Genomic DNA, 69,929 nt, shown 5'->3' on the forward strand with positions numbered 1-69,929 from the left:
AACAGAATTGATGGCGGGACAAAATTGAGACGATTTTGAAACGTTAGGGACTTAAATAGGATGAAAACGTTGGGGACAAAAACGATATATAAAAATAAATTTTAATTTAATTTTATCTTTCAATAATATCAATTTTTTACTGTACATAGTATTCAATTATTTTTTAATTACATCTAAATAAATTACACTTAATCACATTACTTTCATTTTAAATAAATTTATTTTTTTTATAATTTTAATGAATTTTGATACATTAGAGACAAAAGGTATAATTTATATTTTATTGTACATATATATATTTTTTTCTTTTTCGCAAGTTTATATACTAGTCATTCTACAAATATTTCATAATAACTAAAAATCTTTAAGAGTAAAATTATAAAAAAAAATAATTTATTTAGAATGAAAGTAAGATGATTAAGTGTAATTTACTTAGATGTGATTAAAAAATAATTGAATACTATGTATAGTAAAAAATTGATATTATTAAAAGATAAAATTAAAATTTATTTTTATGTATCGTTTTTGTCCCCAACGTTTTCGTTTTATTTAAGTCCCTAAAGTTTCAAAATCGTCTCAATTTTGTTCTGCCGTCAATTATGTTAATAGATCCTTAATGGCAGGACAATTTTGAGTCAATATTAAAATGTTAGGGACAACTTTAGAACTTATCCCAAACGTTAAGAACAAAAAAAAATACTTTACTCATAAAAAGTTTATATGATTTTAAATTAATATTGTTAGAGTCAAAGTATTTTTTTCACAAAAATTGCTGAAAAAAATAGGAAGCAACCGTATTAAGTCTTTCTTCTTATATCTCATACCTTGAATTTTTTTTCATTTTCATCATTTTTTCATGACAGAAAAGTATTTTTTATATCCATTTTTACAAAATAACCCTGTTTAAGAATTTTCATTATCATCCTAGTCTAAGAAAAATATTTAATTGATACAAAAATACAAGTTTAACAAGATGACTAGTTGTTTGATAAAAGAGATAAAGAAAAAACATGATATATAAACACGTTCGCAACTTTATGAATGACATTAGAGATAAGTTTGGTATTACTACTTGAAAAAAATACATTTATTTATAAAAAAAATAAATAGAAGTTGATATTCCATTTTGCTGTTTAGTAAACCAAAACATTTTGAGTGGTTTTTATTTTTTATTTTTTTATCTTTTAGAGATTCTTTAGGGACTTTTTAGAATCCTCTATGAAATAGAACTTTTCTAATATATTATTTTACTAATAAAATATTATCTACACACATAAAGTTACAAAAAATAATATATATATATATATATATATATATATATATATATATATATATTTACAATGTATTAATATTTTTTTCTTGAGAGCAATTTTTACTTTATTTTATTAAACCAAATTATTATAGCTTTTGAAGAGCCGTGTCTATAAAATCGAGAGTTCAATAAATTTTAAAAAATCACAATATCTAATTTATCATTTCCAGTGTTGATTGAGTGTAAATATATTTAAATTAAATAGAAAATTCTAATTATATATATTTATATAAATACATAAACATTGAAAGAGTATAATATTAAAATAATTATATTATAAAAAATATAAACTATCAATTAACCACAATATATGATACATATAATATTTAAAAAAATAAAGTTGTTTAATACAAAATTTAATTAGTAATATGTGTAAATTAATATATTTTATATACAAGATACACTGATTTTATTTTAATAATAAAATCTATTAAAAAAGTTTTTAATATTATAAACTAAAAATTTTAATTAAAAAGAACAGAATATACCTATTTTGATATACCCAAGAATAATATATATATTTTTTATAAATAAAAAAATGAGTACATTAAGTACTAAGTGTTTGTTTGAGCGTAATTAAATTAATAAAAAAATTATTTTGATAAAAAATTTTTTTTATTTTTTTAGTGTGTTTGATAATTTTTAATAATAAATATAAAAGTACTAGAACGATAAAAAATATATTTTTTTTAAAAATTACACTATCTATCTTTTTTTTAAAAATATTTTTAACATAATAAATGAACAAAAAAAATATTTTTATCTTATTTTATTTAAATATAATTAATAAATAAAAATATTTTTTTATATGAGATATCCAAAAATAAAATTATTTTTATTTTTATAAAATATCTTTAAAAAAACCATTTAAATAGCGTTCAAACAACCCCTAAAACAGAGAATAAAATGAAAACAAAAAACGCTATATATACGAGCATTAGATGGGGAAGATTGAGATTCCCACTGTGTCTTGATTATTATTTATATGTGTATCTCTCCGTCTTTACACTAGTGGTTGTTCCTCGCTGGTATCTACATCCTTCCTTTTGGCCTCTTCTCACCTCACTTCCACCCATAGTATTCATCTCGCTCTCTCACTCACTTATACTCTCTTTCTTTCTCTTCACCACTTTCCACCACGCTACACTTTCTAGTGCCTTCTGCTATGGCATCCGTTATCGAATCTGCCTGGCAGGTATTCTCTCTTTATTTCTTTTCATCTTGTTTTATCCCTTTCAGCTTCTATATTCTTTGCATTCCTCCTTCTTCTCCGTTTCTTCCCCCTAGATTAGTACTAGATTTGCTCCTTTTTCTTTACTTTTTTTAAATTTTTTCATTTTTTTATAGGCATTATGATCTTGTCTTTTTACATGCGTTTTCACTCGATTTCAGATACAGTAACTTATCTTTTTTTTTCCCTTTTTATATAAAAAAAGTTATTTATATTTTTCAACGAGTTGATGATGGTGTGTGTGAGTGTGATATAATGCGTTTGTTCAGGACTGCGTTGTCACATAGGGACCATGATGGGTGTTTGATTGCATTCTGATTTTGACGCTTTTGGTACATAATGCTTGCTAGATCATACTCCATGGATATTTCATTTTAATATTTATTATATTATCACCTTAAGTCTTGCTCAGATGATAATAATTACCAAAAAGGACCCAAGAAATTATGACAGCCGAAAGCATTATACAGTTGAAGTGATGCTCAACATAAGATTTGAGCTGATTCTGATTCACTCACCTACAATAAATTTTTTGAATCTCACATTTTTTATAGTGATGGTTGAAGAGGTTGAAGAGTGACGCAATTCCATGCGATACTAATTTAATTAACAATTTGTTGATGAAAATTTCACAACTTTGTCATAATTTTTTGTAGATCACTATTTTACGATGATAGAAGAATTGATGTTTTTACTTCTTTTTAAATATGCAATGGGTACAAGATATGGAATTTATTGGTTTTTCTGTGCTGCAATTTCAGTATTTGATCACACATTTCAGCGACTTTCAGCTGGCATGTTTGGGCAGTTTCTTTCTACACGAAAGTGTTTTCTTCTTATCTGGACTCCCTTTTATATGGCTTGAGAGGGCTGGGTGGCTGACCAAGTATAAAATTCAGGTTTTCTCTTATTCTGCTTTAAAGTGTAGGATTAGTTTAGTGTTTTTTTTCCCTCCAAGCTAGATATTAGGTGCTTTGTGTTTTGTTTTCATGTTTTTCTCCAAAGGACCTTAAGTAATTTGTTTACAGAAGGGAACTGCTACAATGTAGTTGTTTGGTCTTGTTGGACCCAAGCCATAGGATGACTCTTTGTTCTTGATACCAATTATTTGCTTCTTCTCTGTTTTGACATTGTGCCAAAAAAATAATATATTCTGGCTTCATAAAAACTAAAGTAATGTACTCTTTATTTTAGATGGCCTTGAAATGACACTTCCTGTTGATCGTCAAATGTCAACCTTTTGATATATACTTATATCCAATTTGGGAAAGAATTTGAAACTTTTCTATTGTGCTTATATTCATGTTTCCTCCATTGCATATGCTTGATATGCTGCTCACTAGATCTCTATCCCGATCATATTCCTTCATTTGCTGTATAGTCTGATCAACGCAAAGATTTACAATCGTTGCTAATACTTGTTTTCATGCAGGCAAAAATTAATAGCCCTTCCTCTCAGGGAAAATGTATTATTCGCTTGTTGTTGTATCATTTCGGTGTCAACCTACCTGTTATGATTTTTTCATATCCTGTCTTCACATACATGGGCATGCGAAGTAGTCTTCCACTTCCATCCTGGTATTTTCAGGTTCTTTGGAACATTCTGGTTATTTTGGCCTAATGACTTCTAAAATAGGAATTTTATGTGAACATTTAGAATATATCTTTCTTGAAAGCTTACTTAGAAAGATCGAATTTTGGTTTAACAGGAGAGTAGTTCTAGCTCAAATAATCTTTTACTTCATTTTGGAGGATTTTGTATTCTACTGGGGGCATAGGGTATTGCACACAAAATGGTTGTACAAGCATGTACACAGTGTTCATCATGAGTAAGTATTAATATTATGTGTATTTATGAATTATTTTGCCCTATTACTTAAACTATCAAGGTGTTTTATTATGTTGTGAAGATATGCTACACCATTTGGACTTACTTCTGAATATGCTCATCCTGCGGAGATACTTTTCCTTGGATTTGCTACCATTGTTGGTCCTGCTGTCACTGGGCCTCATTTGATAACTCTTTGGCTATGGATGGTTCTTAGAGTCCTTGAGACAGTTGAGGCACATTGTGGTTACCATTTCCCATGGAGTCCTTCAAATTTCTTGCCATTGTACGGGGGGTGAGTGTCATGTTCCTTTTTCACTTGACATCATCATTTTTTTGGTATATTTAGTTACGACGCTCGTTAAAATCTTGCTTCTTCACTTTTAGTGCTGATTTTCATGATTATCATCACCGGTTGTTGTACACCAAATCCGGAAACTATTCATCAACATTCACTTACATGGACCGGTAAGTTTTCAACGTTCTTTAAATGTATTGGTATTGTTGTTTAGAATATAAGATGGTGTGACTATGAATTGTTAATGCCTTGGATATTCCACTTCTTATGGCTGACAATATTAATGTGACATTTTTTCCGTTATAATAGGATATTCGGAACTGATATAGGATACAGAAAGTTGAAAGCATCCAAGAGTGCAGAAATTGAATTCAGCAGCGAACAAAAGAAAAAATGATGGAGCAAGTTCTTAGGAACCCTTGCAAAAATTAGAATTTTGAATTCTCATCCTGAGGGTAAAATTGAAAAATGTCTTGTATTCAATGTGTTTTTTTGTATTCAATGTGTTATTGTGTGTTTTTAGCTGTTTCTTGTCAACAACGTGTTTTCTTTTGGACATTTATGCTTTTGTTATTTAGAAGAATTCGGTGACATTAGTTTTGGTTGGATGGTTTTATCCCCATTGCGCGTCTAATATTCTTGATTCCTATTCCTTGTTGGCGCACATCATTTGTATTGTTTGATTTGAAGTGTGTTTATTTAAGGAAAGTAGTTGTTCCTTCACATGTTAAGCCTATTCAAGCTCGAGTCTAAATTCCATTCTCACTCTTATTTATATGGATTTCTTTGTGTTTGGTTTAGCTTTTGGAGTATTAAATACAAGTTTAGTTTCTTGAAAGCTTCACTTTTTTGTTTGTCTATTTTTTTCTTTTAAACGCAAATGTAATTCTATCCTCCAACCTACGTCTACCTAAAGCTAAAAATTAAGTATTCTATTTTTCAACTCAGCGTTTACCTAAAGTTAAAAATTATTGCGTTCACTTCTTTCGTTAAATTGAAATTTATTTTTTATTTACCGATTTTGTTCTTTATTTATATCATGAATTTTGTTGTTTTTTTATAATGTTTTTTCTCTATTGCTCTTTCATGCATATTATTTTTTATAGAGTTCTTATTATTCTTTCTTCATATGAATTTTTTTACCCTTATTGTTATTTTTTTGTATAGAATTTTGTGTGTGTTTTATATTATGATTCTATTAATTTTATTAGAGTACTAAAGAGTACTGAGAATATTAAAAAAAAGATTATTAAAATTTATTTAAATATTTAAAATAAAATTATAAAATCATATAAAATAATTAGTTAAATTTATTTCTTTTCAGTAATTTTTTTTATCTAAAATTAATTTTAAATAATATAACCCAACTAATATTTAATTTACTATAATTCATTTTGATATAGAAATTATCAAACATGAACTATATTAATACCAACTTGCTTTTGCAAAATTAAATTTTATACAAATTTTCATTTACAAATTTAATCTAAACACATGCTACAATTCTAAACTTGCAAACGTAAAGCAAAATCTAGTTGCAAAAACAGTATATCTCCATGTTCTATGTTATGGTTTGCTCTATAAATAGGTCAATTAGTTAAGAAATCATTTTGAACCCTTCTCTTTTGGCCCAAGTTCACTTTATTTGCTTATTGAAATTCACTCTCAAACTTCTTTCTTGTTCTGTCTTTTTTGAAAGAAAGTTCAATGCAAATGTTCAAACTTTAAACCTATCAAACTTTAAACGTATAATATTTTCTTTTTATTTCCTTTTGAAAGGTTGCGCTCATACTGTTATCAATATTCATTTTGATTAACAACTAGCAACAAACTAAAGAGCGTATTAAAAAATTCGCTAAAAGAATTATATTGCACGTTGTTCTAAGACTACATCACACATATCTCCATTCCTATTTGTTATTAATTATTGTGATTGATTATACTGTTTAAATAAAATTCCGATATAAGAATATATGGAATTAGAAGATATTGTAAAAAGTAAAATAGTTAGTCCATGTTTGGGCGCCATTATTTTGTTAAAAAAAGATCTTTTTTCAATGAAAAAAGATCTTTTTTATTTTTTAACGTGTTTGGCAAATTTCTAGTAGTAAAAGTAAAAGCACTAGTAAAATAAAAAAAAGATCTTTTTTGAGAAGCTGTAATTTACATCTTTTTTTAAAAGATCTTTTTTCCTTAAAAAAAAGATGTTTTTCATGTAATAAATAAACAAAAAAGTACTTTTATATTGTTATACCCAAACATAATTGATAGATAAAAAGACCTTTTTACATGAGATATCCAAACATAAAATTACTTTTACTTTTCTATAAGATCTTTTAAAAAAAGATAACTCGAAAAAAGATCTTTTCTTAGAAGTTCACCCAAACAAGCCCTTAGTCTATTGCAATTTTGTCTTAAATTATGCATTCAACTCTCATCTACAACTGGAATATCTACCATTAATCACTGTGACTAATTCAATTGTACGTACTTTATCGGCGTTTCCCTTTTTTTTTTTAATTGTCATAAGTATACAATGTACCCACAGTTGCACACTTACAGACACTAGATGAGTTCTTGGTTTCCACTTTTGGTACAACGACCCTTTTGTTTAGTCGGGCACGGATTTGGTACACGGGTAGTGTTAGCGCATCCAAACGCCATTTAGGAGTTTGGCGTACCAGTCAGCCAGGGAGGGCAAAAATGAAATACGACGCTTTTTTTGGGGGCTTTCTGCAATTTCATATAAAATAGGAGGGCATTTTTACGATTTTTAAAAAGCATACAATTAAGTTAATTGTTTAAATTAGCTGCACACTCAGTATTTGATTAACAACTATTATTGCCGCTCTCTTCCTCCCCTGCCCTTCCGTTGCAATCGCACTTTCTTTCTCTCGTTTCCCCTCCGTCGCAATTTCACCCTCTTCCTCCCCTTCCCCTCCGTCGCAATCGCATCGTCCCTTCCTATCTCCACCACCGAGAACGACTGAAACCTCCCCAGTCAACTAACTTCTTCTCCCCCCACCAACTCAGTGTTAACGATTCTGTTTAGGCGGATCCAAGCACACAAACAGCCTCACCACCTCTGACGACGACGGTACCTAATCTGCATTGTCAGTTGTCTTCGGCAGTAGATGGCTTCGCCGTCTCCATCAATGGAAAGAAGGTACCCGTTGTATTATCACCCTTCACTTGATTTACAAATACCCCCCTTTTTCTTCGTCATAGGTCTGAAATTGTCTTTGAAGTACATCCCCCAATTTTGTGTGTTTCGCTAAATTACCGCGTTGTTGCTGTTTGGCACAGGATTGCCGGGGATGAAGATACCACTGGGGGCGAAGCAGACCATGGAGTTGGATCGGTTGAGGGCGAAGGCTTTGCAGGGTTGGAGTCGGACGAGTACGATTTACAGGAAGATGAAACAGAAAACGACCATCCGGTTGAGGGCGAACACTCTACAGGGATGGAGTCGGACGAGAACGACTTTCAGGAAGATGATACAGAACACGACCATCATGCAGAGGCCGATGTTAACAATGGGGATGCGGTTGAATTGGAAGACAGTTTGGACGGCGCCGGAGCAATGTCTGAGAATTATGCAGAAGACGAGTTTTACGCCGTTGATTCCGGAGAGTCCATAGGTTGGATTGATTTTTTGAACTTGAGCGCGGAGGATGTTCTCCGGTTTAATTTCGCAGATGTTGACATTGCATTTGAGTTCTACCAGCAATATGCAAAGCACCATGGCTTCGGCGCGAGACGTTCCAAAAGCGAAAAACGCGGCGAAGTAAGGATACGGCAGGAGTTCGTGTGCCACCGACAAGGGTTCCGATCCCCGAAGTTCTACTCGATGCCCCAGCAAAAGAGGCCGAGGGCCGAGACACGGTGTGGATGCCCTGCAAGGATGCTACTCCGCATGGACGATGAATCAGGACGTTGGCACGTTGCGTTCTTTTCAGACGCGCATAACCACCACGTTCTTGAGTTGCGATTTTCTTCCATGCTCCCGGGCCATCGGAGGATGAGCAAAGCGGACATCGAGCAGATGAACGACATGCGCAAAGGGGGCATTGGCGTCTCCCGAATCCACGGTTTTATGGCGAGCCTGGCCGGCGGGTATCATAATGTCCCGTACACAACAAGGGACATGCACAATGTAAATGCGAAGCAACGAAGACAGGGTGGCCTAGATGCGGAATCGTGCCTAAGGTATCTCCGAGAGTGCAAGGCAAATGATCCAGCACTGTACTACAAGGAAGTTGTTGACGGTGAGGGCGTGTTGCAACACTTGTTTTGGTGTGACGGCACCAGCCAAATTGATTACCAGGTGTTTGGAGACATGGTTGCATTTGATGCAACGTACAAGAAAAACGTTTACCTTTCACCTCTTGTAGTATTCTCCGGTGTGAATCACCATAACCAAATGGTTGTCTTTGCCGCTGCACTGGTGGCAGACGAGAAAGAAGAGACCTATGTCTGGCTGCTTCAGCAGTTGCAAACTTCAATGAAAAGGAAGGCTCCCGTGTCCATAATAACCGACGGTGACAGGCAAATGAAGCCTGCGATCTAGCAAGTTTTTCCAGAGGCTCACCATCGACTCTGCGCTTGGCATCTACTCCGAAACGCCACGAGCAACATCGGAAAGCCCAAATTCACCAGGATGTTTAGGGATTGCATGCTCGGTGACTACGAGGTCCGAACATTTCAGAGAAAGTTGTTTGAGATGGTTGAGAAATTTGGCGTGGCCGATAAAAGATGGGTACAGGACATGTACGAGAGAAGAAACAGTTGGGCTACAGCACACATACGGGAAAAGTTCTTTGCCGGATTTCGAACAACATCAAGGTGCGAGGGCTTGCACGCTGTGATATCACGGTATGTTAAGTCTCGATACAGCTACACTGAGTTTTTACGTCATTTCCATCGATGCTTGATGTTCGTGCGCGCAAAGGAGGTGGAGGCTGATTTCGAGTGTGCAAAGGGTGACCCTGTTATGACCACCAACCTGAAACAGCTGGAGCGGAGTACAACCGACAACTACACTCGTGCGATATTCTATTTGTTTGTTCCCATTCTTGACAGGACCTGTGCAATGAGGGTGGTTGACTCTGAAGACAACGGTTCCTATTTTATCCACACCGTCTCTCGATACGGCACTCCGGGGAAGGATTGGCGTGTTGTTGCAACGTCTGATACGAGGGAGGTCCGATGCACGTGCATGAGAATGGAATGTTTTGGGGTCCCCTGCGAACATATAATTGCGGTGCTTGTTCTTAACAATGTTCATGAGATCCCGAGGTCTCTGATATTACCGAGATAGACCAAGGATGCAAAACTTGTGGCGGTGCAGTCGATGGGCGTGATTTGGGATTCTGTACAACTGACGCAACACTGGTGCCTGATGGATTGGTACCGAAAAGTGTGCAAGATTGCATGTCACAGCACCGAAAAGTTCCAGTTTGCAAGAGACATAGCTGTGCTGATGCTGAAGCACTTTGAGAACGAAGATGCAGGAAACACCAGTTTTCTACACGATGGACCACCTACTGAGGGTGGCAGACCCCCGGTGCGGAATCCACCCAGGCGCAATACAAAGGGTAACGGTGCTCATGGTGGAAAGAAAACCCAGCGATGTCGTTTGTGCTGGAAGGTGGGACACAACAGGACGACATGTCCGGAGCGCCGCACAATGGAACCATCCAGCGCAGTTGCAGAAGACATGGATTCGATGGACACTGACATGGTGGGTTGGTCGCTCTATAGACGATGTAGTTAAGTTTTCTGCTCTGTTAAATGGATCTAATCATTTGTTTTTTACATTAGTGTCAAGTCTATGATAACCTATCCCGCGATCTGTATGCGACAGCAGAGATTCCTTCGTTCCAGTGCTCCGATAATGACACGCAGGCTGGGTTTGCTAACAGCGACTTCGCTGGGACCAACACGTCCAGGACAGTCATGTCTCTCGCCGATTGAGCAAAGGGGACCTACAGTCGTCACCACCGTGTGTTGCAACGGCGGGTTGGTCGAACCCTTTCACATTTTCCGGTAGGTTGTAGCCGCACACAGAATGTTGTCTGCATTTCATCTGGGTACAGATTCATCTACATGTCATCCACATTAACACAAGTTTTTGCTATGTTGGCTTTTCCTGGTATGTGGATGTGCTATAGATATCACCGTTTTTAATCGGGATTCAAGATGTGTAGGTGTGAAGTGGTGTCATGCGAATAGCTGCAAATCAACTGTCAAACCTGATGTATTATTATTCGGTCGTTGTCCACCCTTTTTTGAACCGGACATGGTAGTTAGGGGCATGTTTACAGCGATTCTATGTTTAGTGGATATTTTGTACGTATGGTAAGTGGATATTTTGTATGTAGTTGGTAGTAACGTTCAGTGGATATTCAGATGCACGTCTCATAAAAAAACTCGTTGGAAAATGCATGTGGTTCAATCGCGATTTTGAAATTCTTTGTAAGGGATCATTGCTTCTGGATGTAATTTAAAACACACGCTTAAAACACCTGAAGTGATGAGTAAAATGCACTTAATGAAGCACGGCAACAACTTCGAATCAATAAACAACCACTACTAATTAGCATTTTGAGGGTATTAACAAATCAGTGTGAAGTTTCAAAATTCAAAATGCAAAGCTACAAAATGTAGGTGAAGTGAATCGTATTACATTCAAGCTTCACCGCTTAAAATTACATTCAAACTTCACAGGCACAAATTGACATACATTTCTAATATTGGCAGATTAGTCCATTTGCAATGCTACGTGCAACAACTGCGGTGAACCTGACCAGCACACCATTCAACAAACTCCGGGACCGTGTATTGGGCAAGACAGAGTTATGGAGGATAAAAACAAAGAAGAACACCTAAGTCGACCGCCTGGTACTGCGTTGGATACATGGTTCAACCAGCTGTGACGCTTATGCCTCCATGCCCGAGGTAGTATTAGGTTGCTTTCTTCTTTAGTTTTATATTTGGGTACACTGCGAGCATGTGTGGCGATTCAAGTTTATGTTACTCGCAAATTAAGACTTTCTGTGTTTACGGCCTTTTGTTTCATGTTTTGTCTTTCGTGCATGGACGCCTATTGCAATTTCCAGGAATGATTTTCTTTAATTATATTTATACATATGAATGCGATGATGATTAGTTAGAATATAATTTAGTTAGATTTAATTTTAACACTCCTAGCCATCGACTAAATACGCACCAGTGCGTAATAACAAATCTAATAAATGCCCTCAATTAATAATGTTATTTCTATTTACAAGGCAAGTTCGTAGAATCCTTTTTTTTATTTTTTTAAAAAAATAAAATGGATTTCGCCAACGAAATGATGCGTCAATTAAGTCCGAGGGAATTGGATTCCAAAGGGCGACCCTAAACCATAAATATACTAGCATTCTTACTCTCAACACCACTGGTCACTGGATAACACCGTGTGAAGCATATACACTAGCAGGCCCCAGTCCAACGGAAAGTTATAATGGAGCGTTTCTCTAACGCCTTCGAACTACCCCGCGATGTTTGGTTAGCCATAGCCATTAAAGTCGCGACGACATCGATTGAGGACCTGTGCAGGTTCCATATGACGTGTTGCGTTGCGCGCGATGTAGGCGACGAGGATACTGTGCTCAGGATGGTTGCCATACCACCTCCGCATGACATGAATTGGTTGTGGATACGGGACCCTATTAGGCGAAGATTTTTCGAGAGGTGCATTGAGATTGGTCACCCGGAACTTCTGTTTCGGGAGGCGCTGCGGGAGCTCTACATACGACATAACCACGCCGTCGGATGGAAAATGCTGCAAAATGCAGCAAGGAATGGGTTCGACGCTGCCAAGTACGCACTTTCAATGGAGTTGCTCATCCGAAGGGACAAGAGCGACGCCAAAAAAGAAGGTTTGGAACAATTTCGCACGCTCGAAGCGGGTAACTTACTCCCCGCATGTTACTCGAGTTGCTTCGCAGTCCTCACAATTTCTTGGCCGGATGAAGTCCAAATGCCGAAAAAGGGAGAAGAACATACGGTATGTGACTCGACCAGATGTTTGACCCGAGGCCACATGGGTCTTCTCTATGACTACCGCCGAAGGGCGGCAGAGCGGGACTCCATCCACGGTGTCGGAGGTGCCGACCATATCCGGTGCATTCGCTGTCACGCCGACTACGAGGTGGAACGATTCGTTGACATAGCTAGGGTTTAGGATTGTTATACATATTAGATTTAGTATTGACATATAATATTTCGGTTTAGTATGGACGTATAATATTAGTTTTGGTATTGAAAATTTGAAATATCGTGTAATCAATGCTTTGTTTTTTATATATCCATTATGTAAATATTTGTCAGTGATTTATTTTAACTAGCGATTAACTACTCTATTACCATATAAATGTTCTTTAGTTAAACCGATACTTATTATATATAGATATAGTAAAATTATAGTTAACCAACAAGAATTTTGAACAATGTCTAAATAATGTCAATTAATATGATTAAAATATTAAACTTAATTAATACCATTAAATTCTGATATAACAAAACATAAAGAGCAAAAAAAACTGGGAATTCCCAAGCGACGAAATGGAAAAAACGGAACTTAAAAGGGAAATTATTGACCGGTTAGTTAAAAAAAATTAACATAAAAAAATATGAATACAAGGGACGTGTTGGCTAAGGAAGCCGTGTGTGAGCCGACGAGAAACTGAACCGGCACGCTCCCTAAACGACGTGATTGTAGCTGAGTAGGTGTAGATGCACGGTACACAACCGATGGGATACCATCGCACACGGCACCGGGTGACTATAAAGACACCGTAAACAACAGCCATTGAGATAACTGCTTGGAGCCTTTTTGTTATCCAGTACTTACACATAACCGACCATTTATCTATCGTGTGAGGCGCTCAATACAAAGGGAGGAGATGTATCGTCTGACAGGCCCGGCCAACCTTCCCCACGATGTATGGACCTTAATTGCCGGAAGGATCGCAACACAGTTCGTCAGGGACTTGTGCAGTCTCAGGATGTCGTGCACCGCTGCACGTAATGCAGGGGAGGAGGATTTCGTTTACCGATGCGCCAATATTCCAATTTGGGACCAACGATGGTGGAGTGTGAGTCCCATGCACAAGCCGGGAAGAAACTTCTTAGCGCGATGCAGGCAGAGCGGGCACCTGAAAGTTCTGTTTCGGTCTGCTGTGTCTGACCTTTTCCTAGACGAGTGTCGTTTTGCGGGGATGGAAACCATGCACGTTGTCGCAGCCCAGTACACAGTGGCGATGATGCTGATTCTACGCGACGACGCCGAGTCAAAGAACAAGGGCTTACAAACATTTTGTGGGCTTAAGGCGGCCGATGCCCTAACAAACTGCAAATTGGTGTTCCGCGGCGTTGTCCAGGGGACGTGGAGACACCTGCGTCGCCTGCCAAGGCTAAACGCAGAGAATCAAGTCTGTTCTTCGCATGCATGTCCAAGCCGTGGAAACATGGGTGCTATTTACCGCCATCAACGCTATGGAAGAGGGTGGGACGTAAACGACAGTGATGGAGGTGCTGCTCATATTCCGTGCGTGCATTGTACGGCTGATTATGAATTGATCCTGTTTGTCCACCTCTTTGACTGATTGGATAGAATAGGGTTCTCAATATTTTTTTGGTTATCCTATGTAATATATGTATTATCACTATTATGTAATAATTGTTTCAACTGTTTGACTCGTTTTGGCACTGTTTGACTCGTTTTGCCATCATTTTTATTTTTGTGTTTTCTGTTTAGTATTAAAAATTTAACTTATGGAAAATACAATTGTTCCCCCTTACTAACCACACATTCGGTGACTCTCCATTGCATAGCCAAGTAATCATTTTTTTATAAGATCAACGCAACTCCCGTCTGCCACGTTATTCATAGCAGTCCATAGACCTTCAGCTCTTCCTGTCTACTCTAACGTCACATTACCAAAATTTGCATTTATTGCGAATTTTGCACAATCATTGCAGCACAAGTTTTCCCATGCTTTTTCTTCGTTTATCGATAAAATCACCAGGTGCATTATTATCTTCATTTTTTCAAGGAATGGCATACGTACATTAATTAACCACATTAAAATGTATTAATTTATTTATTATTAACTTAAATTTTGATTTTCATTAATGTATATCAATGCACAAGTCCGTCCCAAGTCATAACCATTCATCAGTTCCTATAATCCTTATCTTTATCCATAACCTCTGCCGGGAGAAAAGTCATTGCTTCAAGGGCCGTTGTCGTCTACCAAACCTCCCGGTCTTCATCCGACAAAATGTCGCACGAATCCCTCGACGACCATGCCATTAGTCCGGGCGACCTCGAGGAACCTCCGACCGTAGACCTGATCAACACCCTCCAATAGAGGATGAGGTTTTTGAGTGATAGTCTTCGTAGGACACAAGACGAAGCAAGGACGGCGAGGATCGAGGCAATCACCGTGAAAGTCAGGGCGAGTATCAGGAAGCATCAACTGGATCAAGGCCGCCGGTTGGAAAAGAAGTTGCGCACGGAGATGGAACAGTATCAAACCACCATTCGCGAACTCGAAGACAAATCAAACGCTTTGAAAGCGGAAATTGCCGATCTTCGTTAAAGAGAACAGCAACAGATGGCACCGTGGCATGAAATGGAAGGCAGGCTCGAGGTTGTAGAGATCAAGGTAAGTTTATTGGTCCGCCAATTGTATGGTCAACCTGCGGCAACGACAGATGGCTCTGACTATCAGGAAACTACCGGGCAAAATGGAGACGATGTCGGGGCTATATGACATACGACATCTATCTTCCAAGTCTTTATTTGCTGTGTTTCCGTATTTCTTTAGCTGTTCTTTTCATGTTCTGTAACCCCTGCGTAAAACTCAGTTTTCTTAATTATATCTAATTTCCGCAGCATTTGAGTTTTTTTTCTTTCTTTCTATTTTCAGATGAAGCTATGTAGTAATGCGTGATCACATAGTAACAACATGGCAGACACGTAACCTGCTTCGACGCTGCCCTCCGTCCAGGCCCTAGACAGCAGTTCCATCCCAATGCCACGGCGGGCAATCAGGAAATACTTCGTCAACCCCTGTCGGAGTATAGCATCCGCAATTCCTGCTTCAACACCGCGACCGATACTCTCCGGCCGGTCAAGGTAAAATAAAAAGGACAATAACGCTATAACACGCATCGTCAGTATCGGCCAAGAAAAATTTAGATATTATATTATACACTGACATTAGTTAATTTTTACGACTTAGCGCGTAAATCGTTTGGTTGCCCAACATTATGGTTAATACCGGATAATTAGTACATTTAAATTATGTACTTAGACCCGTATTTATCTATACGTACAATTAGAAGTGACTTCCTTTTGCCAAATGCCGGTGGGCAGTCTGGTTTTCATTTTCCAGTTTGCCTAGATATCCGGAAATGGGAAACGTGAATGACATTTTTGTTGTTTGCAAATTTAATGGAGCTCATCAATAATCGTTATTATTGGAAAGCATCAGATAAAACAATTAAATACATGTCGTATTCTATAGATTATGGAATATTAAACCGATTAAAAACCGTAAATGATCACATCAAATTAAGTTATCGAATTAAATGGTAAATTTTTTATTTTCGGTTAATTGCATTCATTTTTTTATGGTTGATTTGACAGAACAAAACTCTTTTCTTCCTATATAACTTGGTCCAGCACACCCCTACACCTGACCCTGGCATCTCTGCACACCTGCTTCTGAACCTAATTCGGCTTGAAGTACACGCTAACTCCTGAATGTGGGGTCCGCGCGACAGTAAACCTCTACCTATCCACTTCCACTACTGAGCATCCAGGCGAGGGAAAACCTATAAACCAATTTGCACCATTGAGCCTGACCAAGTCAAACAAACCAAGGTCTACCCACACGCGAAGACGAAAACAGAATAAAAATATATCTAATTTAGTATGAGGATAACCGTGGTTAAAGTTAACAAAAGTGGAGATAATGCTTCATACGGTAATACAACTTACGAGAATCATAAACGACAAACCAGGGAAACAGAAACCCCAAGATAGACAATTTTTATTCGAATGCAAACAACTCCAGGAACACCCGAACCTCGTAATCGGCCAAACACTGCACACAGGCTACCCGGGACAAATCTTCCACATCACCCATGGTGACTCTGATGCGGCAACTTGTTGACCGAAAAACCTCGGGCAGTCCAGTATAGAACGGCTTAAGTTCCAACCCTGGACCCGCGAATATGTGACTGAAGACACCTCTGCACCTTTTGAGCGCCCCAGAAGCACGTACAATCTCAAAAAAATTTAAGTCCCTTTCGCACGAGCACTTCGTCTTCATTGGCAATAGACAGTAGCAGCATCGCACACATGTAACAGCCCTCCAACTCGTCCCCAGTTACACCAACGCAGTCACCAAACCAACTGAATTCAGTCATCTCCGCCCGGAGCATGGCACCCGGATTTCCTGCCTCAGCACATCGTTTTATGAACCTATGTTTAGGTAGGCCATAGTTGTCTAAAAAGGACGCAATCGGCAACTCCGTCATCGACGCCTCCCTGTAAACAGCGTCGGACCTCGCTGTACCCAGAAACACCTTGCAACTAACCTGCATGTTGAACAAATCCTTAATCGAATACAACGCAACCCTCGTGGCAATCCTGACCCATATATCGCGAGGAAGAAGATTCAGTGGACATTCGCACTCAACGGAGACGGTCCCTTTACCTCCGACCTTCTTGGCTGCCTTCCTCTTCCTTCGTTATTCATGGAACCTCCAGTCATTTGCAAGCAACTTAGGCCATAGGTTATACAAAGTATAAAGATGACACACGACCACCAACGATACGTTTTGTGCTGTTAGGATATATATTTTTTTAATTGGTTCAGTGCCTCGTACGTTTCTCTACCGATGGTTCTGGAAAAGATAAGATAATTAATTAATAAGGGACGAACAAAAATACTAATGTGCTATCCAATTCAACTGATTTGGTTTTACGACGCAAAAATTTAATGTTGACTTTTCGATTCTTGTGTTATATTCATGACAACCTTAATTGCGTTCGTTAATTAATCACTGAATAAATGTTAAATGTACGTTTCTCTACCGATAGTTCTGGAAAAGATAAGATAGTTAATTAATAAGGGACGAACGAAATACTAATGTGCTATCCAATTCAACTGATTTGGTTTTACGACGAAAAAATTTAATGTTGACTTTTCGATTATTGTGTTATATTCATGACAACCTTAATTGCTTTCGTTAATTACTCAATGAATAAATGTTAAATGTTATCCTTTCCTTTTTTTTTCATCGAAATAGTTTAAATTAATGTCTTATTTTTGTGAATAAATCCCATCATTGACACGTTAGTTGCGTAAAAAACCCATCCAAGCAACTTTCTACTATATATATGTATACGTGCCCGTTATTCACAACCCCAAACCCTACTAAGTACTAACCCTTCTTCAGTTCTTCTTTGCCGTAACTCCTTCTCTCAACTCTCAGTCTACCCTTCTCCATTACTGCCACTATGTCGTCGTCCTCTTATACCGAGAAAATGTCAGAGCAATCCATCACCGAACACGCCATTAGTCCCGACGACCTTGCGGAACTCTCGATCGACGCACTTATCGACATCATCCGCGTAGATGAAAAGTCCGCAGATTATGATCTCGTTGAGGCGGCACTGGTTAAGAGGGAGGAGATGTTAAAGGCTACACTTGTAACGACCAACGCAGAATTGAGGCAAGCAAAGGTGGAGCTGATGACCTCCAAGTTCGTCTTCGAGGCAAGGAAGGATGAACTGGAGGAAGAGGTGCAGGAAAAGCGACGGCTTGAAAAAGAATTGAAAACAGAGAAGCGAAAAAATGACGCGCTCCATCAACAGTTGGTTCTCACTGAGAAGGAAATACAGGCAGAAATTGCCAAGCGCCATGAACGGGAACAGGTTGAGTCTCTTCCGTGGTGTGACCTAGAACTCCGGCTGGACGTTGTGGAGGAAAGGCAAAAGTTTTTGCTCCGTCGTGGTCATCATCCGGCCGGGCAGAATGAAGACGGGGCCGAAGGTAGTTGATGTGCTGCACATTATTGATATCTAAATGTCATTTTTTTCGTCCAGGCATGTATGATGCTTTTATTTCCTTTTCTTTGTTCTGTCTCCCATTTGATCTTCTGTACTGGAACTTAAACTCGTATAATATGATTATATATACTTTAATCTGTTGATATCGGAGCCAAATACCAGAGGCAGCACGTTGGATTTCCGAGAATGTTTACGGGTTTCTACTGATTTAAGTACACGTACCGTCATTTTACACTATACACTACATAATAAAACAAAGGAATACATACATAGTCTCATGTTACTTTTTGATATCCTAATATTATGTGAAATTATAGGAAATACATCTTTTAAAATAGATTGCTCGAATGAACAGAGAATGCGAAGCCATTGATCGAAACAAAATTCAAATTAATTCCCGCTCTTGTTATATAATAAAACATACATTCAGTGCAATTACATAATAAAAACTCCTAAAAAACCTCGATCATTGGGGTTTAAAAAACTACTTAAACGCAATAAGTCCCCAGGAACTTTCGGACATCGTATTCGGCCAGGCATTGCACACACATCACACTGGACGAATCGCTCAACAGTACAGTTGGGCGAGGATTGGCGTGAGTGGTGAACAGTCACGGTCGTTCAGATGCGTGCCAACAATTTATTTAAGATCACCTTGTTATCTTTGCAAACGTCCGTCAAGAAATTGGTGTAGCTCTCTAGCTGGCCAGAATTGATAAAACCCACCATCATTTGAACACCCCTAACCATGTCTTCCTCGTCTTCGTGATCAAACATTAACAAAATGGAAGACAGGTAACCTACTTCGATGCTGCCATCCGTTGAGGCCCTAGCAAGCAGTTCCATGCCTTTGTCACGGCGACCAAACCGTAGATATTCCGCGAACCCATGTCGGACTATAGCATCCACATTTCCCACTTCCAGGCAGCGATCAATGAATCTCCTTTCAGGCCCGTCGTGGTTACCTAAAAACCACGCTAGCGATTTATAAGACATCGTCGCATGCTTGTATACAGCGTATGATCTCGCCGCACTGAGGAAAACCTTACACGTCGCCTGCATGTCGAACAGATCCTCAATCGAACTCGATGCAACCTTGGTGGCAATAATCGACCAAATTTCGCGAGGAAGGAGATTCAGCAGGCATTCGTGCTGAACGGATACGTCCACTTTCTTAGTGTCCTTCTCGGGACTTCCGGCCATTTGCAAGAACTTCGTAGAGTGATTATCGGAGATTATGAAGAGGATAGACGACTGAGCTTGTGGCATTTTGCATTTTTATATAATGCCATAGGGGGGAGGGGGTTAGGGGGTTGTGGTTCAGTACCGCATACGTTTCCCTAGATGTTTCCGTTTATCGATGCGTCCAGATAGTATAATAATTATATTGATAAAGGAATAAGATAAATGTTATTTATTTGTTCTTTGCTGGTGCAATTACACCACTATTCACGAACCTAGACTCCCTACACCCCTACTCCTGAGTCCTGACCACTCTAGTTGCTTTATTTGTTTACTCTTCCATTTCTTAGCCTCCAGGTGAAAGAAAAAACAATAAATTGTGTATTCCACCATCAACCCTAACCACCTCTCCCTCTCAAGTGTGTACCAGATCTCCTCTAACATTCGGATGGGAATGCGCATAGAAGGTGTCTAGTATTGTACTGTTTAGGCCCAACGCTAATATTGAGCTGTTCTGGTCTGTTTGTTCTTTTTTTTTATATTCCGCTTGATCTATTAGCTAATGAAGTTATGTAATAGTACTTCTATCGAAGGTTATGCGTGGGAGCGTTTAAAAGTAAAAACATCGTGATATGCATCGGTTCAAATATGTCATTTGTATGACCCACGAAAGCGGAAATTTACAAAGCCAAACAACTCAACCGCACGAATCATTAGCAATGAAATACATTCAACTTTGGTTACAAACAAGCTTCATCTGAAAGTAAACAGACTAAGGAAATGCAACACCTCAAACTCGGCAAGGCATTGGACGCACGACACACTCGACGAATCGTTGGCGGCACCCGTGGTCCCGCGGGTCGGGCAGACGCTTGACCGGCACACTATGGGCTTCCCTGGATCCGACGGGTGGACCCCAATCTGCGGATTTGCAAACAACTGCCTGAAGAGTTCTTTGCACAATTCAATTTTTCCAGCAGCCATTACGTTCGCAAACATTTCAACCCTCCTGCCAACGTCCGCCTCATCCCCAACACCAGGCATCAGCAGCAGCATCGCACACATGTAGCGGGCTTGGACGTCGCCCGCATCGGCGGCCTCAAGCAGGGTGTCACACCCACCGACTCTTCGGCCCATCCAGAAGAATTCCCTCATCCCTATACGGAATATAGCGGCCGGATTTCCCGCACGCTCGCTTTTAAAAAGGAACACATCCTCAGGACGGTCCTCCATGTCATAACCGAACACGACGGGTATCTCCGCCATGGAGGCCACCTTGTACACCGGAGGTGAGCGGGCTGCGTCCAGAAATGCCTTGCAGGTCGCCTGCATGTTAAACAGATCATGGATTGAGGCCGACGCAACCCTTGCTGCAATTCTCTCCCATATTTCGCGAGGCAGAAGAGTCAGCGGACAGACGAGTGGGGTCACCACTTTCCCTTTCCCTTTCGTTCTCCCATATCCGGCCTTCTTTCCCCTTCTGCCTTTCTCGGAAGTTGCACAAAATTTCATCCTATTTGATTTAAATTTAGTGAATACGTCGTGGAAGCGGAAGGTTAAAGGAGGACCTTCGTTAGTATGGATCACCAGACGCGATGAAGGAAAACTGGGTAGTGAACTTATATACTGCAAAACGGCTCACCAGATAAGCCAGGTACCGTGCCATATACGCCTTCATTTATGCCCACTGTAACTGATGCTTCGTTTTTGGGTTTGGCACGGGAATCGAAGACATCGTAAACGTAGTTTTAAAAGCTGAACACTTAAAAATAATTTTAAATTTAAATTTAAAACTATATTAAACTTGTTATCCCTTCTTTTTCATTAAATATAAATCTTTTATTTTTTCAAAAAAAAAAACGACGTACATTAATTACTCATTTTCTATGGAAAAAAAAGTATTCGAAGCAGCTTCTCACTTTACACTATAGGGCCTACACTATCGGAATAAACATTCGGAATTATTTTCATTTACCATATCGTAATGTTATGCCAAATTCCGTTCCTTTATAAAGGATAAACCTATTTCCAACTAAAATGCTTGGATCAACAAAGAATATGAAGGGACTGGTTTAAACAAGTACGTACCTCAGTGTGATTCCCTTCTTTGAAAAGTACGCGCTTTTTTTTTGGGAGTGAAAAACGTAAACGTACGCGCGTTAATCTGGCGAAACACCTCCCGCCTTTTAAATTTTTTTTTCTTTTTAATAAATAACCCTTAAACCTGATTAGACTGGGCATTAATTGGGAATTAATGTGGGTGCAATTACCAAGGGCAATAACCGGATTTCTAAAAAGGGCTATAACCACCGAATGAATTCAAAATTTAAATTATAGCCTTAATCTAATCTTATCAGTCATTCCATTTGACTGGGTCAGTGAAAAATCTCTTCGTATTGTCAGCCTTGCCATGTTGATGGATAGACGGATTGATTTAGTCGATGGAAGCAAGTAAGTTGTTCATAATTACACTTATTATTTTGTATATTTACGGTTTAAAATTTTTTTTTTTTGGTTTGGTCATGCTGAAAAATAACATTTTTTTTATCTGGTATTGGGCCAGAGAAACTGACTCGACCCAAAAACCAAAACCCGAACTCGCCTAGCAACCCAACCCCTAATACCCGACCCCACTCGAAGCTCCTCTCCTCTTCATCGAAGGCAAAACTCCTCGCTCCGCCCATGTCAATTCCACCTCCGACGGAAGTACTGAGTGTTCCTCTTCTTTCTTCAGCCATGTAAGTTTTTTTATTTTTTGGACCAAACCAGACCAGTCATCCATTTTTAACAAAATTATTAATAACCCACCACTTGAGCCCATCATTGGTCTCTGAAAAAAATGTGCATCTCAAGGAAAAAAAATATACTCCAGAGGCCCATCAGGATTGACCCAAGTTCAACCAACTTTGTTCTAACCTAACCCGCCCGACCCGTAACACCATCGGCCATCTCCTTCGTCATCCTCTCGCCCACCGTCCCCATGCCGCTTCGATCCTTCTTTGTTGGTCGTCTCCGGCAAATCCATAATCTAGCCGAAACACTATGCAGCTCCGGCGAGGACACTATGCAGATCTTCATCCTCCGAACCAACGAGTCGCGACAGAGGCCGCACTTCGTAGAGCAGGCAGCTTTGCAGTGTGACTCCGCGGGAGAAAGCTTCCTGCAACTCCATTGACGGGTCAGTGACGGATACGTAGACATCGCAGCTTAACTTGTATGCATCAAACGACGTCCACGGCGCTTTTCCTTCCCTCCCAGCCCTCCTCCATCATCTCTAATTTAGCGTTAAACAGAATCACTAAGTGCCATTAATTTAATTCTTAAAACATGATAAACTAATTCTACATAAACCCAAATAATTTTTTATTGTAACAAAAATAACCAGCTACAAAGTGAATTTTGCAAACTAACCCCTCTGACACATGATTCCCACTAACCAATCATACGAGGAGAGAGAAAGAGTAATCTCTACCATTGGATTGATAAAGCATACAGATTCAACGGTCAAGGAGAAATAGGCACACCGGTCAGCCAAACATAAGTGTCATGGGCACTGGTGTGCCAAAGAATTTCAGCACACCGAATCCGTGCCCTTGTTTAGTCATTAGACGTAAACTTTCTGATACTTACGTATCGGGAGACGGTTAATCTCGAATGTTGTTGGAGTTTATTTTTTGATCCAAAATATATTTAATAAACAATAAAAATTTGTTCAAATTCGTTTAAAATTATTTTATTTTATATTTATTAATTATTTTAAAATAAATAAATAATATTAAATTAAATTAAATAATTTTAAATTATTATCTCAATAACATGCTGATTTTCAATAAATAGGAGACTATTTTTTTTGGTCAAGTGGAGTGGACAATTCCTAATCTTAAGTATTTCAGATGGATTAAACAACTCTCAATTTTAAGTACATAATACATCTATATACTCTTTATACATTTATCAAATTTTTTTTTATTGCAATCTTTAAAATTTAAACCCAAGACTTTTAAGATAGAAAAGAGGAGATATAGTATGTGAGTTAAGGCTCATTGGGAGAGGCTGATCATTAAACCTGCTGCGTGCACTCCTCCAAGGCTCCAAGTCTCCAGCTACGTTTGTTTTTTTTTAGACTTACCCAGCTACGTTGTTTGGTAATGAATTTCACCAATGTTGCCCAGAAATATTGTTCTGATTGGGTATGGAAGATTTGGGCCTGAGTATGAGCCCACGATTATATTATTCCTTGGAAAAAAGAGAGGGAAATGTACTGCACCGCTTCATTGGCCCAAAACTGTAAGCAGGATTTCACAATCACCTCGTTCGTCGTTCGTTTCCTTCTGCGTCTGATCCTTTTCTGTGGTCTGCCATATTGGCGGTGGAGCTGACACATAACAACCAAGTCAACAGAGTCAGAGCGAGTCGACTCCCTGAGAGAGAGAATCGATGGCGACGGCACAGGAGGAAGTAGCAGCATCACAAGCGGAGAAGGGGAAGATGAGGTGGTGGGAGCTGGAGGAGGATGACGGCGAGGACCTTGACTTCCTCCTGCCGCCGAAGCAGGTGATAGGTCCTGACGAGAACGGAATCAAGAAGGTCATAGAGTACAAGTTCGACGACGAAGGCAACAAACTCAAGATCACTACCACTACTCGCGTTCGCAAGCTCGCCAACGCCCGCCTCAGTAAGCAGGCCGTCCTCCGCCGACAATGGCAAAAGTTCGGAGACGCCGTTCACGAGGATGTCGGCAGCCGCCTTACCATGGTCTCCACTGAAGAGATCGTCCTTGAGCGCCCCAAGCCCCTAGGTATCTCTCTCTCTCTCTCTCTCTAGGGTTTAGTTAGGGTTTTGTGTGTGCCTACTTTGATTTGGTTTGCTTTGATTAACTCATCACATGATTCGTTAATTAGACTTTAGCCTTCCACATTCGTTCAAATTTTTAAGATAAGCCACTGGATAATTTGAATTGACTTAAACCTTGTAAAGTTAATGGCATTCGTAGATTTTAAGTAGGAAATAGGAATTAGGGTTCCTAGGTTGTTTGCTTGAGCTAAGTGGAGAAACTATGGTGTGTAGGATTGTGCTTAGTCCATTAATAGTGGCATTTCACCTTTGTGTAGGTACTATTATAATTCACTTGAGCTGAAATGTAGCTAATGAATGGGACAAGACAAATTTCTTTTGTGGATTAATCTATCATTAATATTAGAGTAATTTTGCATATATCTCTTTTTTAAACAGGTGCGAAATCAGAGGAGCCAAAGGCTACTGGAGACTCACTATCTCAAATCAACAAGGGTGCTGTTCTTATGGTGTGTAGGACTTGTGGGAAGAAGGGTGACCATTGGACCTCGCGGTGTCCTTACAAGGACCTTGTGCAGCCAACAGAGGGATTTGTCGATAGGCCTCCAACTTCAGATGGCCCGACTCCTGCATCTGGTTCGACCAAGGGAGCATATGTGCCTCCTGGTATGAGGGCGGGTGCCGAGAGGAGCGGATCGGATATGAGGCAGCGTAGGAATGATGAGAATTCTGTGAGGGTCACCAATCTCTCGGAGGACACCAGAGAGCCTGATTTGCTGGAGCTGTTCCGCCCTTTTGGCGCTGTGAGCAGAGTATATGTGGCTATTGATCAAAAGACAGGCATGAGCAGGGGGTTTGGCTTTGTTAACTTTGTGAACAGGGAAGATGCACAAAGAGCTATCAACAAACTCAATGGTTATGGGTACGACAATCTCATCCTAAGAGTTGAATGGGCAACCCCAAGGGCAAATTAGAAATTCTGTGTTTTGCCCCTTTCTATGAAACAAGTATTTTGGAGGTCTATCCATCTATCTATTTCTTTAATCTTTTGTGATGATATTTGTGATCCTTTTCTAGGTATTGTTAATCACTAGTATGGCTACAAGGGTGGTTCACAAGTATCATTTTTGCTGTTGTTTCTAGAATTATTACTGTGTCCAGATATCTGTAGGGATTGTAGTCCAGACTTTATATACAAGTTGTGTAGATTGAGCAATATAATATTGTGTTATATATGATGAGTTGATTATAACCAGAGAAGATGATCTTCTCAGGCACTGGATCTTTTAGTGTGTAGTGTATTATGTATATACCATCTTCTGGAACTGCTATACTTAATTTTATATTAACTTCATTTGTGGTTTAAAAACTGGTATAAATCCACAGAAGTGGATTCAAATATCATTACTCTTGAGATAGATATTACGAATGAAGAATTGCATCTAATGTTAACATTAAGGTGTTGAAACAACCATAAAGATAGGATTTGCCACCAACTACACGGTGCAAATATGAATCATCAATTCTGTAGGTTGTTCAGTAAACTACTATAATGTGAAACACATAATATGAGGCCCCAACAAATACGATTTGATTTGGTGGCTTCCATATTGATGGCCGTAAAGGGTCAAATCTCAACAATATTATATGAAAGACTAGTCTGTAGGGTGTAGATCCCCCATGAGTCATGCTTGGACAAGTAGTAGTCCACTTCTTAATTAATACTCACAGCCTATGAATCCCAACACCTCACGTGCATCACAAACTATTTCCACGCGCAAACGCATTTCCACGCGCAAACGCATTCCCATGTGAATCAAAGAAGAAAATCACAAGCCTTGAGGCTATGATAGTGCAAACTCATGGTATATTTATTTCCATCTACATTAGTCAAAGATCTTCGCTAATATTAGTACCTCTTGTTTTAAGAAGGTCAGTGTTTCATCCCATCCATCATTTGAATTTGTTGAACAAGACAAAATGATTTTGTTCTCTCTCCCCTTTTTCTTATGTATATTTTTATTAAGCTTTTTTTTCTCTATGTGATATATATGGGGATAGAAGTTGACAAACACATGGAGAGACTTCTTAAAAATGATGAATAGTACTTATAGGAGCTCATATAAGTGTAAGCTGATAAAAGAAGATTTAAGTACATACAAAAATTAAGATGAAACTCAATATAATGGTGAATTTTAATTAATCATATTTCACCTTGTCATTTTCCCTAAAACGAGTATCTATACACCTCTACATACTAATGCTATTAATAATGACAAATGGTTCAAGAAAACGAGTATGTTTTCTTTGTCACACTACTGAAAGCTGTAGGATATCCAAAGTATAGCCAGCTAGGAACATATTTCAAGAAGGAACTAAACTATGTTTTGCCATATAATGGATCACTTTGAAGTTACATAAATCACATTTGACTTCGAAGCATTCAAGAAAAAGATTGTACAATTGCGTCTATATTAAAATTCCCCACGGAAAACAATGTTCTTTGTTGCTATCATTTCATTATAGTTAGGAGACAAAATTTGAATTATTTTCTATAACGAGACCATTATTTACTAAAAGTACTTGGTATTCACCAAAAATATTTTTCAAGTCTTATAGAATTCACTATATTGAGTTGGTGAAATTCCACTATAGTAATACTTTACATAATTATAATAATTAAATTAATCTAACATTATTATTGAGATATAAAAATATATGAAAACACACACGATGGAAGTTGATCTATAAAGTAAGAAGTGAAAAACCGCAACCATCTTAAATTGATTTGACACTTGCTTAAATGAACGAATAAACTGACTATTCGATCGATCTAATACGATACCCCTCTCTTTTTTTTCTTGCACAAAATCTATGCAACCGAATTACGTAGTAGCCCTTAACTGAAATTTCTGTAATGAAGAAAGAGATAGTGCCTTGTCCTTGTGTCCAATGTCCATCAAACTAAAAGAATCATGTTAACACGCACGCTTGGGTTAGTTATTTACTTACTTAATTAGCCTCTTCCTTATCATTATTAAAATTTAAAATAATGTGCCATCAAAGCTTATATTATTATATTATAACAAACCTCACAACTAATCATGGACCCCGTCGGCGTCAACATCATCCACCTCTGTCCACTCTCCACGTGGCAGTTTCTCTTGCTCAGGAGGCCGGTGCCGGTGCCCAATCAGTCATTTCGCATAGATAATAAGTATACAAATCGTACCATATAGTATAGAAAAAATCTCAAGTGTACCGAAAATAATGGTATTTTAGTTGGTATTTTAGTTGTGTTAACCATTAATTTTAATTAATATATATTATTATATATATTTTTATAATTTAGATCAACGGTTAAAACAACTGAAACACTGTGTTTTCAGTACACTTAAAACTCTATAGATTACAATAATATTGTGAATAGTAGTAGGAATGAGTTGTCACATACTCATTATTATAACAAGATTGACAAGTTTCAAATAACAAAGTCCACAAAATATTTTTGTCATGCCCCACTCTTCATAAATGCAAACTTTGGCTATTAAAATTGAGTTGCCTAGTAAGCATAAGTTAGTTGGCACTTGGCAACTCCACTTATAGGATCAAAAGACGGTGTGTATAAAGAAAGAAAGAAAGAAAGAAGAAAGAACCGTTTTGGTTATTGTTTGAGAGATCAGAGAGAGAGAGAGAGAGAGAGAAATGGGGAATTGTCAAGCAGTGGATGCTGCAGCTTTGGTGATACAGCATCCAAATGGGAAGATGGAAAGGTTGTATTGGCCAGTGAGTGCAACTGAGGTTATGAGGAACAACCCAGGTCACTATGTTTCTTTGATTATTCCATTGCCTGTTGCTGAAGAAGCTCAACATCAACAACAGAAGAACAAGAATCATATTGAAGACGACGACAACAACAACAACAACAACAAGAACAGCACTCTGCTTGTTACTCATGTTAAGCTGCTTAGGCCTAATGAGATTCTCACTCTTGGCCATGCATACCGCCTCATCACCACTCAAGGTATTTATTTTTATCTGATGCTGGTATATGTGTGATTCTATATATGTATCTATGTATATGTGTTTGCATGGCTTCTATTTCCTGAGAAGATTTTTTTTTTTCCTGGTTTTCTAGATGTTGTAAAAGTGTTGAGAGCAAGGAAGCTTGCAAAGTTGAGAAAGCCATTGGAGAAGACAAGTGAGATGGTGCAAACAGTGCATCATGATAAGAAAAGCTCAGTTGGAGAAAATGAAGAGAATTTGAATACAGGAAGTACATATCAGGTTTGCAGTTTGCTTCAGCTACCCTTCTTTTGATTTTTTTACTCTCTTTTTTTTTTAATTTGTAATGTGATAGTTAACCACTATTCCATGAATAATATTCTATTCAAAGGGAAATTTTAAATGCTTAAACACTATACTTGCTGGTGATATATGATTTCCTTAAAGTGCTACTGATATAACAAAAAACAACGGCTGGATCTTGTAATATGAGCAACTCTAGACTATATATATAGAAAGAGATCTTAGAATATCCGTGTTTTAGAAGAAACTATAATTCAAACACAAATATTGTCTTTGTTTTATAAGTTTGAATCTCTATCATCAATGAGTGCTGATGCTGAAACTGCATAATGAATTACAGACAGCCAGAGCAGAGAGACAAAAGCTGAGAGCAGCTCCGGTAAATCCTCCGGCATCGAAGATGAAACCATGGCGCCCCTCCTTGCAGAGCATCTCAGAGGCTGGAATTTGAACCTTGCTAGGTTGTGGGCTTGTGGCTAACATGTACAGTGCTTCAGAACATCACATGAAGTTTTTCTTTCATCTCAGAAGGTGCCCCCTCATTGAATTCCTGACCCTGATAACATGGCCGAGGATTCAACAGAGGTTAAAACTAGATAGTTCTCTTCCATCACCAATCTCATACTCAAAAAGTGAATAACAACATATTTGTAAAGCACTAAAAGCAAAGGAAAAAAAAAGTAGTGAATGTCAAAATTTACCAATAGTGAAGTTTTTGTTATAATTAAAGGATCCATATGATGCTAGAGAAAGGAAAATTTCTTACATTGGAAATGACAACTATGAAGTGGAAGTCACTTCAGCTTTGAGTTCCAAACTTCCCAATCCTCATCAACAAAACTTTGTGCCCATAAAAGTGATGCCCTTGCAGCCAGAGCTGCTCCTGGCAACTTCTTCTTCTTTAGAGCTACCAACATATCAGTGAATGGCTCCACCAACAATGTCCCAGGACCTCCATACTCTTTGCACAAAAACTCATGAAATATCTGATTGTATGACCAAAAACCAAGGATGGTAAACATTTCAATCTAAAACAGATATGGTTGAAGAAAACAAGAGACTACTCGAAGCTTCAAATCACCCAAGCCTCAATAGGAGGTAGTATGTCAAAATATTGCCAGATTTGGGCCAAGTATGTCAGAAAAATAGAAAGAGAAACGGTTTAATAAGTGATGTCTAAAACAATATGCTGCTGATTATCTTATCAATGCAGATCAGGATAGAAAAGAAAAGAAAAGAAAGAAGTGCAGAATGAAACAGATAGTTATCACTCAGCCAATATTTATCAACCACTATGTCCTGAGAATGGTTAGGGCAATATTCATCATTGATGTAGGAGCTCAATCACGGAATCAATAAATGAGTATTTCATTTTAATCATGCGTGTAACAATAATCTCATTTATGTACCAGGAATTTGATGCATGTGCTCTTTAAGCAAATTAGCCTATAATATGTATATGATAGAAAATTCCAATTCACACTAAGAAGCCAATATTAATGTCAATCCAAATTAAATAGAAGTTGATGTTATAGCTTTCGAAATCAATCTTAGGGTACCAACTTATAAAGAATATGCCAGAAATCCTGCCATCCGATTAAGTAACGTCTATAACTAGTTAAGTATCAAACAAGAACAATCATAAACCTGGGATATCAATGTTAATCCCCAAGCCTGGTAAATCAGTGAATGTATGCAATGAGAACTCATAACATGATGCTTATTAATTTTCAATTTATGATATTTCATCCCATCAAATATTGGTTAATAAAGAATAAATCTATATAATTAAATTTAGAATTCTCCATATGATAGAAATTCCACTTCTGAACAATTTTTAGCACTTCCATCATCTTAATCATCCAAAAGTATATTTCTCCTCGCATGAATATAATCAACTCAGCAAGTTATTATTATTGAGGGTCATTAGATCCAAGCAGTTCAATTAACCAATTTTTGCATGCAACAAAAGATTATGAGACACAAGACAACAAGTCTTTAACATTAACCTTGAAAGAAAAAATGACAAAAAAGAAAATTAATTAGAAAATAGAAGAACATTCATATTGAGAATACACCAACCAGTATATTTCAACAACTGAGATTAGTTGAATCACTCATTATGAGTAATGGAGACATGTGTGAATGTGTACAATGGCATCATCACAATATACTAACATATATATTGGTTTTCAAATCAACATCGCAACAACTACAATGAAAGGAACAGTGAACTGAATACTGAATGTCTAAACCAAACTTGAATCAGTAAAATGGAAGCAATACTATTTTATAACCCCAACCATCAAATCATATTAAAATGTTGACATTAACACTTTGTCTATATTATAAGCATAATGGGCAAAAAGAAAATGACAAAGTAAATTGCATTCAAGTCCTACGTAATTCAAACACTTTAAAGTGACATTCCAATGAATAATTCCTCTAGTTCAAGCATTTTCCCAAACACCTAACACTCTAAATACATAATTGAAGCACTTTGTAATCTCTATCCAAACTAATTAATTAGAAAAGCAAAGCTTCTGGCGTGAAAAAAAGGGTGCACTGACCTGAGCACAGACGTCAACAACAGCATCAAGGTCATTCCCAAACTCATCTGTGTCATCTGAAAGCTTCTGCAAGAGCTCAACTTTGAACTTCCGTGTTTCCTGCAACATCCAAAATTATAAATAACAAAAACAAAAAACTTGAAAAATAAAAAAGAAAGAAAGAAAGAGCAGTTACAAATTGTGCAAAATGAGGGCTTGGGGCGGGATAGGCGTGGTTATGGGTGGGTGAAGCGCTGAGAGTGCGAGGGAGGGTGTATCTGGCGGAGAGGGAGGGAGGAGAGAGTGGAAGAGGGTGGCGCAGAATAAGGCAGGGAGTGCGTAGGATAAGAGCAGCAGGAAGAGGATAGAGAGTAGTCGTAGGGAATGAATAAGAAGAAGAAGAAGAAGAAGAAGAAGCAACAAAGGAACTGAAAAGCTTCATTGGATACTAGTTAGTTCAATTCAAATGGCGCTAACTTCAGATTTCCAGCTCCTACTACAACTTACAAGGTACAACATTGCTACTTTTTTTTTTTCAATTTTTTGTCTCATCCTTACCAAGGGAATAAAGTAAATAAACTCTGAATAAATAATACTACGTCTTTTTGTTAATTAAATTGGTCTAACATCAATAAATATCAGTTATATATAGCATTTTTCTAAGTTTTATTATTTAACTTAGTTAGATTTGATTTATAAAAATATTTAGATAATAGATTGTTATATGTACAAAATATGATTTAAATTCTGTTTACTTAGATAAATTAATGAGCTAATTATTAAATCAATCAATCTTAATTACAGTAGATGTATTATATTGATTTAATGCCAATTGGGCTCCAAAAACAAAAATAGTTATGTCAGTAATGTCATTTGGGGTTTGGAATGGAGCCCTAGGCCCAAAATATCCTGAATGGGCCTTACTTGACCAAAGCAAAAACTTGCAAACACAATTCCATTTCAAGTCCAAAAAAAAAACACAATTCCAATTCCCCTTCACCTTGTTGGGGAATACTACCCCACCAGCAAAACAACAAGATAAAGAAAAGGTAGACTCTTAAAATTTGACCCAAAAAAAAGCTCTTAAAAAAATAGAAAGAAAAGGTAAACTGGGAAAGGAATATTAAGCACTGTTGCTTAATCTGAGTGTAGCTTCCGACAAAAGGAAACAGGAATGAGAATGTTGCAGTCTTACACTCTTACATGACACATTGACACAATGTGATTCTCCCTTTCTTTTTTCCTTCTCTTTCTTTCTTTTACACAGATACACATATTCTAATTTATTACCAATCCAATTAATTAGCCTATGCACCATTATTATGGATAAAATAAACACCACCTTTTGTGCTAATTTCCAAAGAGATAAAATCAAGGCGTATAAACTATAATGTGCTACAAGTGCGTAGTAGAAATTAATATAGCTAATTTTATTATTATTTTGAGATCTTTTATTAATTATTTGAGGATTTAACTATGTTATGACTTAAGGACATACACATTTTAAGAACACAATAATGGAATTTTTTTAGTTTTTAAAAAATCATTTCCTCTTTTTTGGACATAATAAAATAAATTATTTTCTTATAGTATTTTTAAATGTATTCTTATGAAACATGTTATTAGTAAAACTTATTATTTAAGTGCTAAGTATAAAAAAACACATACATCTAAAGCAAAACTGAAACCAACTCAAAATAGTGAAAGCAAAAAAATATGTTTAACTAAATACAAAAAAGATATTGTTCACATGTTTTGGCTAAATCATCGTGTATGTCATTTAGAGTAGTTGTTATTAAGTACAAATATTAAATATATTATAATAAGTTAATTCATATTTAATCTGTTAATCCTTTTTGTGCGTCCCACGGATGGTATAAATTGAGAAAAAACTAAACCAATAAAAGAATTAAGGTATTTACAACATCACATAATTTAGATGAGTTAGAACTAATTAAAATCTTAGTACTTAATCATTAATGTGTGTGTGTAGGAAAGTATCCAAGATTGATTGTGGGATATTGATGTGTTTTCATTCCTGCTTTTGCCATATTCTTCTCAGTTCTCACATGGCTGCAAAGATATAAATTCAAAAAGTCATCATGATTTGAAGTATTAATATTTATTGATCAAAGAAGTGTAAGGTGAAAGAGGATATACATCTTTCCCCTTTTATCAAAGAGAAAAAAAAAAGATACAATCAATAATGAAAAGGAAAGAATAATTGAATGACCAATAATGGTATACTTGTGTAATCTACTTACGGTGAGCACTTAGAATGAAAAATTATAAGTGATATGCAAGGAAATATATAAAATTAAGAGTAAATGTTACTTTCTGTCTCTCACTTTGCTAGAAGGACAAAAAGTCCTTTACTTAATTCAAAAATTTTTAGTCGATTGGTTTTTAACCATTTAATTAATGAGGAATGTTACTATCAATTAAATAAAAATACAATATACTCTTATTTAATGCTACTAATTAAATTTATTTTTTTTAACCTATTAATTCACATTGTTTACATATTATTCAAAAATATTATTAGTTATCTATATTTTTCTTTAATTAATTGATCTAAATGGACTCTATAAACAGTGATCTAATGATATATTAAAAATCGCTTAAATTAATTATTTAAATGATTAGAGACCGGTTTAAAAATTTTGAATTATAAAAGAAAACACTTTATAATTATTACTATTATCATAAAATTTTCTACTTGCGTTAAAATAAATATATGTAAATCGAAATAATTAAACTCGATTTATATTATAATTGAAACACATGGTAAATAGTAGTAAATTAAACTTATATAAAATAATTCCGTTAGATAATCAATAGGAGTCTAATCAATAACAAACCAACAAGCATTTTTAACTTACACTTTATGCTAATTAATTAGTAATAATTTAAATTTTATATTTTAAAAAATAAAAAATTAATTATTATTAATAATTATAATTATTTAAAATTGACTGATTAGGAACTATTTACTTATACTTATTCTGTATAAAATTAGTGTGAAAAATAGACATGCATTCAAGCCTTTTCGTTTTAATTCTTCTCTTTATTAATTAAACTTCACTTTCACATACCCCAATTCAATTTTTGGTACAAGCTTTTGAGCAAAGAAGCTATTTAAATAAAAACGCTTAAAATATCTTTATTTTAAATACGATGTTTTTTAATAATTAAAATTTAATATATATAATTGATTAAATTATATTATTTTTTTCATTAAAATTAGATCAAATAAATTAATTTAATCAAAAAACTAATAAATTAAACTTTGAACTAATCTAAATTAATATTTTTTATAAAAAATTATTTCAATACTCTTATTAATTATAAAAAATATCTAAAATACTTCTATTATATATATTAATTTTAAAATCTTAAATTTTACTATAACGATATAGAGAGAAGAAAAAGATTAAAATTTAGAATTTTATATATATATATATATATATATATATATATAAGTATTTTAGTTATTTTATATATAAAAAAATTAATTTAAATCGATTTAAAATTTAATTTATTAATTTTTAATTAAACTAATTTATTTAGTCTAATTTTAATAAAAATAATATAATTAATTGATTATATATATTAAATTTTAATTTTTAAAAATATTTTTAAAAATGTTTTAAATGTCTTTATACAAACAGCAGCTTCCGCTTTTTGTGCTATCCATTATATCTTTCGTTCATTCACCTTGACCAAAACTTTAACCAATTTTACCAAACCATCATGTCTTTTCAGTTTTCAACTTTTCATAACTACGTATGACTCTTAAAAAATTTTAAACTATTAAATAAAAATACATAAATAACTATTTTTTACAATATTTTTTAATTTGCGAATTCAAACACTAATTATATATTTAATATATATATTTTTCTCTCACACAATAATCTCTCTTAATCATAAAGCATAAATTACATTTACACATAGATCTAGTTGTCTTGAGCTAAAAATATATTTTTAAAACGGTTAACATAAAATTATGTATTTTAAAAATTTAAGTTGTTTATTTTATATAAATCGAAGCTATTAAATTTAATTTAAAAATAGAAATCCCACTGGTAATTTTTTTTTATAATTTACTTTTATATTGTGGTAGGAACTATTTAAATAAAGACATTTAAAACGTTTTTTTTTAAATATTTTTTAATAATTAAAACTTAACACATATAATCAATTAAAGTGTATTATTTTTGTCAAAATTAGGCCAGATAAATTAATTTGACCGAAAAATAGTGAATCAAATATTGAACTGATCTAAATTAATATTATTTTTATAAAAAATAACTATAATATATTTAATATAGAAAATGATTAAAATATTTCTATTATATATATTAATTTTGAACATCTTAAATTATATCCTTTTACTTTTCTGTCGTCATAGAGTTAGGATTTAAAATTTTTAAAATTAGTACATATACATATATATGTATAATATGAGTATTTTAGTCATTTTCTATAATAAAAGTATTATAGTTATTTTTTTATAAAAATATTCAAGATTTGATTTATCAATTTTTTAGTTAAATTAATTTATTTGACCTAATTTAGATAAAAATAATATAATTTAATCGATTATATATATTAAATTTTGATTACTAAAAAACATCTTAAAAAAAGAGGTTTTGTACGTTTTTATTTAAGTGACTCCCATTGTAATAAAACTCTAAAAAGATCCAATACTTTTAATTTCACAAAAAAAAAATCCATATATAAAAAATTAGAGAGCATATTAATTCTATTATGCTTTATCGGATTTTTTCAAAGCGACAATAATAAAAGGGAACAGAGAAGAGTATCATTGTATGTTGCATGCGAGCCTATAGTTAATTACAAGTGCTATGAATCCAATTAACTAGGAAGAATCATTATTGATAACATACAATATATACAAAGAGAGTTTTACGTGTAAATATGATATGATATGAAATTTATATTGTCTAATAATAACTAGCGTTCACTTTTTTCATTTGTTGCTTTTCCCTAACTTACCTTTTTATTTTTATTATCTGTCTTTTATTCTTTCTAAAAAATAAAAATCCAATTGAATGGGACATGAGTGTCTGCATGACTTTAGAGTAGTAGTGCTGTGTCTTGTATTCAGCATCAGAATCCTCAGCAATCTCATGAGAACTCACTATCATTATTCTCGCTTTATTTTGAAACCCTCAAGGGACATAAATGGAACTTTATTTTTTCAGATACCCATACCCACCAAGTATATGCTTAAATTTTTGCACGTACGTTATATTATAGCTTTTTTTAATACTTAAAAATATTTTTAACCACTTAATAATTTTTTATTTGTATATTATTAGTATTATTATTTCTATTATTATATAATTGAAATAGATGGTTATAATTTTTTTTTCCGCTAAAAAGACACATTAAATGACTTTTTAAAAAATGCAATAATCTCTTCCTCCTTTACACATGGCCACCAAAAGTTGGAATAAATTCCCTGACTATAAGAGACGATAAAGAGCTATATATATATATATATATATATATATATATATATATATATATATATATATATATATATATCCCCAAAAGCCCTACCAATTTTTTGAGAGGAGAAAAGTATGGTTGGCTTTTTTGTTGTATACTTAGGATTCCTAAATATTCCCACTTTAAAGTTCATTTTGTTTACAAAAAAAAGAGGTTCGTGGGGGAGGGTTATATTTTTCTTTTTAGTGCAAGATAAGGAAAGCAAATAAATGTAATGGATTACTATATACATTTAAGACAAAAATAAAGGAAACTGGGTAGTGCACAATTGGTCCCCAGTGCCACGCTCTAATATGTCTACACAATGTTGATTATAGTTTAACTATTTGTAGAGTTTTTAATAATAATTATTGACATGATTATTATATTCCTTTTCACATATGCCATAATAATAAGTAAATCATAAGCCATAACAAGATAAGGTCTTCAATATTGATGATGAAGAAAGCCCAAACTCCCATGTGTACTAGACTACTAGCTAGTATTCTAGGCTCATCATGAGAAAGCTAATGGCCTTAGAATCTATATGATGTTGTTGTTATTATTATTATTATTATTATTATTATTATTATTATTATTGGACAGAAGAATCTATTTGTTATTGAAGTTTACCTTACTAGTTACTAGTCAATCAATAAAAACTTGTACTTGAGTACTTGATACAAAAAATAAGTAGCACAATGAAAAACTCAATTGCCCACTCCGATAAATTAAATCTTCTGTGAATTAGGTACATAAAATTTAAAAATAATTACTAATATAAGCATTTCCATCCAAGTCCCAATAATAAATCACCGGGTTTGGTAGCCTCGCACCATTCATATATAAAAAATATATATTATTCAAAAGGGTCCCTAAACCCATAAATCATATATACTTACGTCATCAATTCATCATGAAATTAATAATAAACCCTTTACTTATCTAGCAATTAAGGGAAAAATAATAGTATATATATATATGTAAACATTTCATGAAACGAACTATAAATTTCATCTGCTTACTTAGCTAGCTACCGTGTTCTAAGGTTTGTTTGCATCGCAAACATATAAATTTGGGTCACTTTTACAAATTGATTAGGAACGGATCATCGGTTTTATTGTGTTTGTTATATTAAATTTGGACTAATTTTTTATTGTTTTTAAAATATTATTGATTGACAAATAAAAATATTTAATAACAAAAAAATATTAGCCAAAATTTTTCAAAATTTATTATTTTTTATTGGTAAATTCTATTCAATCTCTTCTAAGATAACATGTAAGTTACTATTTATGATGTGTTACACTCTAATTGATCGTTATCTTAACTATAGTTAGATTATTTTGTAATTACTATTTGAGATGGGTAATGGTATAATTTCTTAAAATATCAAAAACTTCATTCCCGTTGAAGCAACTCCTTCCAACTCCTCCATTCTTTCTTCATCACGTAGCTTCAAATCCTTCCAAGCATGTCGTCGACGTTTGTGACAAGAAGCGACCGTCGTCATCTACTACTCTATCACGCAATTTCTTTTCTTTTTTCGGTGCATCATCCTTAACGACGTCGTTGAATTTCTTTCGTCCGTAACTTTGCCGTCCTTTCCAACGCCAACGTCATCTCCTGGTCCTCTCACTCAATCCCTCTTTCTGTCGTGGTTAGTTTGGTTATTAAATTTTGTCATTAAAAAATATATCTTTATTTAATTACATGATGGAACATATATGTTAGGATTTGGTTGAATTAGTCCCACATTGCTTAGGATAGCAAATGGAGTGGGTGGCCTAAGCTATAAATATGAGGCTAAGTTCTCCATTTGTTTTTGCACCAGTCAGAAACACTTTAAGCTTGTATCTGATTTTTCTTTTCCTCTGTACTCTTTGATTAGAGAGTGTTGTGAGGTGTAGTTAGATATTTGCTTTGAAAGAGTGTGGGTGTACTGGGGTGCCGGTGAGAGAAAGAAGTCTATGTGTTGTAACAATTTTCACATAGTGATATTCTCTGGTTGTCATTTGACAACGGCCGTGGTTTTTTCTCCGGTAATTGGAGTTTCCACGTTAAATTCTTGTGTTGTGATTGTGTCTATTTTATTTCTCTGTCAAAGGTGTTTTCTCAAGGGGGAATTGTGTCTTATTCCCAACAAGTGGTATCAGAGCTTCGGTTCGGTGGGATTTATTCTTAGTATGCTCTGTGGTTGCAGCCTAGTCTGACCTTCCACATCAGAAAAGAATTTTGTCCTGTGGCTTGAGGTTGATCTTTGGTTGCTGTTGTTGTTGCTGGAAGGCAGTGTGACTCTGTGAGAGTGCAGTTTGGAAAAGGTTCTGGCTAAGGAAAGACTTGGTATTTAAGTGTGTCCATTGTGACCCACCTCTCTTTCCTGGGGACCCTTCCTAGTGCACGGTCTACAGTTGAGTTATAATATTCCAGTATACGGTTGCAACAATGTCAGGATATTCAAGTGCTGTGAAGCTTGAAATAGAGAAATTTGATGGAAGAATCAATTTTGGCTTGTGGCAAGTACAAGTCAAGGATGTGTTGATACAATCAGGTTTGCACAAGGCGTTGAAGGAGAAGATCTCTGGTTGCTCTCTCTATGAGAGAAGATGATGTTCTCTAGAAGACAAGAAGTATCCTCATGGTATTACCGCACTGCCATGGATAAGGATGAGTTGTGGCAATCAGGTCCACAATTGCACACGGGCATTGGTTGGCGTTGAGATGCAAGGTGTGTGGCGGAGTTAGGTCGATGGCTGAAGAACTTCCAGGAAAAGCCAATTTGGAAGTTGCACCATGAATTTTCAGCAAGGTTTCGATCTGTACCAAGGCGAAATTCTTGGAGTGGTCTAATTCCAAGTGAGTATACTTTCATGGTGGAGTATGATAGTTCTCTGAACTATGATTGTCGGTATAGACAATGGCAGCAAAGAATTGTCGGTGTTGACAATGGAAGCTGAAGATGTGTGACTATTTCAATCAAGGTGGAGATTGTTAGGATTTGGTTGAATTAGTCCCACATTGCTTAGGATAGCAAATGGAGTGGGTGGCCTAGGCTATAAATATGAGGCTAAGTTCTCCATTTGTTTTTGCACCAGTCAGAAACACTTTAAGCTTGTATCTGATTTTTCTTTTCCTCTGTACTCTTTGATTAGAGAGTGTTGTGAGGTGTAGTTAGATATTTGCTTTGAAAGAGTGTGGGTGTACTGGGGTGCCGGTGAGAGAAAGAAGTCTATGTGTTGTAACAATTTTCACATAGTGATATTCTCTGGTTGTCATTTGACAACGGCCGTGGTTTTTTCTCCGGTAATTGGAGTTTCCACGTTAAATTCTTGTGTTGTGATTGTGTCTATTTTATTTCTCTGTCAAAGGTGTTTTCTCAAGGGGGAATTGTGTCTTATTCCCAACAATATATTCATATGTAAAATATAATATAATAAAATAAATCTATTTAGAATACTTAAAAATATAATTAAAATAAAAAATATACAAATATAATAATAAAATTTATACTCTAAACAAGGAAACATTGCTTTTATCATACATGAATTATTTAAAAAATAAATAAATTGTTAAAATTAATAACACAAGTTTAAAATGATAAAATTCGACTTTCTCACAAATATTTTTTATAGAATTTTATTCTTTTAATTTTTAATTTATTAGTACTTTATTATTTAATTAATGATTAAACAAATTATTTTTATGAGAAATCATTTTTTGTATTATCTTAAAAAAAACCAATATAACAATTTAAAAAATAATGTAAAAATGACATTTTAAATAAAAAATAGTTAATATTAAAAATTTTAAATACAAAAGTAAATTGTATAGATATCTAAGATATAAATATGAAATACATGTCTAAAATAAATAAAACAGATAAAAATAATTCTTTATTTTATGTCTAAAATAAATAAAACGAACAAAAATAATTTGTTATTTCTCATGAGTACTCCTATTTTATCTGTTTTATTTATTTTAGGCATATATTTTATATCTATCTCTTAAATATTTGTACAATTTATTTTTGTATTTAAAAATTTTAATATTAAATACATTTTATTTAAAATATCATTTTTAGGTTTTTTTTAAACTGTTGTATTGGTCTCTTCTTTAATATAATACAAAAAATAATTTCTCATAAAAATAATTTTTTAATTATTAATTAAATAATAAAATACTAATAAATTAAAAATTAAAAGAATAAAAATACTATAAAAAGAATACGGTAAGAAAATTGAATTTTATCATTTTAAATTTGTATTATTAATTTTAATAATATATTTATTTTTAAATAATTTATGTATGATAAACAAATATGTTTACTTGTTTAGAATACAAATTTATTATTATATTTATATGTTCACGATTTTAATTATATTTTTAAATATTCTAAATAGATTTATTTTATTATATTATATTTTAATTATGAATATATATTTCATCATGTAATTAAATAAAAATATGTTTTTTTAATGAAAAATTTTAATAACTAAACTAACCATTAATTATGTTGGTAAGAAGTGATCCACGACAGAAAGAGGGATAAAGTGAAGACGACTGGAGATAGCGATAACGGGGAAGAATGGCCAATGGAAATTCAACAACGTCGTTAAGGAATGATGCATTGAAAAGAGATTGCCTGAGAGGACAATAAATCTCAACGAGGTCGGCGCTGCTTCTTGTCACCACTGCGGCGACGCTTGGAAAGATCGAAGTTACATGATGAAAAAAGAATGGAGGAGTGAAGATATGCTTCAATTAATAGGAGTGAAGTTTTAATATTTTAAGAAATTATATCATTACCCATCTCAAACCATAAATTACAAAATATTACAACTATGGTTAAGATACTGACCAATTAGAGTGTAACACATCATAAAGGATAACTTACATGTTATTTTAAAAGAGGTTAGGTAGAATTTACCTTTTTATTTTATTTAATATATTTTATAATAAATATATAATAAATAAGATAAATTTAAACTATTTGAATTGATTAACTTTTATCTCTGTAATTTGACTGATTAGTAAATTATTGCATTCTTTCCGCTCTAATGTTTGTCCTAATATCCGTCTCATTAACCTTATAATTCAAAAGTAAGCTTTTATTTAATTAATTAATGTCTAAAATTTTTGTCGCACATGAACCGTGAGTGACAATTATATTTCTTTATATGTATCGTGTATAAATATCAATGATCAATTAGATTTAATTAGCACTTGATTCAAATTTTTGGATCACGTCCCGTAGTGTGGGTCTAATGAGGGATATGCAATTAAATCGATTGATTGGAGATGCAGCTACCTTTAATTAATTGGCACGTCTCTGAAAAAATTGCCAAGTGTGGGAATAAGACATCTAATTTGGGTTAGAAAAAGTCCCCCATATGAAAAGAGATTATGACTCAGATGACTTAGACATTTTTATCGCACCGAAGAATTCTTCTGTATATTATAATTAAAAAGGATAAAAATATGGATAATAATTACAAATTTCCCCAAAACTTAAATTAATTAATTAATTTAATTTCATCTTTGTACACATGCAGTTCATGCTAATATCCAACTAAAGCAATGGAAGAAATAAAGAGGTACTCAGCTATATATAAGATTGTTGTCACAAATCTATTATAAGTTTTATCATGGTCTATCTGAGAAGTAGAATATATATGATTTGATGAACATAGATTAATTAATTAGACTTTAGACACAAGCGTATGGGATGTGATGGAGAAAATAAGAATTTGTGCCAATAATATAAGCTGTCATGTGGTTGTCATGCAAGCGTATAGAAGGATGATAAGATTTCATGAGAAATGGTTAACACTTATTAACATGCTTGTTTATTACTTTTTCTAAGAAAAATGAAAAAACAAAAAAGACATGGTGGTGTATGTTAGTGCTACTGGATGCAAAAATAATATACCTTATGTCGGAGATAGGGGCTAAATGACAACGTCTTATAGAGCTGGACATTTCACTATTTGAAGAGACTACATAGATATTATTATTACAGAAAAAATTCTTGATTAAAGTATCTTTTCTGAGATCTGTATGCTTTTTCCAGCTTTTGCTCTTGTTTTTTTCTCTCTTTTTTTTGATCTTGGCACTTCTAGTCTAGCTTTAATTTGTACTATTTGTTAGCATAATAATAATTATTATTAAAAATAAAAATTGCTTCTCAGAAGATCGAAGATATATATATAAAGAGTAATTAAAAGGCCGGGTTATATGTTGCTATATATTAGTTTCAAAGCCCCCTCTGTAGGTGGCCATTGTTAATTGTTGCTACCCCATGCATTTCCACTTCATTATGGATCATTTAATTGTGTCTAATGTGAAAAAGAAACATGGTAAATAATGATATCCACATGTTTGGATCCAGATATATAATGGAAGAGATTGTTGGGGGGCTAATTGAAGATGATTTGTATATATAGAATACCATAATAGCACAGGCTGGAGAGAAGGTCACGAGGCTCTTAAGATCAGAGGAGTCATAGTCACTGATTGGTAATCTTTTATGACTTGAGGGACCAAGCATTGCACCCCCTACTCTTCACTACATTCCACACAGCACAATCTTACATGCAATTTTCTTTTCTTTTGAGTAATAAGAACAAAGGCAAAACTACAAAATGAATCACATGAGAGCTTTGAAAGGAACAACCAGATGAATATATACACAAATATACAAGTCTAATAATTCAGGGTGTATGTTAGGATTTGCATGGATATATATATATATATATATATATATATATATATATATATATATATATATATATATATATATATATATATATTACAATATATGTTCAGTTTTGAATTATTTAGGAGCACATAAAATCACATGATAAGACTTAAGATTAAGAGGACATGTGACCAAAATATGAAATTAATAAAGTCATTTATTAATGAATTCAATACAAACCACACGCAAATAAAAGGCCCCAAAGACCTTTTTCTCTCAATTTTATAAGCCAAATTTAGGCCACTATGAAAAAGAGGGTTCTCTCATGATCCCTCTCTCTCTTGAAAACAAATAAAAGAAATCCAAAGTTTAAACCTATAAACACGTATTTCCCATCACATGCGTGGACACCAGGCAATGGAGTCCTGTATAGTTAGGCCATACCTCGAGGCCAAAGAAGAAATAAAGAAAAAATGTAAAAAAAAAATAATAATAAAAATATATCACACCCACACACACGTAATTGGCACGTGAAAACAGCACCAATCTGCACACGTGCCACAGTAAAGTCCACAAAATGTAGCCAACTCCAAACTGTTGCTGAGTAGTGTTGACTGTAGAAGAAACAATGATGCATGCTGGCAAAGATGAGAAGCTTGACTAATATGATGACATGAATAATGAACAGCTACCCCCCAAACTTCAAAGCTTCAAATTCAATACGTACCTGGCTCCACTATCTTCATCTATTTCACCAACAATCAATGCAACCTTTGAATATTCGTCCAATCTCCAACCCCCTCTTTCTTTCTTTCCATGCATCCACACTTGCATTGCAAGACCAATCCATAAATGAATCTATCAGTATTTCCCTTTCTGAATTCTCACTCACAGCAAATTCTATTTATGTTACAAAATCTTCCCTTCCCCAAGGGAATCTGCAAAGCCATTAATGAATGGCAATGCCAACCAACTTGAAATAATAATTATTATAAATTATAAATTCTCCAAGCTCCAAACCCATCAAACTCACATCATACATATACAATATACACTTTATAGTAATCTACACCATCACTCATGAGTCAATTTTTAATCACAAAAAAAAAACCTTCTAAAAAATTTTGAGGTTTCTACATAGACAGCATGGACGACCACCTTATTTCCTTCCTTTTCTTTTTTGTTTCTCCCTCCCTCATTATTTATTCCCCCACCCCCCTCATTTTCACACGGAGTTTCCCTTTTCATCTTCATTCACCCGCAAACTGTCATTTAATTTTCTCCTTTTATTGTAAGACAAGGATAATGAAGAAGAGGGCGAGGGGAATGATGATGCAACAGTGATAGTACTCGACCTCATTCGGGTCCTAGTTGTTACTCGCATCTGTGGCAAATACTTAGGTGGATTTCTCCGATTACTGTGAATCACAATAAGTTCTTGCATCAACTGGTAGCACCCTATAATTTTTTCCTGCAACGACCACATGCATATATATATATCTTATTTGGAACCTGATCTGATATCTATAATAATATTGATAACTTGTACATGTATATCTATTAATTATTTAGCATAGTACATGCTTACTTTTCTTAGTCCCTGGCACCATGATTCAGCATTCTCAGGCTTAACAAGAGACCAATTAGGAATTTCATTAGCTGCACAGAGTATTGCTGCGGCAGCAATACATGATGGCCTGTAAGCAAGAAAGCTAGCCTCTGTCCACCAAAAATTCAATATAACAAAAAAGAATTATTAATAATCACATTGAGCAACTAACAATGCATGCTTTAATTTCATTACTTTCCACTAATATTTAATTATGTCAAGTTTCAACGGTGTTATTCATTTATTGTCTATGAAGTCCAGCTACCTCAACAACAGTTAACTACCCTAATGTCCAACTAATTAAACGAAGGGCTCTTTGAAAATATATGCATTTTAATTTCATGACCTATACCTTGGATATTAGATAAGATGATTTCCGTAGCTCGAGAAATGAGGAAGGGAGTAGAATTTCCAGCTGAATCAATTTTGCACGCAAAGAAATCAAGGAAGCTAAGTGGGGTAACTGATCTAAGCCTCCAATCCAACACACTAAGAACAAGTAGCTCCATCCTACGTATGGTTCCCGGCTCAAATACGTATTTGGCTCCTTCCACCTGTTTAAATAATTACACATGCCAAATCAACATAGTTTCTTATTAATTATCTATTTGAACTTTGAAAGGATTCCTCATATACCTGAAGGTCCAAGAGAGAGGGAACAAGAGGTTCCTCCATCTTTGCCGCTAAAGACAAACAAGCAACTGCTAGAAGCTGAAGAGTCCACCCACTTGTTTGCTGTAATCAAGTGTCAACATAACCGAAATGCTAATCATTAAGTAATTATCATTATCTTGATTCATGATCACTGTATAATAAATTAAACCATTAATAATTTGTTTAATTTCATAGCTTCTATATGTCTTAAATAGTATTCACACATCAGCCATGCACGTGCCAGGTTAGAGAGTAATACTAGAAGCTTGCCCGACCTGTCATTTTCCATGATCCAAAAATCTACAATAGTATACTTTTACAAATAAAAAATGCAAGTGGTATATTAAAATCTGTTATTAAAATTATTCTCTAATATATTTGTGTATAAATATATGTATAATTTAATTTTATTTTAATATATATTTTATATTAGTGATTGACTTTAGTAATTGATTTTGATCTATACATAATGTAATCAGGCTCCAAATACGCATACATTATGAAAAAATGAATTATATATATGTATTTTGTGTAGATATGTTTTTGTATTTTTTATTAAAAGTGATGAAATATTAGGTACCTAGCTTTTTTTAATTAATTTAAAACTGGAAAAAGATAAAAAAATTGCATTTCTCTTATTGATATATACCATATATTATATACTAGCTACTTGATATTTGTTTTTACGTGAAGAATTGACTTGCTAATAGTATAAATTATTCGTACACAATTATAGCGAAAAAGGTACTTTTACATATATATATATATTTATAAAATTCAAGACTATTTTATCATTTGTCGAATATAAACAAGTGCTTTATTTAATCAATAATTGACGAGTTAATGTTATAGTAGCTGCGCTGCTTTTGGATTCAACTGAAAACGATCCAAAACCAATTAGAGTCCTAGACACAATAATTAGGTCTTAATTAAATATGAATACGTAACAAACAAGATAATAAAGAGAGTAGGTATTTGCACACTTACTGTAGCCAATCTAAAAGTTTGTTAAGCAATTAAGTAATCAAGTAGCAACATATTATTGACTCTTGCCGATGTTATCACGGATAGTCATACCATGGGTTGCTATAATGATATACTTTTTCTTTTTTATTTTGGTAGACAATGAAAAACACAAGAAACTTAATACAAGAAAAAGTTATAAATCAAGTGTAATTAATTTTATATACAGTTAATAGAAAGAGTTTTAAGTATATTGAGAATATCAGTATTTTAATTATTTTAATAATTGGTTTAAATTATAAAAAATGTATATAATATATATTAATTAAAATCAATAATTAAAATAATTAAAATATTAGTGTTTTTAATATATTTAAAAGATTTTTTAATTAATAATTAAAAATTATTGAATAATTTTATAAATTTAATTATATTATTATTTAATATCTTTTAATTATTACCTTTACATGAAAACTGAAAAGAGAGTACATGAGTTTTCACCATGCAATTAATAAGAAGTTTTGGCATTTGAAAAGTTGTGTAACTAATTACTGCGTTAGAAAATTTCTTCCCACGCACGTGACAATATGATTTGATTTGACGAAACGTAAATTAAAGCTGTGGAGAGGAGAGTGCTGACCGGCAGCTGGCGAGAGTCCAAAAACCGATCCAAGTAATTAACGGAGAGGTATGCCGTCAGAGGCTGAAAGCCATAGTACGAGTGAACCTGCGAAACACGTAATAATAATTAGGGAAAATCGAAGATCTAGAAGTTACTAGAGAAACGCAGTAGTTAGTTACGGCAGTGGCATTAATGTAAAATGAGGGAATTTTGGAAGGAACGGAATGAGAGAAGTGGTATTCAGTTGTAACTACCTTGAGGATCCATGCAACGGATTGTTCTCTTGCGTTGGCGTCGAGGGAGCGAGACTGAAACCTGGAGAGGTACTCCAATCCGGGGACGAAGTTGCGTTCGTGCTCCATGAAACACGCGATGGATTCCTCCGTCCACGACGACGACAATGAAGAAGACGAAGAAGACGATGATGATGAAGGTGATTCCGGCGAGTGTTGTGTGGAGAGGATTCCGGAGGAGTCCTCGCAGCAGAGGAGGTCATGGTGGCAAAGAGGCATATGTATGTGTAGTTAATTCAGTTTGCTGCGGCCATGTGGATGGTTGAGTCGGCGGAGAGAGAGTGATGGACTTTAAAAGCAGTGTGTGAGAAATAAAGACAGAGTGTGATGAGTGAGTGGAGGAGCGTGGTTGGTGAAAGAGATGTATGTATTGTTGTGTTTGGTTTGGTTTGTTTTGAAGCTTCAGCGTCTGCCTGTTTCACTTAAAATATAAATTCATCAATTATACATTTTTTTCAAATAAGTGCGTGTTTGATTTGATAAATAGAAGCGTGGGGACAGTAATAGTAGTAGATATCAAACTGAGATGTGGTGGCATGAGATGATTGGGCTTCCATAAATCACCCTAATGAAACTATTTGAGCAGTATTGGTAGAAAGATGAAGATGAAGATATTGTTTGGATTAGATGGAATTTGAGATAAGTCATTTTCTTACTGTTTGGATTCACGGTTGGTCATTGGAATTGAAATAACGGAAATGGAATACAACACTATACTATGTTAGTGTTGCAAGTGTGAGAAATGTTGAAGTTAGTTTTATATTAAAGAAATCAAGAAAGAGTGAGGAGTTTATAAGATAAAAAATTCATTAATTTAACGTTTTAAGGTTTTGAATTGGATGTGTTCTCTTCCACAGTTGGTTTAACATATTGAATATGTTTATTTTACTAAGTGTGTAAAATATTTATTTTATTAAGTGTATAAATGATTATTTTAATATTAAAATGTAGGTAAATAATTTAGAGGTATAATGTTTTTGATTTGATTGAATTATTGAAGGGCGCATAAAGCTAGCCTTTATACATTGTTTATTGAGTGCAAATAACCATGATAAATGACAAGTTACTAATTAACACATGACATGATCAAACATATCTCAAACAACACATTGCAAAATTAAATTACGGGAGGCAAATCGCAAATAAAACTATGGTGAACTGTTGAAAAAATTATTCTAGGAAAAATTATTCATTAATGACATGTAATAATAATTACTTAAGTTTACAATGTTTTTACTTAATAATCATGCATAACCATATTATTTTATATATATATTAAGCATATAATTATAATAAGAGTTTAGAGACATGATAAATTTAGCATAATTATAATAATTAATGATAACTGAACGTTGATTGATCAATTTCATTGATACATAAAATAATAGATAATATTTTTAACAGTTACAGTTATTGGATGAAACGCACAAATTATTTAAAAATTCAAAATGTCCATGAGTTACACCAGCTAGCTAGCTAGTACGAAAATATTCTTGAATTTGTTTTATATAACATAGTTGGGGACGCTGAATTGATAAATGAAGCTAGCTAGGAAGCTAGCTAGTGAACCATATTTGATATTAAATATGGAAAAGTCTAGGGGACCAGCAGTTTTATTGAATTTTGGCCAACATATAACCAGCAGAAGAAGGTGAGTCATTGGATGAAATCTCACACCAATCTCACACCATCAAATCATTATTGATGGCTAGTTGATGGTTAACAATCACAAAAATTACTGCCCCCTAGCATCGCTCATTAAATATTGGTGATGATTAATTAAATTTGGGACCTTTCAATACCTATTATTAACAATCCTGCTAGTTAGATAACAAGAGATGCGAATAATTTAAATAATAGACTATATTTTAGGTTTATTAATTATTCAAAATAAAAATTATATCTAATTAATTCAAAATTTATTTTTTAAAATTAAAATTAATTTTTTAATCTATTATTTAAATTATTAAAAAAAACGTTATTTCTTTATACTTTTTTATTATCAACTTATCACCCCAAAAATGCAATTGGATTACCGATTTCGCTTTCAGCCTTGTCCCCTTTGTGTGCGCCATCATAACATTTTCGTTTATAGTATTTGTTTGTCTTTTGCATGTAGTTTCCTAAGCGCCAAGTGCCCAAATAAAATCCAAATACAAGTTCATATTTTGTTTGTCTAAAAATTAATTTGCACACTGCAAGCGTGTTTTTTTTTTTCTAATTGAACCCCTATAATTGGTTGCATATATAATTATTTATGTATCTTTTAATAATTTAAAAGTTAAAAAAAATTAGTTTTATAACCTACATAATACTTAGTCAGAGTTTTTATAGTCAAATTTAAAAAAAAAATCGATCTTTCTTTTAATTCGATATTAAATGAATTTATTTACTATTTATACTTCAAATGCAAAAGATATAAAGATATAATAGATAACTAAGATTTAAAATTTAGTAAAATTTATTTTTTTTTCAACATTTATAATTATTAATCTAATTTTTTTTAATTTAGTAATTTAATAACATGCTTATAATTTATATTTTTAAATATTATTAACTAATTACTGATAAAAAAATTCTGCTAGTTCTCTTGCATTACAATTTTTAGAAGACTTCCATGATTGCTTTTAAATTTAGAAGAATAAGAAAATAAAGTTTAAAAAAAAATATTTTCGTATTTTTCCTTGTCTTTTGTTGATTAAATAAATCACATAGCATTATTCTTACTTGGTAGTCTTACTCTTAGACATGGATGGAACATATATAGGTTGGGTATGGACCAATGAGCAATGTGAGGCACTAGGTTGTGATAGTAATTTGCTTTGTATTCCTGATAAATCATTGTTCCATAGAGTTTTTTTTTTTTTTGTCTTTTAAATCATTCAACTATATATCTATTATCTAATATTATCTTAAACTCCTTCTTTTAAGTTAGTTTCTTCTAATAGAAATTACATTGACATGTCCAAATTTTCGACTTTCATCTCTGCTCTTAATCTACCTTTTACTAAATATTTCATAAGATAAATTATTTGCTCATTATTTAAGGTTAGATATCCTTCTGCAATATATATGTTTGTCTCCAGTTTTATACACCTTCTTAATATAGTTTTTAATTTGTAGATACCCTATTTTCTAAAATCTTTTGATTCTTACAATTTTACACTACCCATAAAATAGCAAAAAAAAAAATAACATAATCTATATCTTTGTCCTCTATCCATATACTTTATGATTTAAACAAAACTCTTATTTCATTAGGACTTACCTAACTTACTCTTCTCCAATTTATAGCTAACTACCAAAGTTTACAAGAAAATTTACATAGAAAGAATATATGTCTCTCCTTACAAGATTCTCTCATGTATTTAGTGTGTCCTGTTAATGTTGCAAGTGTGAGAAGTGTTGAAATTAGTCTCACATCAAAGAAAACAAGAAAGAGTGAGGGGTTTATAAAATGAGAGACCCATTTATTTGATATCCTAAGGTTTTGAGTTGAATGTGATGTCTTTTCATGTTATGTTCTCTCGTTTAATAAAAACCGAAATCATTAATAATTGGCAGAATTTATTTATTTTTTTAGTGATCATGTTTTAGTGATACCTTATAAATTATCTCTTGAAATAGATTATTGAATTTAGAATTTGAAATTAAAACACTCATATATACGTCCTGCATCTTAACATCAATGTCTTGCTGATGTGGACCTGGTGGCTCTCTAGAAGTAGCTGTAAATATTGGTCATCAAATAATACACTTATATAAGTTTTAATTTCCTTTTGAAATATCTATCCTCATAAATGCCAAAAAAAAAAACTACTTTTAGTATTGTGTTAATCTAAATTGCAAATTGACCTGAAGACTTGCATACTATTATAGACACAGAGTAATGCTATATACTTTATTGGTTGGGTTGAATTGTCTTCTTCCTTGAAACCAAACATTAAAAATTTGACTCCCACAAATATAGTGGGAGCTGCATAGTGCTGCTCTGAGCTGTGCATTTCCACATCAATCATATAATAAGTGCCTTGAAATTAAAGATAGCTGGAAAATACTAATTTCACAATTAGCAATTAATAATTATAATAAATAAGTTTGAATTGTCTTTACTAATTTTCTACTCTCTTAACTTAGCATAAATAATCACAATAAAAAAACCACTTAAATTAAATAATCAGATAACCAATATAAATGCAATCTTGTATGACTTTTAAAGATGGCATATATGTATGTGGATGATTTATTTATTTTCAAGTAAATGACATACATTGGTTAAAAAAAAAAATATTGGATGATTTATTTATTCGATCACCAATTTTTTTTAAAATATACTAAATAATAGAATATAAGATGAAAAAATATTATATTTGACACAAATATTAAAATGTTAAGTTAATGAATTTCTCATTTTATAATTTTTTTTTATGTGTAACTAAGTTAGGTGGTTATTGGTCAATCAATTTGGCTTTGCCTTTGACATATATGGTTAGAAACTAGTTGTCTTTCATTCTAACCTAAAAAGGAAAACTTCAATATAATTGAACTAAATAATTCCATAATTGTGTTACGAGGACTAGTGTACTACTACTAGCTAGTACCCATGGAACAGTACCCTGTATTAGTAAAATCTAAATGAAGTCGAAGTTAAATCGAATTATAGAATACTTAGAAATGATCAAGTGAATTTAGATAAAAATCATGACACAATTAGTTACCATTATTTAATAATATACTCAAAATCCACATATATAAAACTTTATTAAATAGCCCTGGCCTTAACTTTAATTGCTTTCAATAATTGAGATTAAAAATGAACTAACCTAGCTTGGCTAGCTAGAATATGCAATTGATAACCTATCACTAGCAAACCCCTTGGTATTATTAATTAGTGAATGCTATGATGCTTATAACATTGTATATAATTTACTAAAAAAGATAAATAGATAATATTTAATAAATTTTAAATATTTTATTTTTATTTTATACATTTTATTTTTTATTTATAAAAATAAATTAAACAATTTAAATATTATAATAAAAATATTATAGAATTTACCTTACTAATTTGGTGGTGGATGGGTTCTTTTGTCAAAATATTGCCATCATTCACCATGCCTATATTTAATGATTTATAGATATAAATATATAAAAAGTATTTTTTATTTAAAAAAAAGGCAAAAATCCACTTTTATTTGTATAGAATTACATCAAGATGACATCATTTTTTTCTTCTTCTGGTTTTTGTGTTAGTCACAATAAGAAATTGAAAAAGACTTTGCTTCTGTTTGACTAAGACAACCCATGCCCGGAAATGGGGATATGTTCACCCCAAAAAAAAAAAAAAATCATATGTGGTTGTTCTCTTTCTTTGTAGTTTATAGCATATGAATTTATCTATTGATAATTTATTACTTTAAAAGAAAAAAAAATGCAAAGTAGCTAAATAATTTTCAGTACTATATAGTTTATTTTCCCTATTGGCTATTTGATCCTTGTATTATCTACTTTCATAGATATGAAGAGGCAAGGCATTGCATCTTTTTTCAACACTTTCTAGTTCTTTTCACATTTTTGGTTTATGTTTCTTTTTCCTTTTCATGTTATTTGAAATGAATTGAAGAAAAGAAACTTAAAAGTGGCATGCATTGTGATAAGTACAATTGAGTTTGATTTAAGGGCGCAATAGGATATTAGTTCCTATCAAAGTTAGGAGCCTCTCACAAAAAGAAATTAAACCCCATTATTATATATCTACATGCTTTTTTCAAACTTTGGTCGGTGAATATATAGATTGAAACACAAATCCTCAATTAATCCACATTAAGAATTGGGTTTTTGAATGTTTGATCATGTGGAAGAAGCATAAGGATTAATTCGAGCAAACTATTATTTTTTTTATCTAACAATTTAAGTATCGATATTTTAACTATAAAAAAAATACAAACTAACTTTATATTCATAACGATTAGTTGCTTCAGTAAAACCACTTAAAATGTTCGAGAAAATTATCCAATTAATTATAATTTTGTCAAACTAATTCAATATCCATAAAAATTGGGTTATTTTATGAACTCGCTCTGTCTAATATTATATCAATATCGGGCTAAGTAGTATATATTTTCTCAAAGACTAATAGGCCGTTGAATTAATGTCAAACCTACATTATGATTATATTCAACATGGTTGAGATTTTGGCCGTTGGAATAATTGGCTTAATAATATATATAAATAGTTAAATAGTCTAAATTCACTAAACTGTCTTTGTTATATGTTATCTAATCCCTTTTTTCTTCTCCCCTTTCAAAGTGGCTAGGGTCATAGGTTACCTAAAAGTTTTTCCTCCCAATTTATTTGTTCGTGGTAGCTATACAGAGGCATAACCCACCACTATGTGCACTGTTAGTTAAAGTTTGTTTGCTGAGTAAAAAATAAGATAAATCTAATACTAATAATTATTCTCTTCGAATATATTTTAAGTTCTTTACCAAACTATTTTTTCACTATTATTCGTGCTTCTTTTATTGATTTTAATTTAAATAGTTAATTGATTATTATATTATACTTGTACCTTCAGCCACGTAAGTTAGACAATTTTGATGAATTGGAGAAACGTATTTTTGTTCATAGTAAGTTGTTTTAAAATTATTTTAAATTTACTGATTTTTTTTTATCTTCATATTTAACCAATGGTCTAAAATTCAACGTGATTTTATTGAAATAATAATAAAAACTAATAAACTTTGTATTTTAATTGTTCATGGTTTTTTTTTTCAACATCCTAAACAAGTAGGTAGCGTTTGTTTTGAGATACTGAGACAGAGATTAAGAAGCGTACTAAAATTTGTCTTTGTCTTCAAAATTTCAGTATTTCAGTACCTCTAAAAAGTGGGGTCACAGGAGACTAAAATTTTTAAAGATAGAGACGAAAACTTTAATAACATTTTATACCTAAAATACTCTTATTTCAATTAATTAATTTTAATTTTATCTTTTGTGTAAATTAAATTAGAATTTCATTTTTATTTCAATTTTTCTTTCTCATTTTATATCAAACAGAATACTTAAATTTATTTTAATCTTTATCTCTCAATCTCAATCTTTCTGTTTTTCTCTCTCTATCAACGCTACCGTAAGTCCACTGTGTGTTTACTGAAAAAATATCGATCAATATACATAAAATATTATTTTTTCAATGTCCATTTCAATCTTTTCCTTCTTTTTTATGTGGCATTGGCACAGTGGGCATATAGTTGTTAATTGTAACATAAATATTAAATAAATGAACTGACCCCATGCATTCAAATTTTCAACGTACAAAGAAAAGAAAACAAATAAATTAAAAGATGAATAAGAAAAAAAATTGAAAAGATCCACAATGTAGCGGCAACTGATGACAAATCGGTTTGTCCATGGTAAGAAGACTTTTCCCTTAATTTCTCATAAAAAACCAGTTAAACTAAACTGAAATAGCTTACAATAATATATTCTCGAAGCAAATTGTATTAATAAATAGCTGTGTTTTCTTGTACCATATAAAACATTAAGCATGTCATATAACAAATCTAGATATATATGGATAAGGGAAACGTATATTATAAGAAATCCAAACTTTAGAAATCCTGAAATTAAAAGCGGGCTTTTGCAAGAAGATTCATAGAAGTACATATCTTTTTTTATTAATTTAAGTTTTTGAATAAAGTGATTTTATGATATACTAAAAAAAAGGAAAAAAAGTCAATGAAAAAATTTGAACAAATTAAAAAAAAATTCTTATTTAAAGAGATATATTAAATATATAATATGTACCTCCTCTTATTAGTATAAATTTTTAGTAGAAGTGATTTTATAACAATATAATAAAGATAAATAACAAAGACAATTTTTTTTCTCTCGTGTTTTTGTTTCGTGTTTAATTACAGTGGACAGAACTTTAAAAATGTTTTTAACTTATATATGATAACTGGATAAAAAACAAAGACATATAGAAATAGCAAAATTATGTAATTTTTTTTCATCTGAAAGACATAAAATCTGTGTCTCTTGCATCATGAAATACAAATTTTTATGTGTGAGTTTTTGTTTCTACAATCAAAATAAGATTTGTCCGTCTATCTCTTTGTAGTATACCGAGGCACAAATCAAAGTATCAAACGCATCCAAAGAAAAACATGGACCATCACATGCAAAAATTGAATGTGCAATCGTGTGTGATTTACTAGCCGACGAAGTTATATGCATCAATGCATGACAGAATTTAGTGATGAAAAAAAGGTTGTAAGCTAATGGTAAGATGTGGGCATGTACCAATTAGTGCACACACATGGGGAAAAAAGAGTGCCACTGGTGCCTTATTGGGTAATGGACATGTGAATACCGAAAACTGAAAAGGGAAAAGAGAAAGAAAATTGCTTTCTGCAATATAGTTAGAAACTTTTTTTTTTTAAACTCTACGTTGGGCTTTTGTGAGAAGCTCATTAGAACATGATCCGATCTATGATGGGCCTTTTAGGGCCAGCCAGTCGTTCGTTGAATATAGGAGAGCCCAATTTGGGAGCCAATAAAAAAATGGCGTCGCCCGGACTCGAACCGGAGACCTTCAGTGTGTTAGACTGACGTGATAACCAACTACACCACGACACCTTCCATGTTTGTCGGCTGGGTCTATATCATAATAAAAAAAATTTAAGCCGAGCCCATCATAATTGAGACCAAAAAGCCGCCAAAAACAAAAACCCCGGCCTGAGACCTCAGTCAGCTAGCTACAGTCTCAGCATCGTGCACATTCTCCCTCACTCTAACCAGTAACCACCGCTTCGCAGGGGAAGGAATCGGTTGCAACTAACCCTGCAGCTGTGTCATGAACTGCTTCTCCAACCTCTCATCCTACACTGCCGCCATCCTCGCTCGCTTCCTATCCAGCCGCCGTTCCCTCTGCAATTTCCCCATTAAGCTAACTCTTCCTCCTACTCTCTCTCCCCGCTCTCAATTCGTACTTGCTAGGTTTCCCTCTCGCTGCTGCTACTCCTCCTCCTCCTCCTCCGCCAAGAAAGGCCGCAAGAAGAAGGTGGTGGAGCCTGAACCTGTGGCGTCTGTTATGGAGCACGAGGAGAAGGACGCCTTCTTTGTGGTCCGAAAGGGGGACGTTGTTGGAGTATATAATACACTCGTTGATTGCCAGTCTCAAGTTGGATCCTCTGTAATTATTCTCTTTTGGAACCCTATATTATCTATAATGCTCTCTTATTCATGTTTCTAACAATTAGTTTCTATTGTTGCTACTATTCGAATTACTTTTTGTTGTTTCCCCTTTTTAGATAATTATTCTCTTATCTGCTTGTAACCTTCTAGCATGATTACAATGGGTGGTGGTGTTAATTTATCTGTTTTATTGGACAGGACACTAGTGGCTATTTATGTGGTTGTTTTGTTTGTTGTTCTTGTTTCCCATGACAATAGTGAAATGTAGAAGGAATATTCAAAGGCTATTGAGAATGAGGTATTGACTTTTCCCATTGTGTTATTGTCTTGCCTTTCAGGTATGTGATCCTCCTGTTAGTGTGTACAAGGGATATTCTTTGTCGAAGGATACTCAGAATTATCTTGTTTCGCGTGGACTCAAGAATGCTTTGTACACAATTAGAGCTGCTGATTTGACAGAGGATTTGTTTGGCATGCTTGTTCCTTGCCCTTTCAAAGTATGTAACTTTTCCATTGTGTTCAATATTATTTTCATTTTGTCAAATCTGTTACTTCTTGCCTGACCAACATAGCATGCGAAAAAAGTTAGTATAGCTGTTAGTTGAAGGTATTCCATTCTATTAAAATTTATGTCCACTTCTAAGTTCTACCGATACTATTTTTTCTCTTGTCCATATTATTTATCATCTTTGATCCCAAGCTTATATCGCATCCTTAACATTAATTTTGAATCAAAGGTCTTGGCCAAGTTTTGATTTAGAGTAATTTGAGTTGATAGTCGAATTTGCTCCAAGGTTGTGTAAAATATCTATTACATTCATATTAGAAGGGTATAGATGACTCTTATGGGACACGGGAGTATTTCCTGTATGGCCTGTACACTTCTATACTCTTGCAAGATAATATTTTCCTGTATGGCTTAAAATTCTCTCTTTTTCATTGATATGCTCTGTTACTTTTTGATAGAGATTAGAAATCCCCATTTTATCATGTATTCTTATATATCATCTAGGTAGTGGGAAGTTGTATGTTGTGTAAACTTTTTCCTTCTGTAAACATATCATCTAGATTTATGGCTGACACATTGCTGTTTTCTTCATAAAAGCTTATGCTTTCTCCCTACATAGTATGTACCCTCTAAATACCATTTAAATAAGTATGAGGTTTATTCATTAAGCTAATCATGGATTATATGTCTCAGGATCCTGCTTCTATTGAAAGGGCCACTTCAAGTAACGATGTATCGAAAAAGAGATCTGTAGAGATGCTTGAACTAGATAATGTGGTAAGTTTCCTACAATTTGGAAGTACATGGTTATCAAGAAGCCAAATATAATAACTACATGCCTAAAAATGTTATTTATGTCAAATATGTTGTAAATTTTAAATTTGTGTTAAAATTATCAATTCTTGAGCAACTTTCATATTGAGAAAAGTTTGGATATCATTGTTATTATAGATATCTGAATTATGTTATCTATATAACACCCATTACATGTCTCTACACTGTACTCTTTTATCTGTCCCTCTAACTGTAGGTTACATTTTGCTGCATTGGTTCTTAGTTAGCTGGAAATTTATAATAATTGTCACCCATTTTCTGTCACATGGTATTAATCATATGCATCTGTGTAAATATATGGTAGTAAAGACGAGTAATAATGTGCTACGCATGCTGGCAGAAGTTTAACTTATATAAAGGCTTGAATTATTGTTTGGTAGTAATGTAATAAAAAACGTACACTGGACTTTCTGTACCAGATACTACACTTGTACTGGCATCATCTATCACTTTTTTTTTTTTTTTTATAAATTTTAAAATTCTGTGTGTTTCCTAACTGGATGCAGAGTTCAAACTCTTTTTTTGGCACTTTTTAAAATCTATTTAAGACATTTCATTATTGCGTAGCAAAAGGTAACTGGAATGGCCTCCATCTCCGAAGATCCCTTCAGAAAGCAAGTCAAGTTAGATCATGTTGCAGCAGCTGAAGAACCTTATGGAAATGTAAGCAGTAAAAGATAATATATTGATGCGCATGAATCCTTTTTTTTTTTTGTTGCTTGGTGCTACTGTTATTTCAACAATAACTACCATGCTTAAACCATGAGGGATTATAATAATTAAACTATTGAATGACAGTCTACCAAAGTTACATCCACAATGACATGTCACTTTCCTTTTATTTGGAAAAAAAAAGGTATTTAAGGGAATGATTGAATGGTGATGCTCTTAGGGTTTTTAGTAAAATATTGACTAAAATGCACATGACACCATGTTAGTTCAGTTGGCTTATAAATAGTTGAAAGTAGTTGCATTTTATATAAAATATCAAGTGACACACAAGTTACATTATTTCCTTCACATCATTTTATGCATAGTTTTCTTGCCAATTTGCAACGTTATGACCCACATTTGACCAAGACAATAATTTCTCGTCTGTCCACCATGCACTGGGCAGCCTGAGATGTTGATAAGTGACAGCCCTTATTTGAAAGTCTATATGAGGAGAAGAGCGAGGGATGATGGGCCAACAGCCCAAGTTGTAAATCCAGCAATAATTTAATAAACTAGGGATGGGTAGTCAGGAATGCATTGGGGGAATAAATATCTGCTATAAGAGTAGTTAGAGCCTTAGAGATTGTTCAGTTGGTTGAGTACAGTTAGCTCTCGGGGAGTTGGAAAATCCTTCCAAATTAGGGAACAGTTAGCTCTTGGAGAGTTTGAGCCACATTGACCAAGATCAGTTCAATAACACAGTGACACCTCTTTCATCACTTTCCCTCTATTCCAGTTTCATCAGAAGCACTATTCATTGGTTAAACTCGAATAGATTGCTAACTCCTTTATTAGAAAGGGGAGAAAGAAAATGCAAATTCAAGTTTTATAGGGTGATCTCAAGTAGTCCTATTGAATATTGATGTTCTGAGTGAATATTTCTTATTAACTTAGGATTCATTTGATTATTTGATGCTTTTAAATCTCTTTTTTGCTTATAGAAAAAGTAAAAATAAAAAGAAAATCTTTATAGTCATCTATCCCTTTGTATCAGACCTGCCTTCTTGAGTTCGATGGTGCATCAAAAGGAAATCCTGGAAAAGCCGGTGCTGGGGCTATTTTGCGTTCTACTGATGGAAGTGTGGTATACATTTGATGTTGCTGTTTATATATGTATCATTTTTTACAACCCTTAATCCCATTAGCTATTATTAGTTTATTACTTTAAAGATTTGTAGGTTGCGTGAAGGTGTGGGTATAGCAACATGCAATGCTGCTGAATATCGTGCAATGATATTAGGAATGAGATATGCTCTTAAAAAGGGATTTTCTTCTATCCGTATCCAGGGTGACTCCAAGCTTGTTTGCATGCAGGTTGGCCATCTTTTATGCTTACATCAGTTAGTTTATTCTGGTATACATGAGCTATTTTTGTTGTTTCCTTATAGTTTGCATCTAACGGCTCCTTTTCTTCTCTGTATTTCAACATTTATGTTCTGATCTTAAAGACCTCCTGTTGTCTGTTTAAAGACTGTCTTAGTACCAAAATAATAATAATAATAAAAACTGTCTTCACCAATGGCCTTGTAACCTTGTGGCACACCCAGCTTCCTTGAGAAAGACTTGATGTGGTTTTTGGCTTACAGTGAATTTCAATACTTTGATTTGAGCTGACCTTTCGTCATCCTGCTCACCAGGCTTTTGGATCTTTGGTTAACCAAGGAACAATAACCGTTGCTTTTGTTAGCAAGCATCGTAACTTTAATTTCAACCCATCAATTCTTGTAGCCCTTAAATTTTAGCATGCTTATAAACATTGTATACTTGCGTCTTAACAAGTTATAGGATATGCAGTCATGATGCATCACCACACTGGTGACTGATATTATCAAAATACTGACACTAGTAAACTACAAATCTTTTACTTTGGGACTTGATAATAAAATAACCCACTGGGTGCTGAAGTCAGTTATTTTTAAAGCAAATTATGGGTTAATGACATGGTGGGAAACCTGAATTTTAATTTGAAAATATCCTCTAGAGTCTAAATAGAAGAAAAGTATATGATTTCATCTATGCTCTTCTTTATCTTTATCTTTATCCTAGTTTCATTTGCAACTAAATGGTTACCAATTTCTATAATTTGTAGTTTTTCTTCCCCTCCCAATAATCTCATGCTATTGAATCAAACAGATTGATGGTTCATGGAAGGTCAAGAATGAAAACTTGTCTACATTGTATAAGGTGGCAAAAGAACTCAAGGATCAATTTTCTCTCTTCCAGATCAGCCATGTTTTAAGGGTAGGTACTATTGACTTAGCTATTGGTATGTCTGTAATGTTTTGGGCTTTTTGTAGAACTCCTTGGTCTTGTAAAGTGATCAATAAAGAGAAATCCCTATAAAAACATCAACAAAGGAAATAGACGTTTACTGTAAAATTGATTTATTTGACAATCCAATAATGTAATGCTTTTTGTAGCCTCCTAAGGGTGCCATATTCCTTACAAAAAGACGTATTTGTGTAAAACACAAATGAATTATAGGAAGCTGTTCAACCTAGGCTATTATTTCTTAACTGAAAAACCAATGGTATTGTCTCCTTAGTGATTAAGATTCGTTTTACTGAATTCTATAAGATGAACATTGATATTTTGGTTGTTTTTTTATGTTTATCTTTTTTTTTTTTTTATTTATTTTATTTAATAACGTAATGGCTATTATTTCCTGGATGCTTAATATTACTCCAGAAAGGACATTAAGGTTAGCCATGTCCTGAATTCAGTTTGTTGAGTGTTGATGAAATTCCAGTTCCCCTTTTAGTAATCATTTATCTAATAAATCACTTGTTTCCTTTTAGATATTTCTGTGTTTCCAGAATAGCATCTTTTATCGTGTCAGTGCATGGATAAGAATTATTCTTTAATTTATGAAAATAATTTTGTTTCCCTTGTGAAGAACTTGAACTCTGAAGCTGATGCGCAAGCAAATTTGGCAATCAATCTCGCTGGTGAGTCCTTCTCTAATTCGTAGATTACTTCAGCTCCAAGTATATACCTGCATTCAATTTTGAAAACTTTCTCTGGTATACAGATGGCCAAGTACAGGAAGAACGTGTGTAGATTAATTCAATCATGCTAGATTCTGGTTATGTCTTGCGTTTGTAGCTGACATATCTAGAAATTGTAGAGTCCACCTTATCACTTGAATCATTCTGATTTTGATGGTAAGTTGGTAACTATTAGCATTAGCCTTTTCAATAGAATATGTGGGACTGAAAATTGCTCATTAACATTCTTGGGAATATGGAAGGACAGAAACTCGATTCTTCCTGTGTTTCGTACACGATTCTTGTTCAATTATACTTGCAAATTGCAATGTACATTTCTAGCCTTAATGTGTGGCTTGTAATTTTAAGTTATTGCGTGCATCGAAGAGTATTCGTTAATGCAATCGACTTTCATCGTGTTAAACATGGCTGATTGTAATTATTTGTGCTTATTGCTTTCGCAAATCTCAGTGCTTTCTTGCTTCGAGCTTCAGCGAGAAAATGGCATGATTATATTACGTGAGATAATAAGATAGGTAGATCTTTGAGGAATTTTGCGACAGACTTAGAAAATAAAGTCTTTCAGAAAATTTTGCGATGGTTTATATGTCTCTTAAGAGAAAAAAAGTATGCGCCTGTCCTTTGAAAAATTGTAACAGTAGGGTTATGAGTCCCTAAATGAAGAATGGATCATGTGTTAGTAACATTATTTCGATCTGATAAGTCCATCACAAATTTTTCAGAGATGTATTTGATATTTTATTTTCTGTAAGGCCTATAAATCTATCGCAAATTTCTTCAAGAATTTAGTTGCCCTATTTCAACATTATGTGCTAGCAACATTATTGAATGTCATCCACCACCACGTAATTATATCTCGTTTAACCAATAACCATGCGCTGAATTGATCTCTCTATGGGATGTTCAATGCTGAATAAAATAATTCTATATGACACGCCTTTTTGGCATCATGATAATGGAGAAGACGACGGCGTGCCCTATCAACGTTTTACACAAAAAAAAATGCAAATGACATTTATATATGGTGTTTTGAATGTTATCCAAACTGTGATTTGGACTGAACGTGAGGCTTAAGATTTTTAGTGGTTGTGTCCAACCAAATCCTTTTTGTTAGGGAGGTTGTTTCGATCTTCTTTCTAGATGAACGAGAGAGGTTATAAGAATTAGTTATTGATTCGAGTAGGTAGGGTTGATATTGGCGTCGTCCAGTCCAACCTCCACAAGATTGGGTAGGTTTCGGTGAAGCCCTTGCATGTTGATTAGGCTTTACATATTTTGGACCTGACTGTTCTTTGAATCAGGTATGAACATATGATTATATGTTTCTTGACTTTCTTCAGAATGCCGTAGGATTTCTTACATGCATGGTTGATGTGTTACATTATTTAAATATACAAAAGTAGCATAGGAAACAATATATTTTTTCACTTAATATATTTACACATTTAATTTTATTTACTAATATACTCAGGTGATATTGCTATTTACCTAGTTTCAGAAAATTTGGTCTTCCATTTAAACTTTTGTTAAATCAATCTCATTGGGCATATATGCCTTTTATAATAAATATCATTTTAACATTAATATGTTCTTAATAACTAATATTTATTCTCTTTACTTTGTTAATTAAAAAAAATCTAAATACATAATTAATTAATAATAACAATTTTTAATATGAATATAAAAAATAATAACGGATCCCAATTCCCAAGCTAAAATGGGTTTTACGAACTTTGTTTTGGGCGGGTAAAGTAATCTTGTAGTAGTACAGTTGATCAAAGTATATCTATCTCCATGGGAATAACTATGCCTGATCTAGAATTTAAAAAATAAAAAATATAATATTCATACATCTAGCTGGAATAGCTCAGTTGGTTAGAGCGTGTGGCTGTTAACCACAAGGTCGAAGGTTTAAGCCCTTCTTCTAGCGGTTTTTTTTCCTGGTCTAAAGTAATATATTTCCTAATAGATATATCAAATGCTTCATGCCCCTCTTGCATAGAATTTCCCTACAATCATTCCACAAATACTATCTGGTGTCTTGTTTTTTGAGGTCCATCTTGAGTCTGGGAGAAAAATAAAATATCAAAACTGCTTATTTAGCTCCTACAACATAAGCATCTCAAACTCAGTTGTTAGAGAACTAAGTAATTGATTAACATACATGAAGAGGTACCCTCTTAGTTGCTATCACCGCCATTCCATTCCCTCCAGTCTTTGTCAACATTACTTTGGGCCCATTTTACAGCGGCACGTGCAGCTTGTGGTCCTCCCGGCAGCCCCCGTTCGCTTACGGCATCAGCCATGTCAATGAATGGAATGACCAAGAGAGTCCCTGGACCTCCATACTCAGAATGTAAGAACGTGCTAAAAATCTGTTCAACTCAATCATTCAATGTGTTATTGCATAAGTCACAGCTCTCATTGACTATATCATATCACTAATTAACTCAAGCACAAGAATAAAAGCACTGATACACAATGAAGATTCACAAGAATGAACTACCTTAACGAATCAAACACTTATCAGATTCATGTCATGCCAATGAACATAAAGAGTGCATCAAGTTAGCATTTGCAATGTTGTGTGACAATCAAATATGAAAGGCATTCAAGTTATTATCAACACTTCCTAATTCCAAGGACAATAACATGGAAAATGGAAACATTTGACATAAAAACAGATAAAACTTCATCTGCTCCTTGATCTGTTCCTTTTTCCTGGTACTTAAAATATCCTCGTGTAGTCAACTTTTAGGGGCTAGATTGTCCTAAAAGTATAGCCCTCTCATCACTCATCAGTGAAGAAAAGAAAAAAACAGAAATGCCACAAAGTAAACTACTAAACATTGATTTATCTAACCAGGCATTACAAATCACTTCTAAATTCATTAGTTCCTTACGACCTCAGTAGTCAGTACACATGTCAACCTGAATATATACCTCTCATCACTCATCACTCACCAGTGGAAAAATAACATTCAGAAATTCCACAGACTAAATAAACACAAAAAAGACTCCAACATAAGCATTAAAAAATTGACTTCAAAATTCAACATGTTCCCTTAGACCTTACTTCACATGCAGAGGTCACAGCACTCATCTATGAATGAAGGGGGGTAAGAAGGAAGAAAAAAAGAAAAAGGAAACCAGAAATGCCACAAAGCAGGGTCACAAGTTTGGCATGCTGAAAAATCAGAGTGATATGCTATAATCAATTAAGGTGAAAACTCAGGTGCAGTCGACTTCACGTGATGTTGATAGCTGAGAGACGCTAGATGAAAATTTAGTCAAATTAGTCAAATCATCTAACGACTCTCAGTTATCAACTTCAAGTGAAGTCGACTGCACCTGAGTTTCCACTATCAACTAATCATTAACCTTATGAAACAGATCATGTGAACATACCGGGGCCAACTCATACCTCATCCACTATTGGATTATCTGTAGTAGTCTCACACCCCATATGTAGTTATTTACACAAAACAGAACCCTTAATCTTATTCCTATTCCCTAAGGCTGTTTATGGTAGCCGAGACAAAACACATACAAATTTCCGTCTCTGGATTTTTGTCCTGCCCAGCTGCCAAACACTGCCTATCTTCACCATAGTCAAGGATAGGAGAACCTTCAAAAATGGGATCTTTCACAATACTAATACTAAGCTATTACAACATGGACCATATACACAAACAGAACTCGGCACTTAACACAAACAAAAGAGCAAAATATCCATCAATAAAAATCTTGTGAGGAACCAAGTTAGCTAGAGAAAAGTAAAATGGGGGGCATGAAGCAGGAAAATCTACCTCAGTGCATACTCCCACAACTTCTTCAACCGATTCTCCATACGTGTCTTTCTTTGAAGGCTTTGAAAGCTTCTGCAGAAGGTGATTTCTGAACTTCTCTGTCTCCTGAAACAAACACAAACCAAAACAGGTACAAAAGAAGTGAATTTACCATTAAAATAAACTGAGCGAGCCCAAAAGAGTGGAAGGGAAAAAGCTCACAGCATCTGCAAATTCTGGAATAGGGTCGGGGAATTTGTACTCAGAAAAGCGGGTGGTGAGCTTATTAGGGGATGAACGTGGTAAAGTTGCGAACTTTTCGTTTGCAGAAGGAAACGAGAAACGTCGGTTGCTTCTGGGGGTGGTGACACTTGTGAAGAAGCATAACGAACGCAACGATGGGAACGAAGAAGAAGAAGAAGAAGGAGGAGGAAGGAAGAAAGGTGCAAGACACGTAGCAGTAGCGAAAGCCATGGTCTAAATTCTAAAGAACAAAGCTTTATCTCTGGCTTCTTTTTCCTAAGCTCAAATGTCTTGAGACTCAACTCACTGTTTTTCTCACAGATTCTTTATATCTTTGGGAAAAGTTTGTGTGAAGGACCGTTAAGAAATTATTTTAATTATCAAAGAAGAATTAACAAATAAAATTTAAAAAGATAAAATTATTCTATTATGCTCTTCATCATGTTCTTTGTTTTTTAATTTCCCCTCTTTTAACATTTTCATTATTCCGGTGTTTCTTTTTTTTCTTTTTTTGGTATACTTTTTTTTTGTCAAGTAAATTGAATAACCCCCAATTCTAGGTATTATACCCATGCATTACACACTCACACAACACACTCACACACACTATATGGGTACACTACTAACATGGGTTCTATAATTCTCACCGAGGATTCGAACCCGGGTGTAGCTCCCAGCGAGACAGATGATGTTGCCATTGGTGCAAAACATCGGCTGCTTATTTTGGTATACTTTCGTTTCTATCAACTTCGTCTTTTTATGCACAGATATTTTTGTTATGCTTAGGTAGTTTTGTTTTGTTTTTGTCATTGTTAGGGCTCTTCCAATAATTTTTTTGTTTTTAAATTCTCCATAAATTTATTTTTTTTAGGTGCATTATGTAACTTTTGCCAAAATTATTTTTTTATATTATAAAATTTAATAGATTTTGTGTTTTATCATTTGTTTAAATTGAATAGAGATACCTATGTTTATTTGTTTGTCTATGATAAATAAAAAAAAGTATCATCAAAGATCTATATATGTTCCATTTTAATTTTATTTTGTTATTATAAAAAATAAGTAATTTGCTTTGTTAAGTATATTATTCGTTTGCCTTAGTTACAAATTAAAATAGACACTTGACTAGAAATCAAAGTAGAATTCAGCTAATGCTTTGAAAGGTCTCTTATATCCTATGTTATGTTAGGAGAACTTAAAATTTTTAATCTCATGTTCTGTATTTTGCTTTTTTTTTTTGTATTGATAATCTTTATCCAAATTAAAAAATAGTATCTTACTCATGAAATTTGTATAATTTTACATTTTGTCTGATATCTATTTGTAACTTCATAGTTTTGTTTTCAAAATTCAGGAAATAAAAATTTTTTTAACATAAGAAAATACCCAAACAATCAATTATCCTATAGTATATATTTCTATTGTTAGCCTAATTATTTTATTTTGAGTTTAATAGAATCTTATTCAGCTCATATCATCAAACAAATCTTCACTCTTATCTTAATAGAATCCTATTCAGCCAGAGGGGCTGCTAGCCCAAATTTCACTAGAGTTTTAAAAGAGTATGTATTTCAATACAAGCCGGACTTAGTTGCAATACAGGAGACGAGGTGCAGTGGTACAGTTGCACAAAATGCTATTAAAAAAACAGGTTTTAACTTCAATTTGGTGATTGATGCTCAAGGGTTCTCAGGAGAAATATGGCTCATGTGGAATAATCCCAATCTTTCAATTCAAGAGATAAGTAGAAACGAACAAGCTTTGCACATCTCAGTTTCATACAATCTGAAGAAATGGTTCCTTACTATCGTCTATGCTAATCCAAATGAAGAAAGAAAAAGGGAGTTGAGAAATTATATTGCTAATCTGGACCCTACAATGAACTGTCCTTGGATGCTCTGCGGGGACTTCAATGATATCAGTGACATAAGTGAAAAAAAAGGAGGAGCACCTCCCAACTTAGCTCAGATAAGGCGTTTTAGGGACTGGATGGACTTGTGCGGGTTCATGGATTTGGGTTTCCAAGGTACGCACTTTACCTGGAGAGGTCCAATTTGGCAGGGCAGAGAAAGAGTCTTCAAGCGTATGGATAGGGCCATATCCAATCCTGATTGGAGGATCTGTTTTCATGAGGCCTATATAGAAACTCTACCGCGGATAAAATTCGATCATCATCTCATTTTGATTAAGTGTACAGGTAACAGTCATGTTTTGAAAAACAAGCCATTTCGATTCGAATACATGTGGATGCAGCACAAAGAGTTTCAACCCTTTCTCAAGAATAACTGGAACATAGATTTGGCCATTGAGCAATCTATAAAGGTGTTTGTGGAGAAAGTAAAGCAGTGGAACCATAACACTTTCGGAAACATCTTCAATCAGAAGAGGATTTTACTCAGCAGGTTGAAGGAGATTCAGAATTCCCCTAGATATGGGAGAAGTGAGTTCTTGGACAATCTGGAGGATGATTTTATCAAAGTACTAGAGGTAATCTTGGATAGAGAACAAATGTTCTGGATACAAAAATCCAGAGAGACTTGGATGGTTGAAGGAGATCGTAATACAAGATATTATCACACCAAAGCCATTATTCGCCGAAGAAGAAACAAGATTTTCAAGCTAAGAGACTCTGGTGGTAGCTGGATTGATAACCTGGACAGTCTCAAAGTTCATGTCTGTACCTATTTCAAGCATCTGTTCCAGGAAATCAATCCCAACAGAGATTTTAATCTTCACACGCAGACTATCTATCCAGAGATGGAACTAGGTGACATGCTCAAAATGAAAAGGGTTGTAGAAGCAGATGAAATAGAACAAGCCATATTTGCTATGGGGTCTCTCAATTCCCCTGGTGAAGATGGATTACCAGCGGGATTTTATAAAACTAATTGGGAACTGGTAGGTAGCAGTTTAAAGAGTTTCGTCATGAATTGCTGGTCCAACCCTAGTAACATTAAGGAGGTCAATAACACTTTCCTTGCTTTGATCCCCAAGAATGATCAACCAAAATTCGTTACTCAGTTCAGGCCTATTTTCTTATGTAACGTTTCTTACAAGACGATTACAAAGGTAATTGCTAATAGGCTAAGGGGACCCTTTGTCTCCCTATATTTTTGTTATTTGCATGGACAGATTAGCACATTTGATTGAGGATAAGGTTGTCAAGGGCGAATGGAGACCTTTTAGGATTGGTAAGCATGGTCTGTCCATCTCACATTTGATGTTTGCAGATGACCTGATACTCTTTGGAGAAGCTTTTTGCATCCAAATGGAGGTTATTAAATCCTGTTTGGATAAATTTTGTGAAGTATCAGGACAAATAGTGAATGGCCAAAAAACTCAAGTTTTCTTCTCCAAGAAGGTTAACCCGGCTAAGAGACAGGAGATTGTTGATCTTGCAGGTTTCAAAGAGACGAGGGAAGTTGGTAGATATTTGGGGGCATACATCTTGGAAGGAAGAGGCACCAAACAAAGCTATAGTCATATTATTGACAAGGTGAAGGGTTGTTTGCAGGGATGGAAACGGGATAGCTTATCGATGGCAAGGAAAGTGGTTCTAGCTCAATCAGCCATCACACCTATAGCCTTCTTTTCGATGCAACATAGCAAGATCCCAAAGTCTATCTGCAATCAGGT

At 34.0% G+C, this 69,929-nt stretch overlaps 11 protein-coding genes and 2 non-coding genes across 15 annotated transcripts in view; 8 read left to right on the forward strand and 5 right to left on the reverse strand.

The window, feature by feature from the left end:
- The first annotated feature begins 2,209 nt into the window (after positions 1 to 2,209).
- On the forward strand, positions 2,210 to 5,392 carry LOC112791831 (methylsterol monooxygenase 2-2). Its single transcript, XM_025834822.2, has 7 exons — positions 2,210 to 2,507; positions 3,305 to 3,442; positions 3,976 to 4,121; positions 4,253 to 4,372; positions 4,454 to 4,666; positions 4,759 to 4,839; positions 4,979 to 5,392. The coding sequence occupies exons 1-7, from the start codon at positions 2,478 to 2,480 to the stop codon at positions 5,064 to 5,066; spliced, it is 816 nt and encodes a 271-aa protein (XP_025690607.1). The 5' UTR covers positions 2,210 to 2,477; the 3' UTR covers positions 5,067 to 5,392.
- A 3,937-nt stretch (positions 5,393 to 9,329) lies between these two features.
- LOC140177766 (protein FAR1-RELATED SEQUENCE 5-like) lies at positions 9,330 to 9,989 on the forward strand. The gene has a single exon (XM_072210928.1). The coding sequence runs from the start codon at positions 9,330 to 9,332 to the stop codon at positions 9,987 to 9,989; it is 660 nt and encodes a 219-aa protein (XP_072067029.1).
- Positions 9,990 to 12,176: 2,187 nt separating this feature from the next.
- On the forward strand, positions 12,177 to 12,899 carry LOC112783101 (uncharacterized). The gene has a single exon (XM_025825879.1). It carries the CDS (start codon positions 12,177 to 12,179, stop codon positions 12,897 to 12,899), a length of 723 nt encoding a protein of 240 aa, XP_025681664.1.
- A 7,842-nt stretch (positions 12,900 to 20,741) lies between these two features.
- On the reverse strand, positions 20,742 to 21,500 carry LOC112783126 (uncharacterized). The gene has a single exon (XM_025825910.1). It carries the CDS (start codon positions 21,498 to 21,500, stop codon positions 20,742 to 20,744), a length of 759 nt encoding a protein of 252 aa, XP_025681695.1.
- Positions 21,501 to 23,848: 2,348 nt separating this feature from the next.
- Positions 23,849 to 26,151, forward strand: LOC112791832 (uncharacterized). The gene is made up of 2 exons (XM_025834824.3): positions 23,849 to 24,786; positions 25,221 to 26,151. The coding sequence occupies exons 1-2, from the start codon at positions 24,426 to 24,428 to the stop codon at positions 25,754 to 25,756; spliced, it is 897 nt and encodes a 298-aa protein (XP_025690609.1). The 5' UTR covers positions 23,849 to 24,425; the 3' UTR covers positions 25,757 to 26,151.
- Positions 26,152 to 27,612: 1,461 nt separating this feature from the next.
- On the forward strand, positions 27,613 to 30,467 carry LOC112791833 (uncharacterized). The gene is made up of 3 exons (XM_025834825.3): positions 27,613 to 28,806; positions 28,921 to 29,069; positions 29,431 to 30,467. The coding sequence occupies exons 1-3, from the start codon at positions 28,488 to 28,490 to the stop codon at positions 29,539 to 29,541; spliced, it is 579 nt and encodes a 192-aa protein (XP_025690610.1). The 5' UTR covers positions 27,613 to 28,487; the 3' UTR covers positions 29,542 to 30,467.
- LOC112791834 (protein PLASTID REDOX INSENSITIVE 2, chloroplastic) lies at positions 29,267 to 32,253 on the reverse strand. Its single transcript, XM_025834827.3, has 4 exons — positions 31,836 to 32,253; positions 31,661 to 31,759; positions 29,857 to 30,076; positions 29,267 to 29,646 (listed from the first exon to the last, which is right to left on the reverse strand). The coding sequence occupies exons 1-3, from the start codon at positions 32,079 to 32,081 to the stop codon at positions 29,885 to 29,887; spliced, it is 537 nt and encodes a 178-aa protein (XP_025690612.1). The 5' UTR covers positions 32,082 to 32,253; the 3' UTR covers positions 29,267 to 29,646; positions 29,857 to 29,884.
- An 11,802-nt stretch (positions 32,254 to 44,055) lies between these two features.
- LOC112791836 (cyclin-D1-1) lies at positions 44,056 to 48,452 on the reverse strand. The gene is made up of 6 exons (XM_025834828.3): positions 47,959 to 48,452; positions 47,723 to 47,809; positions 46,102 to 46,200; positions 45,818 to 46,019; positions 45,445 to 45,575; positions 44,056 to 45,327 (listed from the first exon to the last, which is right to left on the reverse strand). Exons 1-6 carry the CDS (start codon positions 48,214 to 48,216, stop codon positions 45,082 to 45,084), a joined length of 1,023 nt encoding a protein of 340 aa, XP_025690613.1. The 5' UTR covers positions 48,217 to 48,452; the 3' UTR covers positions 44,056 to 45,081.
- Positions 48,453 to 56,566: 8,114 nt separating this feature from the next.
- On the reverse strand, positions 56,567 to 56,640 carry TRNAV-AAC (transfer RNA valine (anticodon AAC)). The gene has a single exon. It is a non-coding gene; the product is annotated as a tRNA-Val (tRNA).
- Positions 56,641 to 56,689: 49 nt separating this feature from the next.
- On the forward strand, positions 56,690 to 62,665 carry LOC112791837 (uncharacterized). Of its 2 annotated transcripts, none has more exons than XM_025834832.3 (9): positions 56,690 to 57,196; positions 57,537 to 57,695; positions 58,400 to 58,483; positions 59,108 to 59,203; positions 60,249 to 60,338; positions 60,425 to 60,568; positions 61,388 to 61,495; positions 62,151 to 62,202; positions 62,286 to 62,665. In XM_025834832.3, exons 1-9 carry the CDS (start codon positions 56,858 to 56,860, stop codon positions 62,312 to 62,314), a joined length of 1,101 nt encoding a protein of 366 aa, XP_025690617.1. In that variant the 5' UTR covers positions 56,690 to 56,857; the 3' UTR covers positions 62,315 to 62,665. The 2 variants fall into 2 exon arrangements, with proteins under 2 accessions (XP_025690617.1, XP_029153077.1); XM_029297244.2 differs by having other exon boundaries at positions 56,696 to 57,196; positions 59,114 to 59,203.
- Positions 62,666 to 63,915: 1,250 nt separating this feature from the next.
- On the reverse strand, positions 63,916 to 66,864 carry LOC112791838 (protein PLASTID REDOX INSENSITIVE 2, chloroplastic). Of its 2 annotated transcripts, XM_025834834.2 has the most exons (4): positions 66,273 to 66,864; positions 66,072 to 66,176; positions 64,427 to 64,637; positions 63,916 to 64,328 (listed from the first exon to the last, which is right to left on the reverse strand). In XM_025834834.2, exons 1-3 carry the CDS (start codon positions 66,522 to 66,524, stop codon positions 64,443 to 64,445), a joined length of 552 nt encoding a protein of 183 aa, XP_025690619.1. In that variant the 5' UTR covers positions 66,525 to 66,864; the 3' UTR covers positions 63,916 to 64,328; positions 64,427 to 64,442. The 2 variants fall into 2 exon arrangements, with proteins under 2 accessions (XP_025690619.1, XP_025690618.1); XM_025834833.2 differs by having other exon boundaries at positions 63,916 to 64,637.
- TRNAN-GUU (transfer RNA asparagine (anticodon GUU)) lies at positions 64,119 to 64,192 on the forward strand. The gene has a single exon. It is a non-coding gene; the product is annotated as a tRNA-Asn (tRNA).
- A 56-nt stretch (positions 66,865 to 66,920) lies between the features above and the next one.
- LOC112783135 (uncharacterized) overlaps positions 66,921 to 69,929 on the forward strand; it is a 3,235-nt gene continuing 226 nt past the window's right edge. Inside the window, exons 1-3 of the mRNA XM_072210929.1 lie at positions 66,921 to 67,019; positions 67,896 to 69,319; positions 69,426 to 69,929. The exon at positions 69,426 to 69,929 is cut by the window's right edge and continues 226 nt beyond it. Coding sequence (XP_072067030.1) covers positions 66,921 to 67,019; positions 67,896 to 69,319; positions 69,426 to 69,929 — 2,027 coding nt within the window. The remainder of the gene's footprint in view (positions 67,020 to 67,895; positions 69,320 to 69,425) is intronic.

Source organism: Arachis hypogaea, chromosome 13, assembly GCF_003086295.3.
Source record: "Arachis hypogaea cultivar Tifrunner chromosome 13, arahy.Tifrunner.gnm2.J5K5, whole genome shotgun sequence".
In the NCBI taxonomy this organism is placed as follows: domain Eukaryota; kingdom Viridiplantae; phylum Streptophyta; class Magnoliopsida; order Fabales; family Fabaceae; genus Arachis; species Arachis hypogaea.

Coding starts and splice junctions, on each gene's coding strand:
- LOC112791831 (XM_025834822.2), top strand. CDS start 2,478: ATGGCATCCGTTATCGAATCTGCCTGGCAG. Junction 4,373..4,453: donor GTACACAGTGTTCATCATGA/GTAAGTATTAAT, acceptor TATGTTGTGAAG/ATATGCTACACCATTTGGAC. Junction 4,840..4,978: donor ACATTCACTTACATGGACCG/GTAAGTTTTCAA, acceptor CCGTTATAATAG/GATATTCGGAACTGATATAG.
- LOC140177766 (XM_072210928.1), top strand. CDS start 9,330: ATGTTTAGGGATTGCATGCTCGGTGACTACGAGGTCCGAACATTTCAG.
- LOC112783101 (XM_025825879.1), top strand. CDS start 12,177: ATGGAGCGTTTCTCTAACGCCTTCGAACTACCCCGCGATGTTTGGTTA.
- LOC112783126 (XM_025825910.1), bottom strand. CDS start 21,500: ATGAAATTTTGTGCAACTTCCGAGAAAGGCAGAAGGGGAAAGAAGGCC.
- LOC112791832 (XM_025834824.3), top strand. CDS start 24,426: ATGGCGACGGCACAGGAGGAAGTAGCAGCATCACAAGCGGAGAAGGGG. Junction 24,787..25,220: donor TGAGCGCCCCAAGCCCCTAG/GTATCTCTCTCT, acceptor TTTTTTAAACAG/GTGCGAAATCAGAGGAGCCA.
- LOC112791833 (XM_025834825.3), top strand. CDS start 28,488: ATGGGGAATTGTCAAGCAGTGGATGCTGCAGCTTTGGTGATACAGCAT. Junction 28,807..28,920: donor CCGCCTCATCACCACTCAAG/GTATTTATTTTT, acceptor CTGGTTTTCTAG/ATGTTGTAAAAGTGTTGAGA. Junction 29,070..29,430: donor ATACAGGAAGTACATATCAG/GTTTGCAGTTTG, acceptor AATGAATTACAG/ACAGCCAGAGCAGAGAGACA.
- LOC112791834 (XM_025834827.3), bottom strand. CDS start 32,081: ATGAAGCTTTTCAGTTCCTTTGTTGCTTCTTCTTCTTCTTCTTCTTCT. Junction 31,760..31,835: donor GCCCTCATTTTGCACAATTT/GTAACTGCTCTT, acceptor TGGATGTTGCAG/GAAACACGGAAGTTCAAAGT. Junction 30,077..31,660: donor TTGTTGACGTCTGTGCTCAG/GTCAGTGCACCC, acceptor TCATACAATCAG/ATATTTCATGAGTTTTTGTG.
- LOC112791836 (XM_025834828.3), bottom strand. CDS start 48,216: ATGCCTCTTTGCCACCATGACCTCCTCTGCTGCGAGGACTCCTCCGGA. Junction 45,576..45,817: donor CATCTTATCTAATATCCAAG/GTATAGGTCATG, acceptor TTTGGTGGACAG/AGGCTAGCTTTCTTGCTTAC. Junction 45,328..45,444: donor GGTGCCAGGGACTAAGAAAA/GTAAGCATGTAC, acceptor TGGTCGTTGCAG/GAAAAAATTATAGGGTGCTA.
- LOC112791837 (XM_025834832.3), top strand. CDS start 56,858: ATGAACTGCTTCTCCAACCTCTCATCCTACACTGCCGCCATCCTCGCT. Junction 57,696..58,399: donor TTGTTCCTTGCCCTTTCAAA/GTATGTAACTTT, acceptor TATATGTCTCAG/GATCCTGCTTCTATTGAAAG. Junction 62,203..62,285: donor TTTGGCAATCAATCTCGCTG/GTGAGTCCTTCT, acceptor TCTGGTATACAG/ATGGCCAAGTACAGGAAGAA.
- LOC112791838 (XM_025834834.2), bottom strand. CDS start 66,524: ATGGCTTTCGCTACTGCTACGTGTCTTGCACCTTTCTTCCTTCCTCCT. Junction 66,177..66,272: donor TTCCAGAATTTGCAGATGCT/GTGAGCTTTTTC, acceptor TGTTTGTTTCAG/GAGACAGAGAAGTTCAGAAA. Junction 64,638..66,071: donor TTGTGGGAGTATGCACTGAG/GTAGATTTTCCT, acceptor TGAGTTGAACAG/ATTTTTAGCACGTTCTTACA.